The 72,089-nt window shown below is 42.5% G+C and overlaps 1 protein-coding gene and 2 long non-coding RNA genes across 5 annotated transcripts; 2 read left to right on the top strand and 1 right to left on the bottom strand.

Annotated features, from left to right (window-relative positions):
• The first annotated feature begins 12,492 nt into the window (after positions 1-12,492).
• On the top strand, positions 12,493-20,264 carry LOC146663587 (zinc finger protein 281-like). 3 transcript variants are annotated; one of them, XM_085416420.1, is made up of 7 exons: positions 12,493-12,645; positions 14,711-15,232; positions 15,542-15,655; positions 15,818-15,941; positions 16,763-16,846; positions 16,960-17,078; positions 17,415-20,264. In XM_085416420.1, exons 2-7 carry the CDS (start codon positions 14,780-14,782, stop codon positions 19,035-19,037), a joined length of 2,517 nt encoding a protein of 838 aa, XP_085272546.1. In that variant the 5' UTR covers positions 12,493-12,645; positions 14,711-14,779; the 3' UTR covers positions 19,038-20,264. The 3 variants fall into 3 exon arrangements, with proteins under 3 accessions (XP_085272546.1, XP_085272543.1, XP_085272544.1); XM_085416417.1 differs by having other exon boundaries at positions 16,754-16,846; XM_085416418.1 differs by lacking the exon at positions 12,493-12,645 and adding an exon at positions 12,701-12,962 and having other exon boundaries at positions 16,754-16,846.
• Positions 20,265-37,039: 16,775 nt separating this feature from the next.
• On the top strand, positions 37,040-39,711 carry LOC146663586 (uncharacterized). Its single transcript, XR_014913047.1, has 2 exons — positions 37,040-38,562; positions 38,945-39,711. It is a non-coding gene; the product is annotated as an uncharacterized LOC146663586 (long non-coding RNA).
• An 8,640-nt stretch (positions 39,712-48,351) lies between these two features.
• LOC146663585 (uncharacterized) lies at positions 48,352-49,648 on the bottom strand. Its single transcript, XR_014913046.1, has 2 exons — positions 49,501-49,648; positions 48,352-49,118 (listed from the first exon to the last, which is right to left on the bottom strand). It is a non-coding gene; the product is annotated as an uncharacterized LOC146663585 (long non-coding RNA).
• Between the last annotated feature and the right edge of the window lie 22,441 nt (positions 49,649-72,089).

Genomic DNA, 72,089 nt, shown 5'->3' with positions numbered 1-72,089 from the left:
CTTCATGGTTATTGCTGTGTTTATGGGATCCATCCTTTTGTGGTGACTAGCTGGAGCCCAAACGCCATGACCCTTGGACCCAGTTGATGTCTCGGCAGTCACTGTGTCTGACTCTGCTACGGAGGGTCCTCGCATCTCTGTGACCTCGTCTGGTGTCTGTTCCTTTCTCTGTAAGAGACAGAAAACCAAAACACCTCTCTTCCTAACCCTAATAATCTAATGTTGTTATCTACTGACCTTCTAGTGATTCAGAATTGGTCTAAACATTCAGAATGTCCCAGGGACTTATTCTAATCATATCTTATGTGTGTGTAAGCATGTTTGCATTTAGCCCTCTGCACTCAAGGCATTTCCTACACTTTATCAGTCCGGACAGTCACGCCGAACGAAGCTTCTGACCTTCAAAAGGCCGAGTGCCAACTCGTTATAAGCACATTTGCAAGGTGTGTCTGAAAATTATTGAAACCCCTCTTTTTAACAAAAGACAAAAAATTAACAAATCTTCTAAACGCTATTCAGTTCATTTCAATGAGTAATGATTAAACATGAAAGTGATAGTTTATGCTTTTTCACTGATTCTCTAAAAGGTCCGTCTTCTCGGACCGCTATTAGCTTAAGCTTTACCATTCCTAAATTATTAAAGACACAAATGAAGTTATAAAATGTTCAAATAATCCTGGTTTGATGTTAAAGCTCAACCTTCCCCCCCTTTTTTGACACATTCCAATGTGTCAAATCAACGGAGCTAGAACATTCAAAAAAAAAAAAAAAGTTAGGCAGCTACAAAGTTTCCCAGACTCTCAAGGTGATCCGCGTGTAACGTTCTGACTCAGGTATTTAATATTTTAATAAATCTCGTTTAATTAACTGCCACTATTTAAACTAACCTTAAAGACATAATTTAAGAAAAGATCACAAAGAATAACATGATATCAGTGTTTTGTAAGCGCGTGCGGCCCTCCATGCTCGAAGCCTTTCCCCTCAATAGATCAGTCAGACATTCGCGCTGACTGTAGCTTTTAACCCTTATTAACTTGAGCACAACTCTACAATGAGCAACAAGTTGCAATATGTATAAAAATGATCATGGTTACACCTGCAATGAAAAATTATATCATTATCCTAACACCTGTAAATGGAAGATTCATCAGAAGTTATAACAATCACAGGAACACAGATGTTAGTATAAGGTCAAAAGCTTCAATAAATGATCATCGATGCAATGCTTGTTGCATGATTCTCATACAATAATAATGCTAACATTGAAAATAACAGTAAAACACCCCCTTTTGTCCCGTTTCACTTGACACCTAAACGTTTATAAATGCCTCTTTAATTCTTGATTTTATTTCCCCCTTTTCTCCCCTTACTGACCACAGCAGGGGGATCTTAGTTTTGAATCAGCCATGAATCCAGCTCACCTGATTCATCAGTGAGCTCCACCATCACTGGCGTCTGACAGGGTGGTGCTGCATACTCTTCCTTTAATGTCACTATTTTCAACCTGTTAATTAGAGTGTTTAAACCTGAAGTCGACTACGTCCACAACAAGTCAATACAGCTGTAAATGTGGCCAATTATCAATCTATTACCAATCAATAACAACAGATAACTTCTATTTTATGCATGCTTTTAATCAACCACTCACCCAGAGGATCTCCAATCCCAGCAAGTTCCTTCTCCTCCTTTAATGAGTCTGTCCTCCTTCCATGCCCTGGTAACCGGTCCATCCAGAGCCATATGATCTCAAATATACATACAACAAGCCAAACCACACCTTGGTCACACCAACCCCTTCCCACCCCCAAGATGTCCAATGCCATCCTAGTATGGACTGTCAAAAGTGGCTTTAACGCTGACTGTCCTGACAATCCATCTCATACTTTTCCTGGTCAGATTTGCCAATCTCTGCACCAGGGTTTTAAACGTTTCGCCATTTTCATTAGGTTTTATTTTTTATTTAGTTTCGACTCCAGATTTTCAATTTTTTGCCAGTTGTAATTAGTTTTTACCAATTCTTTGCTAGTTTAGTCTAGTTTTTATTTTCTGAAAATCCTTAGTTTCAATTTAGTTTTATTTGTGTTTTGCAAAAGTTAAGTGTAACAAAATCTCAGTTCCATCATATCAGTCATGCTCTTCTGATTATCCTTGGGTGTTGAGACTAATAACTATTAACTCTTGCCGCACCGAGTGGTCCTAATTTTGGTTAAAGTTAATTGATAACCTTTTGAAGGCGATTGTTTCACACCTTTATTTAGATGTCCCAGTCCTGTTATCTCGGGATACATCACGCTGCCTTATCTGGGGTTAGCTGTTTTCTTGGGATGCGAGTTAAGTGGGTGAGCTCTAAAAAGAGGGGGAGTGTGCTCCCCCTGATGAGGTCTTCTAGGTAAGCTAGGTTAACCTTCTTGTGTGAGCTTTTCAAGTGCACTTTTAAGGTTTGTGGGATTTTTTGTTTTATAAATGTCCCTCAAGACCCCCTGATGACCCAGTATTTCATTTTTGCGCACTGTAGTACACATTTAGTTTTTTGCTTGTAGCTCTCATACTCTACTTGCCACTCCTCTAAGTCCTGATGTTTCTTAGAGAGGACAACAGAACCTTTAAAATTATATCCCATGTGTGGGGGTGTGGCCTTGCCAATTGTTTTTCCCACCTTTTCAAAATGGCTGGCGTGCCCACAAGCACATTTTATGGAAGAAAGAAAGGTAAGCTTGATATTTACAATTAAAATGTTTTGTTAAACTCAGATTTTTATTTTATTCAAAAATAAACATCTAGTAAATAATTTCAGGGGTCTTTAAGAATTAGGCTCATTTACTTTCACAGGGAACATGACTAATTTATTAATGTGTGCTCTACACATTGGGACTTTATATTTATATTTATTTCACTTTTTCCTAATACCCAACTTTTGACAAAGGCGGAGAGAATTCTTAACACAATTAATAAGGGAGATTCAAACATAGATTTTTCAAAATATGAGAGGGTCAGGACCCACTAAAAGCCACAGAGAAGATTATCGAGATGCAGTGGCAGATGTAATAGAGAAAGACACAGGGCCACCTGAAATCTGTCGTCCCATCTGGTGCAAAACCAACATGTAGTAGAATCTGGAATTTTGATTTTGAGTTAAAAATAAAATATGGGTAAAATGCAGAAATGTTTTCCAGTAAAGTAAAAAAATAAGAGTCGCAATTATAGTTGAATCCATAACACCTAATTGTTTCTACGAGATCACGTCGTTGCTGAAAGTTATCAGTGATCTCAATGTGTGAAAGGAACTCACAGTATCTGGAGTTTAAGCTCCTCTTGGCTGAGAAACCTGGGACAAACATGTGAACAAGACCTGAATAATACCAGTAATGAAGACTTCTCTCCAAAGATCAATAAAAGGAAGCCCCAATCTGATGAGAGTCTAGCAAAATATGGTTCACTCCACTTGCCTGAAATGGTTAGCAGTCCAAGGCATTTCAGTTGTAGAATGATTGGGTACAACAATGAAACAGATGTGAGATGAGGGAAGTGCCAAATGTTCCTTTGTGTCTCCAAATAAAATCAGTACTTCCTCAGATATCCTAAATAAATTGACTTTTGTGAAATAGAAAGTTCAGTGCCATCACTTATTCCTAAACCAATAGTTTACAGCTAGTGAAGTGTCAGTGACTTCTGGGTTGGTCCCTGATCTTCATCTTATGAGATTGTTATTTTAATAACACTTGATTCATTTAAAAGAAAAAAGAAAAAAAAGAAAAAAGAAAAAACGAAAATATTTTCTCCCTGTTTTTTTTCTTATTCTCTGGGTCTCAGGAGAACATTACGTCCCTCTCCACTACAAGACTCTTGTTATGTCTACAAAACAGTCATATTAAAATCATCCTCAATTCTATTCTGGCGCTGTCTCCCGACTTTTCCTGACCTGATTCTGCGCGTGAACGGAGCAGCAACACAGACGACTCGACTAACGTACTACCTTAATTTCACTATAGCAGGGCACGCACACATCAATGCAACCAAACACATTTTGCTATAAATCTAGTTAATTTTAGTTAGTTTTGTGAACATTCAGTACAGTTTTAGTTAGTATTTCTTTTTTTTTGATTTTATTACCGTTAACGCAAATTTTTCCACTTCTACTTTTCGTTATTTCATTTGTTGTCTTTAATAATAATAATCTCCTCTGCACCCTTGAATAAACACCATTAACATGATCAACCTTTTGCTGCTTGTTATTTCACCATCTTATTGAATCAAATACTTCATACTTATGTGGTTTACGACATTATATTTATCTAAATCTCCACTTTGTGTCTAAATGTTTGAAGAATTTTTGAGGGTCAAATTTTGAGAATTTGACCATAGTGAAAGTTATGGCGTTATCACCCCCTTTGGGGATTACCTTTTTCCAGTTTTGATGATGTTCCTCCCCGTTCTTTATTTTTGCAAGTACCCCTCTTCGGTGGCGAGAAACTGTTGGTGTGATCAAGCGGGTGCTGTAAAAACAAAAGCTCAGGACAGAACAGTCACCAGTCATGTACTTCATTCAAAATTAACAAATATCAAGCTTCATATTGATCCTCTGAGTGTAATGGTACATTTTAATTTGCACTTCTAAAAACAATATTTTCTTTATTTTACTCTTGTTCTTGTGCAGCACCACCCCTCAGCACATGCCCCTGTTATTTTATCTTACTTTTAAATTATTGACTACTTCAAGAGAGCGCCCAAAAGACGGGGACCAGTGTTTATCATTACATATCTCCATTTTGAGTGCGGCTGTCTATCATTCCCCTCTTATTCATAGACCTCGGTGGAGGGTTTTTTGTTTGTTTGTTTTTTTCTAAAATTAATTGACTCTCTATAGTGACCCACTATGGTTAATAATAACATGCTCAGTCATGAGTGGGATCAAACCTTTTCTTCACTTTAGCATTTAATATTCCCAACAATATAATGTAATACCTTAATTAAAACACAGCTACTAAAACACAATTTCCTTAATGCAAACATCAGTAGCTCAAAATTAGCAACCAAAGGGTTCAGTCTGCAGTTCACACTGCTGTGAAGCTACAGCTCTTTAGTCTCTGTCATTCTTCTGTTCTTGCAGACAAAACAAAGCAAAACAAAACATCCACCCTTCTTTTACAGGCTGGGTGAATTGTCTGTGGACATTCAATAATCCTAACGTCAGCACCGTTTTTGTCTCAGTATCAAGTCAGTTAAACTTTTAGTCGTCAGTCCATGACTTTTAGTCGTCAGTCATATGCATACATCCACACACATTCATACCAAAAGTTGCTGATAATGGAGTCTCACGCGCAGCCTATTCGAGGCTCCATCACCAGCAAGATGACGTCATCATTTTAAAGGAAACAGCTCCTTGTTTGTTTTTCCTTCTTTGGACTGGATTGACTCGCTGCAATCCTTTTAGGCTTCAGGATCAGTGTCCCATATAAGTGAATTTTCTCCCAAGCTCATTATAATCATGGAGAAAAAATACTTTGCGACTGTTTTCAATAAGAATATTTTATAGCGCTTTAAAGTTCAATCTCTCAGGCCTGGATTAAAGAGCTGATTTGTTAAATCAGGAACTCACAAAATACCAAAATATCACCACCGGTGGATCACACCTCTCAGATGTTCTTATCTCAGTGCACTGTAACAAAAGCAAAAACAAACGTAAACAATAAAACACTCATATAATAACAGATACTGGGGCCCATTGCAAACATGTCCAAAGTTCAAACCATCTTTCTCTCTCTTAGAGAAAGAGAACAATCCAAACCTCACTGATAGAATCAACCTAGTGTCAAACAAAACCCAAAGATCAACCAAAACTCCTTTTTGCACCAACAAAACATGTTGGATTTACTTGACTCAATAGTGGACACTAGTTACACACCAACTCTTTACCTTGGCAAAAACGTAAACAACTAAGTTGAATCAACACAACCTTTTCATAATCTCTTCGAAATAAAACTCACACCATTCATTCATCATTTTCGCTCTGTACCACTGCTCCTTGTTAGACTGTGTGAAGCACAGTAAACAATTCAGTGGAGGCTTTGAGCCATAAACAGACATCACGCACAGACATTGTTTTCATTATCAAAGTGCTTCAGACCATGTCCTCTAAATCTACACAAATGCCCTCTGCGTGGCATGAAATACATTTAAGCAATAAATAATCAATCAGTTCTTGCTGTTGTAACCAACTCCGTATTTGGATGTTTGTGTGCAGCATTTGTTAGTAAAGCATTCTTCATTGCATCAGCGTGTGTGTGTGTGGATCACTTCTCAGTTCATTGAATCAACATTTTAATTTGTGTGTGTGTGTGTGTGTCATTTCTCCCTCAATCAACGAGTGCATATGTTCATATGCATGTTTCTTTTCACTCTGAGTCGGTGCATGTAGATGTGTGTGTTTGTGTGGGTGTTTGTGTTCATCACTTTCCTGTTGTAGTGTTCTGGGTAAACCACGGCCTGAAGCATGCCCTGGGTCCTGCCCTCCTCCTTTTCAGTCTGTTTGCATCCATTGGTGCTGCTGCTCAGAGTTCTGTCCATACTGGTTCTGGCCCCAATTGAGGCAGTCCTTTTCTCCAGTGTCCAGCATCTTCTCCTTATTTCGCTCCTCCTTAACTTGACCCTTTTGCTTCGGTCTTCCTTCAGGGTTTTGATACGCAGCTCAATTGTCTGGATGTCCGTTTGTTGCTTGCAGAAGTGCGACTGCTGTCCGTTTGTTTGCAGGTGGAACGGCTGACATCCAGAAGGTGTATAGGAGAGTCTGCAGCTTCCACCTCCCCAGTGGAAGACCTCAATCTTTGTTCTGTTAGTTTAACACAGGCCTCAAGGCTCTCTGGGATCCCTGCTTGCACTCTCAAGCCCACGGCTGAGGTCGTAGTCGTAGTCCCATTCCAGGGGAATGGAGTCCATGGTTGTTTGGGTGTCTCGGCCCGAGCGTTCAGTCCAGAGCTAGGCAGCCCAGGACGCTGAGCGATCGGAGGACGGCAGAGGCGACAGGAAGCCATCCCCCTAACGTTCGCTCCATAGCAGACCGGACAAATCACACTGCTCATCTAGCTCCAGGATGCTCCGGCCTGATTTCAAGTCCGGTGTCTTGGACTCCAAGCCTGATGGGTTCGATTTTCAGCTAGCTCCTCCTGGGCCATGCTCAGTTTCTGCTCTGATGCCTCGAGGTCTTATTGAGGGCAGAAACCTCAAAGTCTTTTCCGTAGAAATCAGATTTAAGTCCATTGATGTTTTCCTTGCTTTGTTCCACGGCCTTTTGCGGCTCTGCTGTTCGGCTCTTCTCAGAGGTCAGCTCCTGGCCGAGCCCCGACACCTGTGCCTTCAGCTTATTTTCTCCTGGTGTTTTGTCCATTCTGAGGTGCCTCCTGACCTCAGTTACTCCTCCTGTCTCTGGCACGCCCTTTTTGCTGCCCGATGGTCATTGTTGGTCCGTCACTGTCCTGCACAGTTTTAATGCAGAGTGGTTAAGGTCAGCATGGTTTTGCTCGGCCTCACTTTTCATCTGGGCTTAATGGGCGTCTCGTCACAGCTCTGTCAGCTGAAGCTGTCTTTTTCCATATGGCAAGAATGTAAAGAGTGTGTGAGAGGGGTGTGTCCAATCAGGCACAATGCTGGTGGCTTTGCGAGTGCCTCGTTTTCCAAATCCAGATGTTTATTTGTCACGTACACAGCAACAGAGAGAACAGTCTGTTGTTGGGATGGCTGAGGTCCTTCACGATCTTCCTGGTCTTGGTCCAGCACCGCCTGCTGTAGATTGAGTGCAGGTCAGGGTGCTCGGAGCGGATGGTGCGCTCAGCTGATTGCACAACCCTCTGTAGTGCTTGTCTGTCCGGCATGGTGCTGTTCCCGAACCAGACAGTGATATAGCTGCTCAGGATGCTCTCAATAATTCCTTTATATAAGGTGGTCAGAATCGGTGGTGGGAGCCGGGCCTTTCTCAGTCTTCTCAGAAAGAAAAGACACTGACAGAAATCTCCCCGTGTAGTGAAACGGGCCTTGGATTACCGCTCTCCGTCTCTGCTGCATGAGATCATTTTCCTGCAGCACTGTTGACATTTTCAAGTTGTTGTTGCGGGTTCAGCTGCTTTAGCATTTGGTCAGGGTCACATCAAAGATGGTAGAGGAGAGAGCAAAGATGGTAGAGGGGAGAGCAGGAGTCCAGGGTCAGCCTCGGCTTTTCCGGGCCGACAAAGCAGCCTGTAATCAAGCATAAAGAGAAAAAACAAAACAAAACAAAAACAAACGAACAGGAAAATCATGTTGTATTGGCTGTGTTACTCAGAGAGGGGAAAAACAACGGGACCAGGCCCTGTGTCAGCCTTCTCTCCCCCTTTTTTTTTGTTTTTTCTCACCATATAATCCTCTCATAACCCACCAAGCTGACAGGACAACACAGGTACATGTTAAAATTCTTAAGATCATGTTTAAAGCACAAAAATGGAATTTTCTTTCATTCAGTAATCACTTGTATTAATCAATCAGAAGAAAACATGTCACAATTTTGACTTTTATTAACCACTAAATTTGTCGTGTTATCACTGGTTGTGATTTTTTTTTTTTTTTTTGAAGTTAAGTTGTTGTCCTGCAACCCAGAGGGTTTATTTGTTAGTAGTGGATAAACTTTATTGTGTAACGGCGGGTGTATGTTAAGCTTCACTGCTTTAAACTTGCTGGAAAATCTTCACGTGTTCATGGGTGTAAGCTGTTTCTTCATTGCGTGTATGTGTGTTTGTAGATGGGCTAATTTAACGTTTTTTCTCAAACGAGGCATTTCTCTAGCACGTGCCTCTCTCTCACATTTCTCTGCTTGTGTGTGTTTTTGTTTCACCTTCTTGTTGTGATGCTCCAGGCGCCTTCCCAACCTCCACAAGTCTGTTGGCCGCAATTTTATGTGTAAAACTTCTCTTAATTTCTCCTTTAATTCTCTGCTAGCTGCTGTCTTTTCCACAGCTGCTGATTCTTGCTGAGTTTGGTTTCCATTACTATAATTTTGCTTCGGCCGCCGTGCTTGTGGGGGCAGTTGGTCCAGCCCCATAGCCACCTGTATCAACACACTGAGAGATTTATTTAATATCATTTTCATCACTGTTAAATAGACTAGCAGGCAAGACGCCCACCTTTGCACTGCAGACTACATGCCAGTCTCCCAACACACTCCTCTCTGAGTTTCCGCTTTAAACTCCAACATCATTCACACCCTAGTCATTCAACACCTTATTTGTAGTATCATAATCAGTAAAATCAGCGTTTTACTTACAGGCATGTATCATTGTTTGCAAATCAAAATTATAAAACTCAAAAACACGCTAAACAGGAAGCAAAGTCCTCTGTGCGCGTCACAGCTCATTTGCATGTTCACACACCGTCTAAAAATAGCTCGCAGCGCTGCAGTGCGCTGTCGTCACACACAGGGTCACACAAAGCTCAGACAAAACTCTTCTATTTTATATTACAAAGACGTCTTATATTTACAATCACTGACAGGCCTGACAGATTCAGCACCTAACAAATTTCGACAAATTTAAGTTAACGGGTCCAACCGAAGAAAGTTAACTTTTTTGTAATCAATTAACCAGTATCTGTTTCCTCCAGAACAGCCTATGGCCTGATTTCTAAAGTCCCTAACTCAATTTAACTTTGTCCAAACAAGCACATGACACCATTTAAAACGGTGAGGAGATTCTAACTCCTAGCTTATTTCAGGATGCCCTGTACCCCACAGTTAAACCAAACTGAACTAACCCTGTTCGCCGACAGGTCAAGACCGCACGTCCACGGCCAGGAGGGAGCGTAACCTCCGGGCTATGTGCTTCTTAGCATCTTCCAGTGCCGTCCTATAACAATTTTCACCTAAACAATTTTGACAAATTTTAACATATCAATTAAACAGTATCTGTTACCTCCAGAACAGTTTCTGACCTAATTTGTAAAACTATTAACCAGTCTCTGTTTACTCCAGAACAGTTTCTGTCCTAATTTCCCTACCAAACTACCTGAGCCTTCAGCTCAATATCCAGGGACTCAAACCCAACATTATATCTGTTACCTCCAGAACAGTTTCATATTTCTTCAACTTCATTAAACATTCTTAAGCAACTTTAACTGCATAACACACGGTGATTCTCATCAAAATCAAAACAGACACTCTACCAGTAATTTCAGTGAGTAGACTTTAATTTAGTCATATCCAATTTGGCACATTTTGGAAATAATTCAACAGGTAGTGCCTTACCTTTAGATAAGCCGGCTTTTGTCCACTCACATCAGACCACTGGCTCGTGCCTGTCCGTTCGACAACCTCGGACCGTCCAAACTTTTAAATTCCACCCCAATACCACAGGACGAGCCCCCAAGCTGTTAAGGTTCAAATATTGGGGATGGAGACAAGAGAAAAAACCACAATAACAACACTGGTCCGGCCGGGTTGAGTCAAACGATGATTTAATGATCACACACGTGGGAGATGGACACTGATGCAGACAGCCTCAAAATCTCAAAATGGTGGAGCATTGCTCAAACTTTTATAGCCTCTGGTGCCTCCACCTTATCATAAAAAGCCTAAACATTCACATGCTCTCTCTCACACAGCGCCTGAGCTACGACCTTGGCTCCCTGTTTATCTGCTCCTGCTGAAATGGGGCAGAAAACTCCAGCACACTCTGTTCTCTTCTACTCAGACAAATTAGACAATAACCTTCTGCGAACAGTATTTCTTATAACTCAGCAATATAATGCATCATAAAACAATATCATTCATTCACAACAAGTCAGCAATTTAATGTAATGCAAATCAGTTTAACTAATGCAATAGTTATCAGCTTCTTCTAATTCAGGAGAATAATGCAAACTAAAACTACATAATAATTCACAATCTTTAATTAGGGGTATAACATGGCATAAAATAATATCATAATTTTACAGTCTCTTGTGTTCTGGGGGCCTCTGGATGTCTGGAGTTTTGATCTCCTCCACACCTGCTTCACGCCCTGGAGGACGGGGCTGTGGCCCCCCCCCCCCCCACACCCTCTAGCAGATTATTACATGAAGGAACCTTTTAAAAAACAAAAAACAAGCGCGTCCATGCTCACAGGTGTACACACGGGTGATCACACCCACAAACTACACCCTTTTTGGCTCCTACCTCAAAGCACACTGTGTTCTGTTGATCTTATGTGCTGCACAATAATGTTTAACATTTAGTATTTACTGTCATATTCCCATATATCATTGTGATGTTGTTTATTCTATTACTCTTGTTCTCTTCTGCTTGCTTTCTTTTTTCTTTCTCAGCAGGTGATCCAGGTGATTGATATATGCATTTTTTTTCTCTGCCCGTTCTGTTGGTTTTTGTCTTTTGCCCTTCTCCCCCGTCCCTCTTCTCAGCTGTTTCTCTTTCCCTCTTTCTTTCTCCCCTTCTTTCCCCCAGTCAAGTCTGTCCCATATTCAGTAAGTGAAAATAAAATAAACAATAAAAGGTGAATCAAATGGACCATTACGGCAAGGCTGGGATGGTCAGTTTGGTAAAGTAAATCCGTTGGGCATCTTTCTTTGCCTTTAGACAACAATTCTGATGGCAAAAGAGCCAAACAGGCAAAAAAAAAAAAAAAAAAAGACAATTTGAGAAGTAGAAGGCAAAAGAAGAATATTTGCAGACCTAATCGGTCTTGTAACGCGTTACTGCCCATCTCTGGTGGTCATACTAAATATTGACTTTCAAGCTTGTTAGGACTGTACAAACTCTTACACCATAAAAACGTTTTGTGATTTCTATGATTTCTATGCTTTCTGTTGCCAAACCTGAGATAAATGACAAGAATTAACACAATGACTGGCAAATGAAATTAATTAAGTTGCTACTGAAGTTATACTGTTCTCTCATTACAAAGCAATAATAAGTTGGGAAACCTTGGGTCCAAGAATTTAGGCATATGTTACTTTAAATATCATACTAAACACAGCTGAAGACCAAGCCCACACAGTATGTAAACAGCACTCCCAAACCGTAGCAGCCTGCCACATGTCGACGACATAAACCGCCACACTCCAAACTCTAATCAGGAACAGCTCAAGAGCCAAAGGACAAATACCATGTCCTCAGGCTGGAGTCATGCTGATCGTCATCTATGTGGCTGCTTTCTTGCATTTGCGCAATAACTCTAAAATTCTAAACATGCTGTGTCAGAGTTATGCTGAAAAACGTGTTTTCTTTTGTTGCAGCAGATAGCTTATGTTGTGAAGTGCCACAAAGTGCACATCAAACCATGTATATTAAAATGTGTGTCAAAGGAGTTGAAAGTATCCTTTAACATAAGCATTAACCCAATTAGAACGGTCGCAGATCTACACTTAAACTCTCATTATAGTGAGGCAGTATCGTTATACGCTTCTGTAATGCACGGAGTTTCTAAAGCAGCATAGTTGAGCACCTCTGAAACCTCAGCAGCACTTCGCCTGTCTCCTCTCACGACCCGTCCGCGACACCCATAATTCCCCGCGCCAGGACAAGATGGAAGAAAACAGCGACCGCCGGAGAACAATGTTTTGGCAATAAAACCCCAAAGCGGCGATTACAGAGAGAATACGGGCACGTTTGAAACCAGCTGCGGTCATGTGTAGGTGAGTGGGAAATTAAATTGGTTTTTAATCGGAGCGATTTTCTCTTAGGACTTTGTAGAGATTCGTGCGAACGATTGTCTGGCTCGGCGCAAACGGGGGATGCACGGAGAGCCAGCATCATTGTTTCTCTTCCACGGGCCGTAATGCGGGTTTTCAGTCGGGGCAGCTAACGGCTAACGAGCTAGCTCGTGGCAAGTTGATTGTTATAAACACAGCTGCTGCAAAGCACGCAGTTTTCATGTAGCTCGCTTATTAGGTCGGAAGTCCGCATGTACGAGGGGAAACGGGGAGGAATTATTTGATATCCGACTGTCCCGGTGAGCATTGTGTGGTTTTAATTGCAGCTAAAGTTAGCTATCAATAAACGGAGCGCCAGCGTCGCTCGCAGCCAGACAGATTTGATTTCACGAGCGTCATCAAAGCTGGGGAATTGGAGAATGAGCGTTTCGTTTCGCTGAGCTCACTTCAAAGCCAGCGTCCGTTTTAACTTCACGTTATTAGCCATTTCTTGTATTTTCCTGCCCAAAACGTGCCAGTTCACTTTTTAAAAAGCTCCCTACAAATAATGAAACTGGTTAATTTCATAAATATTCACCTTGATACCATTGAATCAGCGGTGCTGTTTTAGCGTGAGCTAGCTTGATAGCAACTATAGGTAACATGCTAAAAGATTATATTTCTTATCAAATTATGAATTGCTGACCACACACACGGTTATTTGGAGTCCTGTAACTCTGGGTATTGCTGTGACTTTTATTTGAGGGGCTGAGTTTTCGTTTCTGGGGCATTTTTAGGCGATTGTTTTGATTGAGGTCGCAGAGATGCGTTGTCTCATTGTGGTTAGTCGAGTAGCTAACTATGCTAACTAGCTGGCTAACTACTATGCATCACAAAAGCTCATCCGCTTTCTGTTGAACAGCAGTGTCACGTAGCCAAATGGTCAGCTGGTGCAGACCAAACAATAAATTCTTACTCTGCTTGTTCTCCACAAACACCGCGCTTACAGTCCCCCGACTGTGTCTGCGTAAAATCACTCCTGTCTGGCACGATTTGACCTAAATATCGTTTGTTTTAGGCAAGTGTACTCAGCCGATTAAATTGCCAGTACTGCAGCCCAGTGCCTCCAGCTTTTGCGCTCATGCTGGGTTTATTAGTCAGAGATGCAAGCGGTGTGGTCCAGCATGCATCAAAGTGCAAAACAATAGGGATACACGTCTAAGCGATCAAGCTACTACGCCGATTTTATTTTGGCTGCCGTCCAAGTCACATGTGGAGTCAGATGTAGAACAATACGTGAGGAGGATTAAATATTTCAGATACAATCTTTGAATTTTTTTCACCTCCTCCTGCTGGTATTGAATAGAAATGGTGTGGTTTTAGTGCCCCCTCAAAAAAGCTTAACAGTTTTGGGGTTTCTATGACTTTACTTCACTAAGCTCACATGCATTTATATTAATCCTTACCATGTCTTTTCTGGTATATTCAGAAAATACCTGTATTCCTTTATGTAAAATCAAAAATCTTCATTCACACAATTTTCAAACTTAAATTTCTTGATGAAACCTGTCAAATTCTGTGGTATATTGAGTGTGTTGATGCAAGTTATTATAGAGTAATTCAGTCTATTGTTGTAATAGATGTTTTATTATGCTTGGTTGTAAATTATAAAGTGAGGTATTTGTTTTAAGTTGGACATATCGCACGATTTAATTTTTTTTCCATTTGGAAACTGAATATATTTGTGCAAATCATACCCTGAGGTTTTCAGGTATCAAACCCAGTGTTTTGGTCAGTCCTAGAAAATTATGTAATAAATAAAAAGTTAAAAAATTTAGAGGTTATTGTAGGGCACAAAGGCTTTTGTATAATTTGGTAATTAGCCAATATGTAGGAATTATTTAATCAATAATGGTTTAATTTGTTGTAGCTCTGCTTTGTAGCTGTTATAGATTGAGGAAGTGATGCTGTGATAAGGACACACATCAAAATGAAGTGGTTTGTTTGGATCTGTGAACTCTCGTGCCTGTTATCATGAACACGGCTTTTTATCTGTTCTCCCTTTCAGGATATTCTCCTCCTGCATTCCTTTTTAGATTAATTACCCTCCTCCCCTGCACAAAGGAAACCTACCACCATGAGTATTATTCAGGACAAGATAGGCAATGAGTTTTTGCGAAACGGAGGCATGGACCCCAATTTTGCACCAGGTATGCTTATGTTCAGCCACTTACCGCCAGTCACCAGCTTTACACGGCTGGCCTCGCAGTCCGTCATGGGCGAGTTGCCCCAGGAGATGATCCTGAAGAAAGAACGTGACTCGCCTCCAGAACACCAGGGCGGCACCGCTGCAAACACAGGGGGCTTCCTTCACAGCATGGGCATTAAGCAGGAGCGGCCAAGTGAGCTGGATTACCGTATGCCCCTCTACGGCGTGGGTGGAGCACAGGGGGTGAATTGTGGTGGAGGGGGCGCGGGGAAGAGTGGTACTGACATGGCAGATATGTCTTTTGGAACCCACCACCAAAATCACCAGAACATGCTCCTGCATGACCTCAGCCTCAGCAATGTCCGCACCCTTGGAGAACCGGTGAGATGGGGTTGCTTTTTTTAGATATTATTTCAGATTTATTGTTGTTTAGTTTAGTGTAAAATTTTCCAGTTTCCTTGTTTCTGCTTGGTTTCTTCCCTTTACTTTCAGGGTGGAAATTTTCATATAATGGTGCCTGGTTGGCTGTGACAGCAGTGATAACAGCCATCTGTTAACTGCGTGTATCAGAATCAGAATACTTTATTAGTCCCTAAGGAAATTATGTGGTTACAGTTGCTCAAAGATAATAAGAACCACAATGAACTGAACTAAATTAAATAATCCAATGCTTGTTGTGTTTGCCTTTAGATGTCTGGGAGACAAGTTAAAGAGCCAAAAGAGTCGTCAGGTAGAAGAGGACGGAAGAGCAATGGAGATGGACAGGGAGGCAAAGCTCGAAGGAAACGCAGTGATGCTGCAAAGGTCGGTGACTTTTCTAGACTCATTATACAAGAAAATGATGTGCATTGTTAGTTGAAAGGTATCCTACAGTGTTGATTCAAATCAGCAAATTATTATTATTATTATTATTATGAGCTTATACTCATGTTTTTTGTATTTTGTTTCTGTTTTTTCCCCTTCTAGAACTTGATGCTGGATGCAGATGGAGCCTGCCTATCCCCCAACTCTAAACCACATATCTGTGAGCACTGTAATGCTGCCTTCCGCAGCTCCTACCACTTGCGTAGACACGTGCTCATACACACAGGTGAGAGACTTTCAGTGCTTCTTGACACTGTTTTCATGCATTTGGACAATAAATACATTCAAATGATTTTTTTTTTGTTGAAGTTGCTTTGCAATGCTTTAAGTTGGGGGGATATGAAGTGATGAGAGATGCAAAAAGGATGCGTTAAATCAGTAACAGAACAGAGAAAGCTACAAGTGCCTGTTTCTTGTGTCTGTTTGCTTTATAACACATCTGAAGTTTGTATAAATCACATAGCTCCAGATTCATTTCAAGGTAGCTGGAATCTACCATTAGGGGTAAAGATCTGTTACCAGAATTTGAGGAGTGAAAATGAAATTTGGATTTGTGATGTGATGGATCTACACATGTGGCGTTGTGCTCTTCACCACAAGCACCTGGGGCCTCTTTTGAAACCAGACAGTCACTAAAGCCAGCGTTGAGTCACGGATTACTCATGTCTATCTGGAAATCTTAATCATTCTCTGTGCTGGGAATTCCTTACTTAGCTCATTGAAGTAGAACTCATAAACCATTTAATGGAAAATCCATCCAATATGAGTTTTATTTTGAAACCATTTCCTTGTTTTTCCATTATTACAGACATTGATTTGTAATAGCATCTTTGCAATGTAATGCAATCTGCAATCTGTAATGCAGTGCAGTTTCTCAAACATGCTAATATGTTGTTATATCTACTGGTTACTGCACGTCTCTCACAGGTTTCTTTATATTTGCGCAACCCGACCAGAATAGCATAGATTTTATTGTGACTTCAGTTATGGCGCGGGCTGGGATTTAATTAATGTGGTGAGCGGATGGTTGTACTCTTGACTGCACAGGTGAGAGGCCTTTCCGGTGCAGTCAGTGTAACATGAGCTTCATTCAGAAGTACCTGCTCCAGCGGCACGAGAAGATTCACAGTGGTGAGTCCCGACACAGTAACTCAAATAAATGGCTCTACCAGAACAGGGTGTTTATTTTGTAAACTTGTTGGGAGTTGCACAGGCCCTGATGCTGTCACTGCTGTATTTTTCAGGGGAAAAACCTTTCAGCTGTGACCAGTGTAACATGCGCTTTATCCAGAAGTACCACATGGAGAGGCACAAAAGGACACACAGTGGCGAGAAGCCATATCGCTGCGACACCTGCCAACAAGTAGGCACTTTGTAGTCTCTCTGTCTCTGTTTAGTTTTGTGTACATTTCCTTGAGCTTTTAAATATGTTTGAAATCCTTTTTCTTTCAGTTGTGCATATATTATCATAATTTGCATCTGAGCATTTATATCTAAGCCACTCTTAAGCCCTGGTCTTAATGGGATTAGCTGTATCACACAAGAGGTCAGCGAATATAAAGTTCTGTTGTTCAAATTCAGTGGTTATGTTCCCAGCTGCTTATCACTGCAGTGTATTTTCTGTTAAAATTTCAAAAAGGGGATTTTAGAGATACTAATGTCCATCAGCGGAGACTAAACCCACATTTCTCTCTTTTAGTTTTTCTCAAGAACAGACCGGTTACTGAAGCACAAACGGACTTGTGGAGAAGCCATAAAGAAGGGCCTAGACCCAAGCATGCTGGAGCTCAGCGAAGCAGAGCTAGGCCAGGGCAGCTATTCACTCACTCAGGGAAACTCTACCACCTCTGGACGCAGGAGAGCAAAGTCCAAAAATGGGGAGGGCAGCGAACGCAAGAGAAAGAAGAATGCCTCGGCGGCAGCGGCCTCATCTTCTGGGGGGATGGCCCGTGACTTGGGCCTGCAAGATTTCAGCATGGACCCCTCGGGCTCTGACCAGGTCATGCCGGGACGTACTCCCAAATTGGTGTTTAAAAAGGCTGGCCGTAAGGGACTTGATAAGGGCCTCCTTTCTCTGGAAGATGGTTCTGATGGACAAAAACTGTTGGGTCAGAAGCCCAGCTCCATGGATCACGTGGAGGCTTCTGGCCTAGATAACATGGGTCTGCTTCAGGGACCCGGGGGCAACAAGCAGGGGCCCACCACCAGCAGCAACTATGACGATGCAATGCAGTTTGTGAAAAAGCGGCGCTACCTCCATGCAGTTAACAATGACTTTGGAGCTGGCTCCCTGCACATGGCATCCCAGGGCAGTAGCGTAATACAGGGCTCCCTGGGACCTGAGCCCACCCTGGCCATGCTAGACTCCTCGCCGCTGGAACTGAAGCACGACAAGTCGGGCATTCCAGATGAGGTATTGCAAAGCCTGCTAGACCATTATAGCCATAAACCAGAGGGAACACACCACCATGATGTGACTTTTGACCTGTCAGACCACCCACACCATGTGGACCTTCAGCCAGCAGCTCCTGTTACTCCGGAGTTGGAGGATGACTCGCCGAATGGTGGTGACAAAACGGCAGTGATGAGCGAGTACTCAAAGTTCCTCCTGCAGGCTCTGGAACGCACCAGCCATAGCGGACCCTTCCCCAGCCTCGGTGCAACAGGGCCCTTCCCGCTCCTCTCGAGCAGCTCCAGTCCCACAGGGCCCCTGTTCTCTGACAAACACGTGTACACCACATCCCCACTGGACTGTGGCTACCCGCCTGCTGTCCCCTCCCCGCTGCCCATCGCTGCTCCTTCATCAACCGCCTCCTCGTCCTCCTCAAAATCCCACTATGGTATGCTCGTTGGATCCCCCTCCCAGACAGGCTACCACCTAAGCTTGGAATCTGCTAGCCACCAGCAGCTGACTCCATCTCAGGAGCTCACTGAGCAGTTGGAGAAGCAGCACTCACCTGGCACCTTCAACCTACCTCCCCAGGACCTCACTGCCCCGGCAGAGAGCTCCAAGGGGCAGCAATCCAAGGCTGGAGGAAGCGCTCCAGCACCCACAAATGGCTCCACCTACCCAGACCTGTCCCCACTGAACCCCCCGAAAGAAACCACATACCAGATTGAGAACTTCGCTCAAGCCTTTGGCTCCCAATTCAAGTCAGGACGTCGGACCCCTCTGAGCTACGGCAGTGATCCTGGGACAGAGGTCGACCATCGAATACGGACTCCAGTGTCAGAATTCTCAGGGTATACCAGTTTGTTAGCTGACATCAGTGAGCCAGTGAGTACAGGATCAAAAACCCCGACAAGCCAAAGTTTCAGATAAGGGTCAAACGAGGTGTATCCAGTAAGGGGGGGGGGCTGTTCTGTTACATAAAAGCCCCCCTCCACCATCCTAATTTTGTTCTTGTAGCAAACTTTTTTTTTTTAAACACTGCCATTAAATGTTAATACAGAAATGACCAGGGAGGGTCTTCCATGGCCTCAAATGCAATTTTTAAAAAAAAAATCATTTTTATTATGTAGTCGCTTAATTTTCTGTTCAAGAGTAGTGATTTTTGATATGAACGTACCGTAGATATAAATGTAATTTAAAACATTTAGATGGTAGCTATGAACTTGCTGTTGTTTTTTTGTTTTCTTCATCTTCTGTACCCTTGTTTTACCAATCATCATACAATTGTAAAGTAATAATAGTGTTGATGATTTCAGTAATAATAACATTTGTGTCAGGGAAAGGCCCAGAATTCAAATGGCAAAAAAAGTATATATTGTCTGTTACAAGAAACGTATTAACTCAGGAAAATAGGCAAAATTGTGTAATAAGACTTTGTATTATGAGATGCAATTAGCACAGTTTTACAGGTATTCTTGATACTTCAAAGCTTTGATTTTTTTTCTTCGTTTTTTTTGGGAGGGGTGGGTTTATTTAACTTGTCAGAACAACGAATTACAATAGGTGATCATCTATGGTTTCTACTGCGTATAGCTTTGTCGAGATTATGGTACTGTTTTGTAAATGTGAAGACATTCACATTATTATTATTATTTTTTAGTTGAGCGCCACATGTACATCAGTTAGGATGATTTGTAGCAAAGTCTAGTGCATTGTTTTCACACCGCTCTGAAGTGAAGAGGATGTTTGAACATCACTGATTGGTCAGTGTCAGTTGATGAAGTCTGTGCAAACACTCTCTGCTTCTGCGCAGCAGCTTGGTTGTCGAAGTAACTCTGCACCACCGTTACAGCCATCTGTTTTGAGAGTGAACGCCAATCTCTGTGATCTTTTCAACGTGCTGTTGGAGAAGTGATTTTAACTCCGTTTTTTCCTTTTCTTTTCTTTTTGGGTTATTTTCACCACTTTTCTACTCCACTCCTTGCTGTTCATTTGTGTCAGTGGAATGAAACAAGCACTTTTAAAAAAAAAAAAAAAAAAAATCATCATTGGAAACAACAATAACCCATTCAATTTGCATATGTGATACGTCATTATTATGCTAATGATCATTAATATTATTTTAAGAGGAGAAAACTGTGAATGGGATTTGGGGAGGGAGGGATAGAAGGGTGGGTAATAGGGAGGGAGGTGAGGGTGGGTTATTTGATGGGCTTTGATAGGGTTTGACTAGGCATGACTGTGGGCATTTAAATGTATTTTGATGTGATGCCTTTCTCAAGGCTAGAAGATTTTGGGTGGGGGGGTTGGGTTGTGTTTTTTTTTTTTTTCCTTTTTTTTTATTTTGTTACGGTTTTTCGGGTGATGTTAAAAAAAAAAAAAGATTTGCCATAATTTTTGTTATACAATATTTTGAGAGTACCTCTTTGTATTTAAGTGTTTTCGAGAGATGGGCTGACATGCTGGAACCCCTATATCTTTAAACGTATGAGTATGTTGACAGCATACTTTTACCATCTTATTTATTTTTCGCTAGTCACAACTGACTTTGCAGATTTCTTGTTTTTTGTTTTGTTTTCTTTTTTTTTTCTTTAAGGCAAGTAATCACCGGACCTACAGCCAATCCCTCTCATTTGTTATGATTTGCTTAAAACACACTGATGTAGTAACTCCAAGGAATCGGTTCGGTTATACAGTTAAGAAAGAGAAAAAGTTATGTCCACCTCCCTTCCCCATAAATGCAGCCCTGCACTCGCAAGAATAAACAATGGCCTTCTTTGTCTTCCGTGGCTAAAGCCATTTTGTCCCGGCAGCCAGGGTTGATATTTAATTTAGTTGATTTCCTGTGAGCTGTAGCCCCCACTCCTCTTTCCTTTTCCTATGTCTGTGAGCTCCACAGCCAAGAGACTTTGAAGCTGCTCAGATCACAGGGAACAAAGACTGACTGACCAGCCACTTCACTCCAAACACACACTATGCTTTTAAAGTAGAGGGGAATAAAAGAAAAAAAGAGTGGGTGAAATGGAGGGGGGGAAAAAGACAAAAAGATTGACCTAAATATACCTCATATCACTAAAGCATAAAAAAAGAAAAAAAAAGCAGGGACACGCGTTTCATGTATGTAGTGGGAATATTTGTAGTATAGTTTCGACATATTGTATAATCATTTAACACTGCCTGTGTTTACAATAATAGAGCAAATGACTCATCAAAATGCAAATGTATTTCTTTCTTCTTCTTTTTTTCTGTAAAAAAACATCCACGCCAAGCAGTGTTGCATTATAGATGCCTCATAGGACATTCATTTTTCTCATGTTATATCCCTTATTTTTGCTACTTGCCATAATGTGTTTTGATATGATCTCTAGAAGGATATTGTTTACAAAAATGTACAAAAACACTAAAAACGTGTGTTCATTTTTTTTTTTTTTTTTAATTTCTTCAGTATGCATGATAAAGACATTTTTTTTGTATGGCTTTTTTTCTGACTGTCACCTCAATACCAAATTTTGTAGCAGAGGCCTCCCCGTTCCTTTGTCTTATTTGTTCTAGACCCCATGTGATACGATTTCCCAGGCTGTACCTGTTATTGAGATGATGAACGGATTAGAGAAGCCAATAAAAACTTTTTGTTACAAAAGATAGCGCATTTGTCGTTATGTCTCCCAGAAGTATCAAAATCCAAAAGATTCCTCAATACTGTTGATTAGAAATGCTTATTGATATGGATCAGTACATGGACTAGAAGAATTTAACTTCAGATATCAGTACTATATCAAAGCAGGCTACTGTATTCACATAACTATAACTGGGTGCTTTTAACTATTCAGATTCTGGTGGCATAATAACAGCTATTGGCCTTCTTATGTAGTCCATGTCTACTGAATTTAAATAGGAGCAAATATATTAGCACTTACCGACATTAAATAACGCACTAGAAGCTTCCATTTCGGCAAACAAGGAACTGGGTTTGTAAATACAGTTTACAGTCTCTGATGCGATCCCTCCCGGATACGATTAAATTTTTTATTACAGTATTATTTGACAAGAGGCTCTGCTGCCAGACAATGGGGGCGAGTTATAATCTCGTTGATATATTCCCATGTTTGCTTCCATATAGCCTTCGTGCCACATATGCTAATTCCCATGCCCGTAAACTGTTATCTGTATCGGATGTATGAGCATTACCAGGTGATTCTAGGTCTCGCCACTTCTCTGAATAGTGAGCGGTGGTGAGAAATATAAAGTAAATAATTTTCTGACATGCAATCCAAAATTTTTCAGAGCTATGTTCTTGCCTGGTAATAGGTTGCAAAGGGTTGTCATAAATATACCCAATGATAATTGATGGAAAATAATGGCTTTCAGTCTCAAAAGGCCAGTATTATGTAAATACCTGAATGATGAATGGGGAGTTGTCAAAAAGCTTGTAAGCGAATGATGGAGGATCACTTATAGTGTGAAAATTATGTCAAGCTCATCACCTAATTACAATCACAGAGGACTCTGGACTAACACATCATGGCTCTCCAAATGTTGGAACCAGATATGACATAAGATACGATGCAGCACACAGGTTTGTGGCCTCCAGTTTTAAAGCCTCAGGTTTAAGTTCACAGTTTCTGCTACATTGGTGTTTAGAGGTCAGAATACAGTTATGTGTAGACGGCATTGACACATTGCACAGACACAAATGCCTGCCAATTAGTCCTTATATGGAAACAAAATACTAGAATTTCAGTAACCAAAACCTGAGCACTGATTTGTTGATCAATCAGCTACCAGAATTAACTGCATAGCAACCCAACCCATTTATCATATCAGTGCATAAAACACTAACATGGTCAAGAGATTCAACACACTCCTGAGACTGAAATAGACTGAACACCTGTTCAAATGAAGGGTAAATCAGCTAGTGACCAAAAGACAATGGCTTTTTAACACAGGACGTGTGCAGTGACTGACTCATGTTTGGAGCTATACTCTGTGTCAATGGATGTTTTGGAAGAATGATCTTTGACACATCATACTTCCAGATTTGCAAGCCTACGTCAAGAAGCAGTAAAGCTATTTTAATGGTGACTTATGTGATATTATTTGAGCCATGAACTGTGATGCTGCATTATTGGCTGGCGGAAAAAAAATCAAACCAATCAGTTGAGGAGCCTTCAAGGACAAGGGTTCTTCAAGATAATGATTAGCGCTGTCTTTTTGTGCCAAGCTGTTATCACCCTCCTTCCCTTTCATGAAAATCATGTTCTTAATCACAGTCATCATAGGTGGGATATGTGTCACTGTCAGGAGAAACACCTTGGGTGGGGATACAGATGCGCAGAGTTATAGGTGACTTTGGACTTAGATTTTGCAAGAGGTTTTGCTGTTATTGCCGCGTAGTCATGGCATGTCTACAAAACATTCTGGCAAAACACGTAGCTGGCAAAACACGCACCTACGTAGCGTGCAAATGCAGGTAGATATCTGCATTTGCACGCACACTAATCAGACAATAAAGAGACAATAAACAGTTCATATAATTCTGTAGTTCATGACTAAAGACTCACTCAAGAAACAAGTAGTAACATTATTCATTAATATAACATTTCTGTTTGCATTAGTCAGATTTATCTATGTTTGTAGTAAAGATTTTGCAAATGGACACATTCAGTAACATGCAAAAGTCTCGAGCCACCTCTTGATTCATTTGGACGTTGGCTGATTTTTCACTCATTTCCAGTTGTTGTATCCAAACATTTCAGAGGAATCTTTTTGTTTGTTTTGTCACTTAAAACTAATTTATGGATTATTTAAACATCAAAAAAGCAAGTGTTGTGTCTACACATAACAGACAACTTAGCAAAGAACCCATTTTAAATTATGTCTTTAGCCACTATATTTTTTATTCAACAAAAGGACTAGATGTTACAATCCCTGATAATGCATCGCTTCAAATGGAGAAAGTCTTCCCCCTAATGTGATGAATGTAAACTTGTGGACGGTACTCTTGGCCATCTTTTTTGGTCCTGTTCTACGCTTACAGCCTTTTGGACTAGTATTTTTAGTTTCTATAGCATTGTTTACAACAGGCAACTGTATCCTGACTGTCTTATGGTGATCCTGGGCTGCCCCAGTGACTCCTTGGCACTTCCCTTTGCTGTTCAACAGGCCCTCGTGTTTGGTATGGTGATTGCCAAACGTCTGATTCTGGGGGAGTGGAAATCTGCCTCCCCTCCCTGCTTCAAGAGGTGGCTCGAGGAGATGGTCTCCTGTTTATACTTGGAAGAAATTCGGTTCTCTACATCTGATTCCATGGAGAAGTTCAGGAAGATATGGGGGCCCTTTATAGACCACATTAAGAAGGACAGTTCACGCCCTGGGTCCTGACCACGTTGTTTTAACTGCTTTCATTCTGAGCTGTTGCCCATAACTGTTATTGCAAAACAGACATATTGCATAATTGTTATCGGCTCCTCCTATCAATCTTTGGATTTGATCTTGTGGATTTGATCTTGTGGATTGGACTCACTGGATTGTGAGTTGTTTGACATGTATACCAGTTGCTTTTTTTTCTTCTCTGCTGTTCTTAATAAGTGCTGGCCGTGTACCCTGTTGTGGGGTTTGTTGCTCTGTTTTTTTTTTTGTTGTTTTTGTTTTGTTTGTTTGTTTGTTCCTTTTTTTTGTTTTTGATTTTTTTTGTTGTTGTCTTTATTGTCTGTGTTCCTCTGTCCCGCTGTTTGTGAATGTGTAAAAATTTTGAAACTTGCAGAAATAAATACATTAAAAAAAATGGTCTTGAGGAATGGCTACTATGAGAAAAGGCAGCCTGGAAACTTTACCAATGGGACACATCGCTGTGTGCCTCAACTCCACAGGGTGTTTCGGTCTTGTATCACAAGCTATAATGCCATTTTTAGTTTCTTTTTAACTTCCCTGGTTAGGTTTTGGGATTAGAAAACTGATCTAGATTTTAATATTAAAACTTTAGGACACATCATCAGTAGTGGACCTTGGATTCATTAGGTGTTTCAGCCTGTCTTAAAAACAAAACATTTATTCCCATAAACTCCACTTAGTTTTTTTGTACCAACAAGGTGAGTCCAAAATACAGCGGTGTGAAAAAGTGTTTCCTGAGTTGTTATTGTTTTGTATGTTTTTCACACTAAAGTGTTTCAGATCATCAATTAATTCAAAATATTTGACAATGAGAACACAAGTAAACACAAAAGGTATTAATTATTAAAGGTAAAAAAATAAAATAAAAAATCCTAACCTACATGGCCCTGTGTGAAAAAAGCGGTCTTTATGATATCCAAGACTTTTGGGAAAATACTCAAAAAATACCTGTGGATTGATGAGACACAAGTTAAATGTTTTGAAAGGTTTGTGTCCCATTGCATCTGGTGTAAAATTAACACAGCATTTCAGAAAAGGAATTTCATACCAACAGTAAAATACAATGGTGGTAGTGTGATGGTTGGGGCTGTTTTGCTGCCTCAGGACCTGGAAGGCTTGCTGTGGTAAATGCAATGATAAATTCTTCCTGATGGAGAATGTCCAGCCATCTCTTTATGACCTCAAGCTGAAGGGGACTAATAAGAGTAACAGACTGAACTAATTAAATTATACAATATATTAGTGTCATTAGAAAATTGTACTTTGTAGTCAGTATAAACTTATAATGATATAAGTTTGCATATGATAGAATACTGCATGATGACCCTTTGATGACTTAGACCAGGGTGGGCAATCTCAGTCCACGACTTGGCCGGTGTCCCTGCAGGTTTTAGATCTCACCTTGGGTCAACACACCTGAATCACATGATTAGTTTGTTACCAGGCCTCTGGAGAACTTCAAGACATGTTGAGGAGCTAATTTAGCCATTTAAATCAGCTGTGTTGGTTCAAGGACACATCTAAAACCTGCAGGGACACCGGCCCTCATGGACTGAGATTGCCCACCCCTGACTTAGACTGTTGTTCACTACAAGACTTGTTCTGTTCTCTTTTATAAGTTTCTTCCCACAGCAATAATAAGAGCTGAACAAGCAGTTTCACTCCCTACCAGGAAGAGGAGACCTGAACACTCTTATCTTCACTCCCTAACAAGAAGAGGGGCCGCTTCCTTCAGAATCTCACACACATACACCTACATACGCATTAACATTCCTCTGTCTACGAACAGACGTATTCACTATTGTATTGCCCTTGTATATAAATAAAGACAGGAGCCATCTCAGAGCGCACATCACAGGGCCCCCCACTCTCGTGTGAGCGCTCTGTGGCCGCCCTTGCAAGTAAAATCTGCAGTGTGTGTGTGTCTCCACTCTCGGACTCTCAGCTGAAGAAGTGTCTTTAGAATACATTTCTTGACATTTAGTTTGGTCCTCCGAGCCGGATCAGAAATATCAGAACTGTTATCTGTGACTCTGATCCAGGATCTGGTGCACTGATTCCTGATGCCGTGCCAAAGTCTGTCGACAGCCCTCTTAGACGAGGAAGAAAGCCCCGGGACGTGAATTTGGGTCCGGGCCGGTGTCTATAGTCTGGTCCATGGTGGTGGGATTCAGTCTGACGATCCGAACCACCAGTGAGACATCTGAGGGTGAGAAACACTATTTTGATATATAAAACCGCCGCAAAGGTTTAAAGAAACGTAAAATACGTTTAGACCGATTTTAGAAGTAGCCAAAATTACTTCGTGACAAATTAAAATACGTTTAGACAAAGTAAAAAAGGTTTAAGTTCGCCAAAAGGAACTGTGTTTAGACTGCTTTTAGAGGTAGCCGAAAGTACTTCGTGACAAATTAGCCCGCAAATGTCTATGTGTGTATTAGGGGTGGGTTTTTATAATTGATTCATCGATTAAAATCGATTCTGGCTTGGATAACGTAAAATCGATTCATTAAAATCCTGAATCGATTTTTTTAATATAAATTTATTTTGCCCGAAATGCCAGAATCTCTGGTGACATCTCACAAAATTTCAAGAACCACCAAACAGTTAAGACAGTAAATGAGAGCAGGTACACGGATTCTGCACATAGACTTAAACACACAGCGCGACCCGCGGATCAGAATCAGTGAGCTGTCGCCTTTCTCACGGTCGGGGCTGAAAGCCGACAGCTCGCTGATTCTGATCTGTCGGCGGGTCCGCGCTTTGTGTTCACGCCCTTTATGAGCCGATTCTAAAGCTGTTAGTTTGATCTCTCTCCAAACAATATTGACCGAACCAGCAGCAGAAGAAGATCCAAACGCTTCACATAAACATCGTCATGAATTCACTCTGACTTTTACTGTTTTGCTTCCACCGCGATGCACAGCTCTCTCTCTCTCCCTCTCTCTCTCTCTCTCTCTCTCTCTCTCTCTCTGTACTTCAAGAACAGTTTCCCTTTCTTCATTATTCGCTTGCTTGTTACACAAGTCTACTGTTGTTTACAGCGCTGTCAGCCGCTGTTTTTTTCCCTTTTACATTCTTCCGAAAAGAAAACCTCATTTCTGCCGTTCAATACTGAATAAATTTAAACTTTTTAAAATTATTCAAAATGCAAAACGCTTAACCGTGTCTCTAATAAAACCGCTGTAACTTCAGAGGTAATGTTCATATGTTGATTAATGGTTTTCTTTCGTTTTTGATGTACTGCAGAATATTTTTATAAAATCCCAGGCCAGGAAAATCACCTTCATGTTTTTCTGTGTTTTATCTTCAGCTACTTTGACACAAAAGCATCTGCTGTGACGCTCACACCTTTGATAAAGTCTTGCGAGTGTCAGCTTCCTTTTTATTGATACAAAAATATGTAAATGTACTGATCTGAATTATAACATTTCTGACTGTCAAAATTTCCCAGATTTAAATCGAATCGAATCGAATTAAATCGAATTAAATCGAATCGTGGATCGAATCGATTCAGGACCTTGTGAATCGGAATTGAATCGATTCTAGAAATCAGTGACGATACCCAGCCCTAGTGTGTATGTGTCCAGAAGTAAGTTGATTTTAAAGCACAATACGCTGCTTTGTTTTCTTTGCTTGAGGCTCACGTACTGGTGACAAAGGAGAACGGTTGAGTTTAGTCTCATAAAACTGATACCGCTTCACTTTTTAGAGTGGAGTAGAAGGGCGTATCAGCAAACCACTCCGGAGTCTGGCGTGCCAGAGACAGCCCAGCAAAATCTTTGAAAATGGGGAATAATAAGTGCAACTAGGTGAAGAAAAGCTAAAAGAAAGCTAAAAACCGCAGCTGTAAAGGGAAGTGCAATCCCTCAGCCATTACTCAGCTGAGAGCTGCCCTGAAACAAGAAATTACATTAACAAAAGACCCAAAGAAAAAAAATTAAAACGTAAGGAAGAGTATAGACTTTTCCAAGCATGGGAAATCGAAACTGAAGGGAGAACTGAAAAATAAGAGATCAAAGTAGAGATCACAGAAACTGGGTTGTATTATCAGCCGACTGAAGTTTAAAAAGGGTTGGAAACAGACCCGACTGAATAAATATAAATACAAGAGGAATAAAGTAAAATAAACAAAAGGCTAAATTAAATTAGAGCTTAACTGTAATGTATTCAAACTGATAACAGCAAGGATAACAACCTGTAAACTGGTATTAACAATGAAACATAGTTGGGATGAGGACCATGCCCAGAATAAATAGAATGAAAGAAAATACATAATTCACACAAACACATATTAAATGAAATCGAGAGATGCATACGTTATATTAAGGTTGTGTCATCGTTCAGCCAAGGAAACTGTGTGAAAAGGAAAATGTCTCCAGCTTGAGAAAGGGTGGAACTGCAGATCACCTGCAGCCCTTGGTGGATACAAAATAAAATATAAATAAAATATTGTAATATACTATTGCTGTTATATAAAAGATAATAGCATTAATAATGAAATAATATTAATATGAAGGGGCACCTTAGTCAGTTATGATGTGAGGTGGATAATTGCTAAAAGTAGTCTGCATCAAGCTTAAGGTTTGCTCAAATTCAGTACAATTACATATGAGATGAAGAAAATAAAGAAAATATCTAAAATAATTAAGTGCATAGACGAATTTGACCTGCTTGAAAACCTGTCATCCTAGATGAGACATTACTGAAATATAGAGCACACCTATACTAACAACTAATAAGCTAAACCCTGTATACAACGGCTAAAGCTACAAAATTGAGAAGCTGAATTAAATATGTGGTCACTGCTAAGCTGATGAGCAAGTAACATGTTTTTTAGAGCAGGAGCTGCATGCCTTTTTTGCATCCTGACTCATGTGTGTAAAGCGTTCATGCCATCAGCAACTTGTTTTTTGTTTTGTTTTTTTTGTTTTGTTGGGTTGAAAAATAAATAAATTTGTGATCACACTTGTGGATAACAGTGACATATAATGATTAGGCATATGATTTACTAATACAGATGAAGTTTATTCTAAAGTTCAAGGAAAACAAAGAAGAACAGCATCTTCAGTTGTGTCTTGGCTGTTGTTCTCTGTGTAGTGTGCTGAGTTTTTGCTTTTTGTTTTTTAAAATGTTGCTTGAGTGAGGAGTACTGTGACTTCTGAAGTGGCTCTCATCATGCGACCTTGATGATGATAAGTTTAGAGCCAGCTGAGAGCTGGGTTGTCTGCTTTGTTTTAGGCGATAAGGCAGAAAAGTTAAAACTTACTTTCTTGTCTTGAAAAAAAAAGAGAGAACGGGTTTTGTTTTTCTCAGCCAACAACTACAATTTCATTTTCTGTTTTTGAGAAAGGAGAATTTAAAAAATAATAAAACAAACAAAGAGTGATGTTTTGTTTAAGTGGTGAAGAAAGCTAATACTGCAAAATACCATCTAATGCATGATCTGATAGCAGTAAATGAAATCACTGAAATGATGCCACCAGTAGTCGCAAATCCCCGCACTATACTGAATCAAGTCACTCCAAAAGAACAATGGTTCTCAGTGATAGACGCTTTTTTTCTCAGTGCCTTTACACCCCGATTCACAACACCTGTTTGGCTTCACTTTTGAGAGACAGAGACAGTTTCTACTCTACGTAGATGACATTTTAGTGACTGGCCACACAGAGGAAGGGTGTAAGCAAAATACTATGGCTGTGTTACGTCACTTGGCTGAGCAAGGCCACAAGGTATCTTTAAATAAACTCCAATTATGGAGACCTGAAGTCACACACTTAGGGCACACCCTCTCAGGTGAAGGCAGAAAGCTACTAAACAAGAGAAAAGAAGCCATACAAAATGTGCCACAGCCACAAACTAAGCATTCACATTCTTTCTAACTCTCAGTGAGCCTGACTTATGACCTTGGCTCCCTGTTTTTCTGCTTCCAACAAAGGTGGGGGTGCAGGTTGGATTCCAACACAGCCAAATCACCATCGACGCGACAAACCCATCTATTATTTACACACTTCACGTCAACCTTCTAGGAGGGTTACAATACAAGAAAATCACCACTGAAGACGTTGGACTTGATAAAGGAGCATGTGATCAACTTTTCTGGATCAACTTCAATGTGACAAACCGGTATACATCCATCCATTTCCCAGTGTTCTTGGACCAAACCCCAGGGAAGAACCACTCCATGTGCTATAAACAAAACAAAGGTAACAGGCTGCTTGGAAACACCACTAACTGCAACCGGACCGCTGGAGGAGGAGAAGGTGCCCCTGTGAACACGACTGGACCATCTAATGGCACGTACTGGGTGCAAGGAATGGCCTGGCTATGTGGACAACGGGCGTATTTCATACTGCCCCCAGGCTGGACAGGAACATGTGCTCCCATATTCCTGTCAGACCACACTTTCAGGATGAACGCAGTAAACACCACTTCTACAGTACGCTGGAAAAGAAGATCCCCAAAATTCAGCCACATGACCCAATATGGGGGAGCGATGTACCCAAGGAATTCAAAATGTGGACTACCGGACAGAAAGTACTCCATACATTGTTCCCCTGGGTGGGAACCGGATAAAACATGCTGAGGATTGAAACTCTGGACTACCGTTTTGGACTTTTCCTGGATGCTTCGTGCAAGATCAACAAACAACAGAACCAGGAAATTGATCCATTACGGATCGCAGTAGCTCTGGACATGATACTAGCAGAGAAAGGGGGACTTTGCGTCCTCTTCAACAACACCTGCTGCACTTACATACCAGACAATGTACACTCATCAAACATGACTGACGCCCTGAACGCCTTGAGACAGATCCAACAGGCCCAAAATCAGGACTATGTAAGCGATACAAGTGACCGGTTTTCTTGGCTTTACACTGGTTCCTGGCTACAGGTGCTAAGACTACTCATTGGAGTTGGAGTATTTTTACTTTTATTTTGTGTTTTTGTAACATGTATACTGCCATGTCTAAAACTCATGATTAACCGCATAATTATTTCCACTGTTGCTGCATACATAGCCGTGACAAATGATGATGATGACGATGACCCCGACCTGTTGGAACATGAAGACTTTGTGTGATTAATGATGATGTGACAGAAAATGTACAACAAGATGTTACATACTGATATCTCACTCAAAAGTTATACGTGACAAACAGGAGGGAATGTCATTAGAAAATTGTACTTAGTAGTCAGTATAAACTTTTAATGATATACGTTTGCATATGATAGAATACTGCATGATGACCTTTTGATGACTTAGACTGTTGTTCACTACAAGACTTGTTCTGTTCTCTTTTATAAGTTTCTTCCCACAGCGATAATAAGAGCTGGACAAGCAGTTTCACTCCCTACCAGGAAGAGGAGACCTGAACACTCTTATCTTCACTCCCTAACAAGAAGAGGGGCTGCTTCCTACAGAATCTCACACATACACCTACATACGCATCAACATTCCTCTGTCTACGAACAGACGTATTCACTATTGTATTACCCTTGTATATATAATAAAGACAGGAGCTATCTCAGAGCGCACATCACAGGGCCCCCACTCTTGCGTGAGCGCTCTGTGACCGCCCTTGCAAGTAAAATCTGCAGTGTGTGTGTGTCTCCACTCTCGGACTCTCAGCTGAAGAAGTGTCTTTAGAATACATCTCTTGACAATTAGAAAGTTCACAAAATATAAGAAATAGCTCTAATATATACAAATAGCTCAATTGACCTGATCTGATTCAATCTGAATCTGATTGAGATGTTGTAGCCTGACGTTAAAAAGGCGATTCATGGTCAAAAACGCTCCGGTGTGGCTGAATTACAACAATTCTGCAAAGATAAGATAAGTGGGCCAAAATTCCTCCACAGCACTGTAAAAGACTCATTGCCAGTTATCGCAAAGGCTTGATTGCAGTTGTGGCTGCTAAGGATGGCGTAACCAGTCATTATGTTTAGGGGGCAATCACTTTTTCATACAAGGCACTGTAGGTTTGGATTTGGTTTTCTTTCCCCTTAATCATAAAGATCTTCATTTAGAAAAACTGCATTTCGTGTTTATGTGTGTTATCTTTGTCTAATATTTTAATTTGCTTAATGATCTGAAACATTTAAGTGTGACGAACATACAGAAGACTAGGAAATGAGGCAAACACTTTTCACACCACTGTATCTCAATATGGTGTACAGTATGTTCTAAAAAAAATCTAAGGAAACTGGTCACATGGATAATAAACGAGAGAGAAAAAATACTGCAGATGAATAGTACCTGAATGTCATGTCCTTAAGAAGTAGGGAAAAAATCCAGGAAAGACATTACTCAAGATCTGAGTGATTCACCTGGCTCGTCAGCTGATCCATTTACTGTTTGACAAATTACAAAAGAACTGGACTGAAAAGGTCTTCTGCACATAAAGAGGATGCCAGGACTGATGTACAATAGTTAGAATTTACCAAGATCATTCTAGTTTACAATAATTATAACACGTAAAAAAAAAAACATTTTAATCAACTGAATTAAAAAGAAAAATTAGACTTTTGAAAAAACAAAGAAACTAAAACACTTTGGTGAACTTGGAAAACTAACTAAAATGTAAAAAATAGAGATGAAATATCCTTAGTTTTAAAATTGTATTATAACTCTAAAGATCTACCTTATCTTTACTACAAAACTGTATTACAACTTACCTGACGAGGCTTTGGGAGATGTGTTTATTTAAACTTTGGATGCCTACAAAACAGTAGTCAACTGTTTTCAAGAAGTTCTGTGTTTTTATTGCAATATCTTTACTGATTTTCCCAAATACAGACAGATGCCATGAAATACAACAGTTTAAAATATTCATTAAAAAGACCAAACCTAACACTAAACCTTATGAAAACAGAGAGTAGCAAACAATAAAACAATCCAACAATAAAACAATACAATATAATAAAAATATATTGTAAAAACTAAAGTGAAATAAAAAAAATAAACCCTGGAAATCAACTGACACTAAAATGAATTAAAGAAGGCTCTATGGTTTGAAGCTCAACATTATTGAAGCAGTGTGGGATCATGCTGACAGAGAATGAAGCAAAAGTCAGCCAACATCCAAAAAAGATATTCATGAAAATTAGAGGACTAGTCCTGAAGATTTCTTTAATAATAATTACAGATGATGGAGCCATTTCCAGCAATTACACTGAAAAAATCTTACTTCCACATAGCTCTCCATGCCATACGTGCGGATTCCCTTGCAATACAATGACTCTGTGTCATATATCGTATCAGGTAGTGGTGGGCGGATCGATCCCAAGTCGGCATCGGTATCGGATCGATACTAGCCTGGTGATATCAATTCTTTACTTTGAGTTCTGCTCATTTACAATGCTGTGCTTTCGGCAAAAACGAAACAACCAGGTCGCTGGACTCACCGCTCCTTTGTCAGCGGAGAGCAGGCACACTTTGCTCCATCTCCCCCACTCTTATGTTTCGGTGTTGCACTGACATGTCACGTAATTTAGACACTTTGGGGGTTGTGAAGTTGTTTACATGTTTATTATATTTTTTTGTTTTTGTTGTTGAGAATTTTAATTGTAATTTTTGTATTCGTTTATCAACAGTATTTGTTTTAATTTGTTTACTGGTTTGTGTGCACTTAAGATTTAAAAAAGAAAAAAAAAGTGCCACCACAGCAGACCCGATGGCATTTTCATGCTTTGCAGCATCATTTATTCTTACAATAATCACACGGTTGCTGTAACAGTACATTCAATGGCTTCAGCTCTCCCGCTGGCAGCCGTACACATCACCACCACCAAACCTGCAGCGGCATCGCAGAACATGCCCTACCACATACCCCCATCGCTCGCTTCACCTCACCCCGCGAGCAGGCGAGGGAATCGGCCTGGACCATCGGCACCCCATGCCCCAGCCCAGCGACGGGGAAGTGTCCACTCTGGCGGTCGCCCGCGCCTCCAGCGGAAGCCCAGGAGCTGGCCTGATGGCCACCCATATGGCAAGCAGCAGCGGCGACGCAGCAGGCGTGGAAGTGAGCTGGGGCTCATAGGCAGCTGGGCAGACGGCCGGCACGCAGGACCATGCAGCCTGCGTGCCGAAGTGGACAGCGCGCCGCCCTCAGGCGTGACAGGACCCCCGCGCACCTCGACCTTCGTCTCCAGCTTGACAGGTCCCGCTGGTGCGCCAGCCTCCGGCTCACCCCGAGCCGCGCACTGTCCACACGGTTGCTGTAACAGTAGCCTACATTCAATGGCTGCAGCCCTCCTGCTGCCAGCTGTACACATCAACACCAAAAATAACAACAGCACAAGCAGCGCACAGGTTTTAAGCCGGCGAGGCATCATTGTAGATGCAGTGAAGGTGAGTCCATCTCACCTGCAGCGGCATCGCAGACCAGGAGCCGCCACAATAATAAAACATTTTTTTTATTTAATTATAAATAAATTATTTCTCCTAATTATATCCTGGGTTTTAACTAATTAATAATACCAAAGGAAACATCACAAAAGACACTTAAGGTCATGAAAATTAATTGCGATTTAGCAATTCAATGAGGCATCCACCTTATTTATTGAAAATTATCGTATCAGTATTGGTATTGGCGATACTGGCCCGAATTTACTTGGTATCGGATCGATACCAAAATATGCAGTATCGCACACCACTAGTATCAGGAGTACCAAGCGCATCGAGTCTCACCACAGGCTCTAACTGCTCACCATCCAGAGCTGTTATAGCCAGCACATAATCACAATCTGTTGCTAATCTTGGGAAAGCGTTTCATGTACTTTGATAATAGTTTTTGTTTGTTGTTCTAATACAGGTATTGTAGAAGAATAAAGGTGGTTGTGCCAAATATTGACTTTCATGCTTGAAGGTATTGTTGAAGCTATTTTTGGCTTCTATGCTTAATTTCCATGTATGTTTGCACGTTTCAGAAAATGACTGCAGCTATTTCCAAATTTTCTTTAATATAACGAAATGAGGACTGGCTCAAGATTTTTGCACAGTACTATGTATTTTTATCTTTAGGCTATGTTTTAGCATTGAAATTCATGGTAATGGTGAAGTGGTGTACACAACTTGATTCAGATTTGCAGTTGTGATAAAGGTCAACTTAAGGTACTTTGGATCTTAATGGGAAAACTTTTTAAAAGTCTTTTTAAAATAGTTTTTTCTATTTTCTCAGCTGTTTGCACATAGATAATCTTATCACATATCTTGTGATGTCTACAAATCAAAGTTCATGTTATCTTTCTCCCCACCCTGTTTTATTGGCCATGTACAGTTGAACAATGTGACATCCCTTATAGTTAGTGTGATGTGTTTTACCGTGTACAATTGTAATAACTTCTAAAGCTCCCTCTTTATTTATTAAGTAGATTTTCCACATTTCAGTTCTGGGATTAGAGTTTCGATATAATTTGATATACACATATTCCTTACCCGACTAGTGATTAATGAATCTAGATCATGTATAGTTTTGAGAAGGGATTTTTAAGTTAGAATGAGGAAAGGTTTAATTTATAGTTATATATGGCCTAACCATAGAAGGAACCATGCAATTTCAAGTAAGCCTTAGATTTAAAGAACATTACTTAAACACACTCTTACTTCAGAGAACTATGCAAAGTAAAGAGACTTAAAAAAATCAACATGTAAAAATGTGCGGCTAAACAAGAAAAGAGTGGTTAATGGTAATTTCCTTCTTCTTGAAATGTAAATATAAAGGCTTGGGATGGTTTTCATATTGCATTAGATCATTGACACATTTTTTTTTTACCAACTTTTAAATGATAACTGAAATACTCTATGTCATGGAAAATTGATAAATAGATAAATGGCTTGAAAAGTGAACCCTTAGGTTATCTTCTTTGGGTGGGACCTGTACTTTAGCACTGTCCAAAGGAGGAGGAGTGGCTAACGATTAAAACTGCCTGTGAAGGGCAATTGAATTCTAACCGTACAAAGATTTTGAGAACTAAGGACTTGAGCACTCCTAACCTTCATTGGACGTCTTTTCTGTGTTTACGCTGATTTTTTTTTTTTTTTTCCAATGGCTCAAAAATTCATACGCCTGTCTATCCTTTGGATACTTGTAGCCCTTTTGGGTAAGTAGTCTGTTCCTATTGCATAAACTTTAAAACCACACATTTTCAACTTGTGTTTTTTATGTGAATCAGATTGAGCTGCAATTACAGCTAAACTGTTTAACACAGGTCAAGTCTTTAAATGCTTTTCATAAATAGTGATAAAACCATTATTTAGGTTAAGATTTTATATTTGTACTCATTCCTAAACCACTATTATATTTGTAGTAGAAAAATGGAAAGCTACCAGTGATGTGCGTTAAATGTCAGGAGGGATATTATACCCCTTATGTCAAACAGAGTGATTTGTGGCCCCAATAAAGGAAGTAATAAAACATATGGTAGCCATAGAATTATGATATTCATCAAAATATGCTAGTTCATAGCTCATTAATTTTTCCCGCCCAAAATAAATTATTTGATTATTAAAAAATAAAGTTTTTATATCAAATAGCATTCTTTATTTTTATCAAGTTTATTTTTAATTAAAAAGTTTTTATTTTCTATGCTTAAAAAACGCCATCTGGTGGTGGGTCAGTGCGTGTGTGCGCGCGCACCCCCGTGCCTGTGTCTGGGCCCGTACTCGTCTGTGTGTGTGTGTGTGTGTGTGTGTGTGTGTGTGTGTGTGTGTGTGTGTGTGTGTGTGTGTGTGAAAATGTGTTAAACCAGAGTAAAAGTGAGAGAGTGATATTATACCCCTTTCGTCAAACGCAGTGATTTATGACCCCCTTAATTGATTTATGACCCCTAATAAATTATTCATGAGCTCCGGAAGTCCGGAAGTAGGAAGTAATTAAGTAATAAAAATATGATATTCATAAAAATATGATATTCATAAAAATATGATATTCATAAAAATATAATTGATTATTTAGAAAGTTTCTTATATATCAAAATAGCATTCTTTTATTTCTTTAAGCAATTAAAAATTTTTTTATTTTTTTATGCTCAAAAAACGCCATCTGGTGGCGGGTCAGTGTGTGTGCGCGCGCCCGCGCGCGCCCGAGGCTGTGTGTCTGGGCGCTCGGGGGCGCGCCCGTGTCTCCGGACCGTGCTCTCTCGGGCTCCGTGCTCATGTGTTTAAAAATGTATTAAACCATATTAAAATTGTTTAGTTAAACTTGTGCTTTTGTAACGTTCAGTATGGCCACAAACACATGCTGCATGCCTTGGGGGAAAACTTTATTTAGATTTATATGCATTTGTAGATTTAGAATAAAACTCATACTCAGAAAAAACTCGCGATCCCCTAACCCTCCTTAGATACATAAGCAGGGAAAACTCCTTAAAAAACCCTCCGCGATTTCTCCAAAACCCTACAATAACTTGTTAGGGTACCCCCTCTATTCCCAAAACCTTATATTCGATAACAGGGAAAATCCTTAGTCTTTTTTCTCAAATTCAGCGCCCCGCGGCTCCCTTCATGCTCAGCCAAACAAAGCCAAAACTCCTTTTAAAAAATTCTCCGCGATTTCTCCAAAACCCTAGAATAACTTGTTAGCTACCCCTCTATTCCCAAAAAAAAAAAAGCGCTATAATCCAAAAACATTGGGAAAGCTCCTCTTACTAGCAAGCTCTAAAATTCAACCCACACTCTAAGTTCTACCTCGCTCTTAATCTCCGATCCACAACTTCTTGCAGAGCACAATTTTTTCCTGCTTGTTCGCTCCCCGCTCTGCTCCCGAATGCGCTGCTTACCTCGTTTGAAAATTCCCCCCTTAGACCAACTCCGCCTCACTGCGCCCCGCTGCCAATCACATAACCCTTGCACCGCTCCCTTTGCACCCCGGTTAGCCAATCGGCTCCAGGTCTGATTTTACGATCTCCCGCTGAGGTTAAGACTATCGTCGAACCCCCAGAAGACATCTGACTTCAGACGTATCAACAACTGGCGCCGCTCAGACTGCTTGCGAGTTCGCATAGGGAGCGGCCGATTTCAACAGCAACTTGCGTCTCTTTCCTTATCCGCATATCATTCGGTAAGTGTTAATCTTCCTCTCTAACTACATTTTTGCATTTTCCTTTTTACCATTCTGTCAATCCTTTCATTTAAAAAAATAAATAAATATCACAATGGTTTGTAACAGGTACAATACACCATCCATCCATCCATTCGCCTCCACTTATCCTTTTCTCAGGCTCGCGCGGTGCGCTGGAGCCTATCCCATGTACAATACACTTTAAAATATATATAAGCTCCACTTTTAACTCCCGTAAAGGTTTATACATTACATGTCTACATCACCTATCATGGCCTCATCGGGTATCTCATATCATCTTGTTATTGTTATGTTATGCTCCTTTGATATTTTGCTAGTTTGCGTGTTTTAAAACTCTTTTTGTTTTTCTTTATATTTTTAGACCCAGATGTGTTAACCTGATCCCTGCGAAACACCAGCTCTGCGTGGATTTTGACCGCGAGTGACCGGATGTTGTTTCCGGCCTGAGGTTGCCTGAAATGCCGTGAGGCTCGTTTGAAAGATTGCGCCCGAGACCAACTCCGCCTCCAAGGCATGCCTACCTTTAGCTGCCACCAGTGAGATATCAGAGCCGGGCTCCACATATCCAATCAGGAGCACGAGCAAGACAGCTTTTGCAGACTCTCCAGAAATATACAAGTCCTTACCAACTGCTCTGCAACCCAGTGTTTCTGGTCCCCTCACTAACATCGCTTTTTGAGATATTTTTTATGAACCACCAAAAAAGCAATTTTACCCCACAGACTGGGTCTGAGGGCAGCAGCGGGGACAAATGATTGTAATGAAGCGACGGACATTTCATGGCTGGTCTTGCATAATCGTGAGTTATTATGTCATATGGTGATAAGTACATAGTTTTGCAAGAGGCATACAAGCACTGTGGAAAAAGTAATCATAAAACTGTTTTTGTGAACACCCTACGTTATGCTTTAAAAAATGTGATACATGTAATGTGATCATCAAAGAACATGATTTAAAAAAAAAAAACTTTTATTCTTATGCTTTTAAAGTATGTCAGATTATCTTAAAACACTTATTTGTATGTTATAATGTTTTTCTTACACCATGTGTAATTTTTATAGACACCTTATTCATTGTATCAATGTGTAATTATGTATCTTTGATAAATAAATAAAATATTTAATCTTGTATTTGTGTACTTTCTGGTGATTCAATAAAAAATTAGTCACACATCGCTCTGATAAACACAGATGGCTGAAAGAAATGTTTGATGGAACAAAGGAAACAAGTGTCTTGCTGCTAAACTTTTAAGTCACCATGGTTTAAATGAGAAAGTCTGTATGTAAAACATGAAAAACTCCATATCAGTGATATCTACAAAGGTGTACTCATTTCTTTGTAATGGTACTTTACTGTTCCAATGAAACAAAAAGAAAATCTCATTTTTAAAGTACATTTTTCGGCCACCCTGACCTATTTTCAGGGGCAAGAATGTTGATGTTAGACTGTGTTTTAAATCAGGTTGTGATCTTAAACTAACTATCACAGCACTGATTTCAGTTGTAATGTCAATTAGAATCCCAATTTGGCTTTTCTCCAGTCAGTGTTATGGTGAAATTTAACTTGTTCTTTTGTGTAATTGCACATGGCCCAGCAAAGGACCCCTTAGTAAACTGTACAGCATAAGTTTTCAATTCACTTTTGTCAGAAAACTTCACAGTATGAGAAGTTACAGCACAGTTTCTCCAAACGTGTGGTTCTTTTTCAGCCAGCGTGCTTTTAGAGCATCTACATTAGCTCATGTAGTAAAAGTACAATCAGTAAGTGTACTTTAACATTTGAGATTCCGAGTCACTCTTGCTTAGATCATGTGAACTATATCATGAACCTTTTTTTGTATAATGCATCAAACGTGTTCAAATCAGTTTATTTTCAATTTATTTTAACTAATCTAGAGACAAGCAACTCCTTTTTAGCTTCTGTTATGTATTTACCTCTCACACCTTAATCTAGATGTTAGTGTTCTCAGAGTTAACATGTCTCATGTTGCCATGTTGTATTTCTAATACCCAGCCTCAGTGTTCGCCCTGTTGACCCTCAAATCCAAACACCAATGATCTAGATATTCACAACATTCATAAGGAGATTCTTAAGGTCTTAAGTTTTGTTGTTTTTATGTTTTACAAAAAAAAAACTTCACATTTTTTATATTTTTAAACGAAAGTGACATGCAAGGATATTTTTCTTTAGTGATGTTGCTTCAGCAATCTCAAATACTAATTATTCTGGGAATTTTTATGGTCAAACTATGTGATTTTCCAAATGTGTGTGTGTGGAGTAAAATGACCTTGTTCTTATGATGTTGTCACCGTGAATCATTTAGGATTAACAACACAAATTGTATCGATAGCAGAAACAGTCTTATAACTTATAATTCTCACACGTTACCGCTAGTTTTACAAACGCAGTCTTCTTCAGCTCTGTTTATGTAGCTTTTATGAAACTGATTTTCCATAGTACAAGTAGAATTTAATTTTTCTTTGCTCTCCAGTATAAATGCAATAATTTGCAGGCTTTTTACTGAAACTCTCACAATGCAACACTCAATGCTCAGAGCTTCATATATCAACAGCTCTGAAAATATCTTCTTTTTTAAAGTAATGTAGGACAGGATCTCTCACTCTCTGTGTCTCAAAAAAAACCCAACTAAACTGGCAATCACCACTAAACAAATGAAAGTAGTTTATGGCTTTTTTATCAGCTGCATTTCTTTCATTCATGTATTGATCCCATTGTTTATTGGTAATGCTTTTAGGTCACTGTTTTAGCATGTCTGCCTCACACTCCATTTAAACAGTTTAACAGATAGTGGGGTCTGGTAAGGAAGTTGGGGGGAAGCAGACAACTCCACAGGAAGAGTCTTTTTGTCTTTTCTCCACTGTAAAAGATAGCAAGGCAGTGTGAAACTTTCTTTGCGGGAAAGACAAAACTGAGAGCCATGCTAGGCTCAGTGAGAGACTCTGCTCACCCTCTGCCCCAGCGATGGCAGTCCCTCACCAAGCTTGATTTCTGTTCTTTGTCTTGATTAAAGAATGTTAGCTACCGCTCATCGCTTGTCTGCAGGCTTTATTAAACGGAAAACTTCCACAACAACCTCTAAACAGTGGTTTATGGCTTTTTGTCACCTGCAACACCATGTAACACTTGGATGTTAGATTCTTTTACCAGTCAGTGTTGTTAGCCCCAACCCCCAGGCTCCAGGTGTCTGAGCTCTAACCCTGGCTGCCAAATGTCCCCCTGAGGCCTTTGTGCCTTTTACCACCAGACTAAGTTTGTAGTCCTATCTACTAATATTATTTAATTTTTTTATTATAGCACAAGGTTCAGTTAGGTTACTACTTTGACTTCCTCAATTTGCGCACATTTCTGACCCGATACTTTATCAAGCTTTTACTCGAGTGTTTTTGACACTAGCAGCTGTACTTCTACTTAAGTGAAAATTGCCTGCAATTTTGCCACCTCAGTTGCCACTTTTCTGGAGTTTGTACACTTTTTATATTGAAACGTTCAACGTTTTACGTGTTATCCTTGATCACAGTTCTAAACAAGTTAACTTTCTTCACTTCAAAGTAACCCAAAAAAGAAACTATATGTCCAGTTCTCTTTACTCCAAACCTGGTTTAAGGCTATGCTGTTGTTGTGATATGGCCATACAAATAATATTAAGTTTAATTAATCTTTTAAAAAAATGGCTGCTTCATGGCTACCTGTTCAGAGAATTTGCAGACTTTTATGGAAACTGTCACAATGTAACACTCTCACTGTCAAAACAGGGTTGATCCATGTTTCTATGAACACTGATTAATATATCAACAGCTCTGAAAATCCTTTTTTTTTTTAAGTAAAGCAGAACAGGATCTCTGTATCTCTAAAAATCCCAACAAAACTGGCAATCACCTCTAAACAAATGGAAGTAGCTTATGGATCTTTATCACCTGCAACACCATGTAACACCTAGATGTTAGACTCTTTTACCATCACATTTGCAAGGGTTTATGTTTTATCCTTGATCACAGTTCTAAATAAGTTAACTTTCTTGACATAAAAGTAGCCCAAAGAAGACAAATATATGTCCAGTTCTTTTTTACTCCAAACCTACTGATCGGAAAACATTATGTGATGCTGGAAGTTTTCATCCTATCCATCTGCAAAACAAGTTTACCTGTAAGCCAACACATTAGACGTAAGCAAATTTGTGAAATTCCTGAACAATGTGCTTTGTGGAGTAGCAGTAGTACTAGAACTAGTACTAGTAGTCCTAGTATTCTGCAGCAACCAGGCTTCAAGAGTGATCACTCTTCTGGCTTTCAAATGGTGAAAACATGTCACAGTCTTAACCGCAAATCAGAAATGTTGGTAAATTTAAAAAGGAATTTAAACGTCAGCTTTGACATAGACACAGACTTTATTAATGCCACACTCAGGAAATTCACATGTTACACATGATTTAGCTCACCTGCTAAATCCCCAGAGCAATAACCACATCAGCATCATTAGCCTGAGTGTTGATCCTCCAGGTGAGTGAGTGGAGTTGAGTGTGTGTGTGTGTGTGTGTGTGTGTGTGATCAGAGGTGAAGCTGCTTTCTGCAAAGTCTCATCAACAACCAGGAAGAGTCTAAAAGCACTAAATATGAAACAGACCATTTACCATACCCAACACTGAGCTCCTGCACAGTCAGATGGAGTGAAACATAATGTCCCAGTGGTGTTCTGTTGGATTTAGCAGGTGAGCATTGTTGCCAGTCAAAACCTTTTTGGAAACTCTTTACAAGAATCAATGTAATTATTTGTTTTACTTGAATCAAATGTATTGGTTTATATACCTGAAATAAAACTTTTTTTTGGAAACCCGTTACATCAAATAAAACTTTCTTGGAAAAGCATTGCAAGAATCAATCGAGTTATTTGTTTTACCCCATTCAAATCTATTGGTTTCATTACATCAAATTAAATAATTTTGGAAACCCGTTACATCAAATAAAACTTTCTTGGAAAAACTTTACAAGAATCAATGTAATTATTTGTTTTACTTGAATCAAATGTAATGGTTTATATACCTGAAATAAAACTTTTTTGGAAACCCTGTACATGAAGTAAAAGGTTTTTGATCTTGTAAGTTCTGGCTTTAATATTTTCAGCTGATAAAGTGAACTTCATACAAACTCTGTGTTAGAAAAAGGGGATAGTTTACTACATGCTATAAAAACACAATCCTTAATCTTTTATTTTGCAACTTTATCTTTCTGTTCTGGTTTTTAGAGTGATTGTTTTATTGACTCGTACTTTGGGAATCACCCTGTTGTGAGAAAAGGATAAGCTGGGAGAGAATACAGCATTATACAAGCAGAGTGTTTTAGCTGTATCCATAGATCTAAGACATAAACCTGTTGTTAAAAAAGAATAGTTAACTGAAGTGCAGATTTAATTTTAAATTATTTCACGAACTGTCCAGGAATTACAGAGAGCTTTATACTGATATGGTAAAATTCTCTGAGTGTATTGGTTGTATATGACAAGTATTTGTAAATCATTAGTAGTTACTCTTGCATAGGTGTTTTGCTTGTTTTAAATTTGTGCACTATTTATTTTTATTTTTTGTATTTTGTAATGAATCTCTAATTCACTTTTTCTTGTTGGCCTTGTTGTGTGTACCTCACAAGTCAAATTATACATTGTGATGGAGCAGTCACAATACACCCGCACGAGACACAGTTTGATTTTTCTAACACAGAGTTTGTATGAAGTTCACTTTATCAGCTGAAAATATTAAAGCCAGAACTTACAAGATCAAAAACCTTTTACTTCATGTACAGGGTTTCCAAAAAAGTTTTATTTCAGGTATATAAACCATTACATTTGATTCAAGTAAAACAAATAATTACATTGATTCTTGTAAAGTTTTTCCAAGAAAGTTTTATTTGATGTAACGGGTTTCCAAAATTATTTAATTTGATGTAATGAAACCAATAGATTTGAATGGGGTAAAACAAATAACTCGATTGATTCTTGCAATGCTTTTCCAAGAAAGTTTTATTTGATGTAACGGGTTTCCAAAAAAAAGTTTTATTTCAGGTATATAAACCAATACATTTGATTCAAGTAAAACAAATAATTACATTGATTCTTGTAAAGAGTTTCCAAAAAGGTTTTGACTGGCAACAACGCTCACCTGCTAAATCCAACAGAACACCACTGGGACATTATGTTTCACTCCATCTGACTGTGCAGGAGCTCAGTGTTGGGTATGGTAAATGGTCTGTTTCATATTTAGTGCTTTTAGACTCTTCCTGGTTGTTGATGAGACTTTGCAGAAAGCAGCTTCACCTCTGATCACACACACACACACACACACACACACACTCAACTCCACTCACTCACCTGGAGGATCAACACTCAGGCTAATGATGCTGATGTGGTTATTGCTCTGGGGATTTAGCAGGTGAGCTAAATCATGTGTAACATGTGAATTTCCTGAGTGTGGCATTAATAAAGTCTGTGTCTATGTCAAAGCTGACGTTTAAATTCCTTTTTAAATTTACCAACATTTCTGATTTGCGGTTAAGACTGTGACATGTTTTCACTATTTGAAAGCCAGAAGAGTGATCACTCTTGAAGCCTGGTTGCTGCAGAATACTAGGACTACTAGTACTAGTTCTAGTACTACTGCTACTCCACAAAGCACATTGTTCAGGAATTTCACAAATTTGCTTACGTCTAATGTGTTGGCTTACAGGTAAACTTGTTTTGCAGATGGATAGGATGAAAACTTCCAGCATCACATAATGTTTTCCGATCAGTAGGTTTGGAGTAAAAAAGAACTGGACATATATTTGTCTTCTTTGGGCTACTTTTATGTCAAGAAAGTTAACTTATTTAGAACTGTGATCAAGGATAAAACATAAACCCTTGCAAATGTGATGGTAAAAGAGTCTAACATCTAGGTGTTACATGGTGTTGCAGGTGATAAAGATCCATAAACTACTTCCATTTGTTTAGAGGTGATTGCCAGTTTTGTTGGGATTTTTAGAGATACAGAGATCCTGTTCTGCTTTACTTAAAAAAAAAAAAGGATTTTCAGAGCTGTTGATATATTAATCAGTGTTCATAGAAACATGGATCAACCCTGTTTTGACAGTGAGAGTGTTACATTGTGACAGTTTCCATAAAAGTCTGCAAATTCTCTGAACAGGTAGCCATGAAGCAGCCATTTTTTTAAAAGATTAATTAAACTTAATATTATTTGTATGGCCATATCACAACAACAGCATAGCCTTAAACCAGGTTTGGAGTAAAGAGAACTGGACATATAGTTTCTTTTTTGGGTTACTTTGAAGTGAAGAAAGTTAACTTGTTTAGAACTGTGATCAAGGATAACACGTAAAACGTTGAACGTTTCAATATAAAAAGTGTACAAACTCCAGAAAAGTGGCAACTGAGGTGGCAAAATTGCAGGCAATTTTCACTTAAGTAGAAGTACAGCTGCTAGTGTCAAAAACACTCGAGTAAAAGCTTGATAAAGTATCGGGTCAGAAATGTGCGCAAATTGAGGAAGTCAAAGTAGTAACCTAACTGAACCTTGTGCTATAATAAAAAAATTAAATAATATTAGTAGATAGGACTACAAACTTAGTCTGGTGGTAAAAGGCACAAAGGCCTCAGGGGGACATTTGGCAGCCAGGGTTAGAGCTCAGACACCTGGAGCCTGGGGGTTGGGGCTAACAACACTGACTGGTAAAAGAATCTAACATCCAAGTGTTACATGGTGTTGCAGGTGACAAAAAGCCATAAACCACTGTTTAGAGGTTGTTGTGGAAGTTTTCCGTTTAATAAAGCCTGCAGACAAGCGATGAGCGGTAGCTAACATTCTTTAATCAAGACAAAGAACAGAAATCAAGCTTGGTGAGGGACTGCCATCGCTGGGGCAGAGGGTGAGCAGAGTCTCTCACTGAGCCTAGCATGGCTCTCAGTTTTGTCTTTCCCGCAAAGAAAGTTTCACACTGCCTTGCTATCTTTTACAGTGGAGAAAAGACAAAAAGACTCTTCCTGTGGAGTTGTCTGCTTCCCCCCAACTTCCTTACCAGACCCCACTATCTGTTAAACTGTTTAAATGGAGTGTGAGGCAGACATGCTAAAACAGTGACCTAAAAGCATTACCAATAAACAATGGGATCAATACATGAATGAAAGAAATGCAGCTGATAAAAAAGCCATAAACTACTTTCATTTGTTTAGTGGTGATTGCCAGTTTAGTTGGGTTTTTTTTGAGACACAGAGAGTGAGAGATCCTGTCCTACATTACTTTAAAAAAGAAGATATTTTCAGAGCTGTTGATATATGAAGCTCTGAGCATTGAGTGTTGCATTGTGAGAGTTTCAGTAAAAAGCCTGCAAATTATTGCATTTATACTGGAGAGCAAAGAAAAATTAAATTCTACTTGTACTATGGAAAATCAGTTTCATAAAAGCTACATAAACAGAGCTGAAGAAGACTGCGTTTGTAAAACTAGCGGTAACGTGTGAGAATTATAAGTTATAAGACTGTTTCTGCTATCGATACAATTTGTGTTGTTAATCCTAAATGATTCACGGTGACAACATCATAAGAACAAGGTCATTTTACTCCACACACACACATTTGGAAAATCACATAGTTTGACCATAAAAATTCCCAGAATAATTAGTATTTGAGATTGCTGAAGCAACATCACTAAAGAAAAATATCCTTGCATGTCACTTTCGTTTAAAAATATAAAAAATGTGAAGTTTTTTTTTTGTAAAACATAAAAACAACAAAACTTAAGACCTTAAGAATCTCCTTATGAATGTTGTGAATATCTAGATCATTGGTGTTTGGATTTGAGGGTCAACAGGGCGAACACTGAGGCTGGGTATTAGAAATACAACATGGCAACATGAGACATGTTAACTCTGAGAACACTAACATCTAGATTAAGGTGTGAGAGGTAAATACATAACAGAAGCTAAAAAGGAGTTGCTTGTCTCTAGATTAGTTAAAATAAATTGAAAATAAACTGATTTGAACACGTTTGATGCATTATACAAAAAAAGGTTCATGATATAGTTCACATGATCTAAGCAAGAGTGACTCGGAATCTCAAATGTTAAAGTACACTTACTGATTGTACTTTTACTACATGAGCTAATGTAGATGCTCTAAAAGCACGCTGGCTGAAAAAGAACCACACGTTTGGAGAAACTGTGCTGTAACTTCTCATACTGTGAAGTTTTCTGACAAAAGTGAATTGAAAACTTATGCTGTACAGTTTACTAAGGGGTCCTTTGCTGGGCCATGTGCAATTACACAAAAGAACAAGTTAAATTTCACCATAACACTGACTGGAGAAAAGCCAAATTGGGATTCTAATTGACATTACAACTGAAATCAGTGCTGTGATAGTTAGTTTAAGATCACAACCTGATTTAAAACACAGTCTAACATCAACATTCTTGCCCCTGAAAATAGGTCAGGGTGGCCGAAAAATGTACTTTAAAAATGAGATTTTCTTTTTGTTTCATTGGAACAGTAAAGTACCATTACAAAGAAATGAGTACACCTTTGTAGATATCACTGATATGGAGTTTTTCATGTTTTACATACAGACTTTCTCATTTAAACCATGGTGACTTAAAAGTTTAGCAGCAAGACACTTGTTTCCTTTGTTCCATCAAACATTTCTTTCAGCCATCTGTGTTTATCAGAGCGATGTGTGACTAATTTTTTATTGAATCACCAGAAAGTACACAAATACAAGATTAAATATTTTATTTATTTATCAAAGATACATAATTACACATTGATACAATGAATAAGGTGTCTATAAAAATTACACATGGTGTAAGAAAAACATTATAACATACAAATAAGTGTTTTAAGATAATCTGACATACTTTAAAAGCATAAGAATAAAAGTTTTTTTTTTTTAAATCATGTTCTTTGATGATCACATTACATGTATCACATTTTTTAAAGCATAACGTAGGGTGTTCACAAAAACAGTTTTATGATTACTTTTTCCACAGTGCTTGTATGCCTCTTGCAAAACTATGTACTTATCACCATATGACATAATAACTCACGATTATGCAAGACCAGCCATGAAATGTCCGTCGCTTCATTACAATCATTTGTCCCCGCTGCTGCCCTCAGACCCAGTCTGTGGGGTAAAATTGCTTTTTTGGTGGTTCATAAAAAATATCTCAAAAAGCGATGTTAGTGAGGGGACCAGAAACACTGGGTTGCAGAGCAGTTGGTAAGGACTTGTATATTTCTGGAGAGTCTGCAAAAGCTGTCTTGCTCGTGCTCCTGATTGGATATGTGGAGCCCGGCTCTGATATCTCACTGGTGGCAGCTAAAGGTAGGCATGCCTTGGAGGCGGAGTTGGTCTCGGGCGCAATCTTTCAAACGAGCCTCACGGCATTTCAGGCAACCTCAGGCCGGAAACAACATCCGGTCACTCGCGGTCAAAATCCACGCAGAGCTGGTGTTTCGCAGGGATCAGGTTAACACATCTGGGTCTAAAAATATAAAGAAAAACAAAAAGAGTTTTAAAACACGCAAACTAGCAAAATATCAAAGGAGCATAACATAACAATAACAAGATGATATGAGATACCCGATGAGGCCATGATAGGTGATGTAGACATGTAATGTATAAACCTTTACGGGAGTTAAAAGTGGAGCTTATATATATTTTAAAGTGTATTGTACATGGGATAGGCTCCAGCGCACCGCGCGAGCCTGAGAAAAGGATAAGTGGAGGCGAATGGATGGATGGATGGTGTATTGTACCTGTTACAAACCATTGTGATATTTATTTATTTTTTTAAATGAAAGGATTGACAGAATGGTAAAAAGGAAAATGCAAAAATGTAGTTAGAGAGGAAGATTAACACTTACCGAATGATATGCGGATAAGGAAAGAGACGCAAGTTGCTGTTGAAATCGGCCGCTCCCTATGCGAACTCGCAAGCAGTCTGAGCGGCGCCAGTTGTTGATACGTCTGAAGTCAGATGTCTTCTGGGGGTTCGACGATAGTCTTAACCTCAGCGGGAAATCGTAAAATCAGACCTGGAGCCGATTGGCTAACCGGGGTGCAAAGGGAGCGGTGCAAGGGTTATGTGATTGGCAGCGGGGCGCAGTGAGGCGGAGTTGGTCTAAGGGGGGAATTTTCAAACGAGGTAAGCAGCGCATTCGGGAGCAGAGCGGGGAGCGAACAAGCAGGAAAAAATTGTGCTCTGCAAGAAGTTGTGGATCGGAGATTAAGAGCGAGGTAGAACTTAGAGTGTGGGTTGAATTTTAGAGCTTGCTAGTAAGAGGAGCTTTCCCAATGTTTTTGGATTATAGCGCTTTTTTTTTTTGGGAATAGAGGGGTAGCTAACAAGTTATTCTAGGGTTTTGGAGAAATCGCGGAGAATTTTTTAAAAGGAGTTTTGGCTTTGTTTGGCTGAGCATGAAGGGAGCCGCGGGGCGCTGAATTTGAGAAAAAAGACTAAGGATTTTCCCTGTTATCGAATATAAGGTTTTGGGAATAGAGGGGGTACCCTAACAAGTTATTGTAGGGTTTTGGAGAAATCGCGGAGGGTTTTTTAAGGAGTTTTCCCTGCTTATGTATCTAAGGAGGGTTAGGGGATCGCGAGTTTTTTCTGAGTATGAGTTTTATTCTAAATCTACAAATGCATATAAATCTAAATAAAGTTTTCCCCCAAGGCATGCAGCATGTGTTTGTGGCCATACTGAACGTTACAAAAGCACAAGTTTAACTAAACAATTTTAATATGGTTTAATACATTTTTAAACACATGAGCACGGAGCCCGAGAGAGCACGGTCCGGAGACACGGGCGCGCCCCCGAGCGCCCAGACACACAGCCTCGGGCGCGCGCGGGCGCGCGCACACACACTGACTCGCCACCAGATGGCGTTTTTTGAGCATAAAAAAATAAAAAAAAATTTAATTGCTTAAAGAAATAAAAGAATGCTATTTTGATATATAAGAAACTTTCTAAATAATCAATTATATTTTTATGAATATCATATTTTTATGAATATCATATTTTTATGAATATCATATTTTTATTACTTAATTACTTCCTACTTCCGGACTTCCGGAGCTCATGAATAATTTATTAGGGGTCATAAATCAATTAAGGGGGTCATAAATCACTGCGTTTGACGAAAGGGGTATAATATCACTCTCTAAAGTGCTTAGTTAAACTTGTGCTTTTGTAACTTTCAGTATGGCGAGACATACAGGTTGCATGCCTCGTTGGAAAACTTTATTTCAATTTATTTGCATTTGTTTAATCCAAAAAAGGAAAATGAGAATCAAAGTCTGAGATGCAAAAAACTCTCGCAATCCCCCAAGCATAAGCTCACTGTGGCTTCCAGCAAAAACCCCTAGGCAAACAAGCAGGGAGACCTCCTGAAAAAAACCCTCTGTCTTTCTCCAAAAATGCACAACAAATCCCCCTAGAATTACTTGATAGGGACCCCTCTATTCCCAAAACGTATATTCAATAACAGGGCAAAAACCCCTGAAAAAATCCTTAGTATTTTTTCACAAATTCAGCGCCCTGCGGCTCCCACCCAACCCTTAGGCAATCAAGCAGGAAACCTCCTGAAAAAACCCTCTGTATTTTTATCCAAAACACGCGCAACAAAAAAACCCTAGAATAACTTGTTAGGGAACCCTCTATTCCCAAAACTTATATTCGATAACAGGGGAATAGTCTTCATTAATCCCATGCAAACGTACACCTATCTGGAACAACCCTGACATATTACAAAACAATAATATGATAAACTTTTCAGATTGGAGTGGTAAAGGAATCAAATATTTAGAACATATACTAGAAGGAACAGAATTTATTTTATTTGATAGACTAGTTACACAATATGGGATCAACAAGAAAAGATTTTTAGAATATGAACAAATTAAATCCATAGTAAAAAATTTTTTTAAACCGGGTCAAGTTGAACTACAAACACCACCAAGTGTGGTTCAATTTCTTACTCTTAAAACCCCCAAATTACTATCCAAAATATACAGAACGCTTTCTAAAACAGATGAATCAATATCACTTCCTATTGCAAAATGGGAAGCGGATTTATCAGTTAACTTAGACCAAAACTTCTGGTCTCAGATTTGCTTAAAAACCTTTCATCTAATTAGAAATCCCAGTCTTCAATTAATTCAATACAAAATATTACATAGAGTGCACTATACAGGTCATCGGATGTTCAAGATGGGCTTTACGTCTACCAACAACTGCTCACACTGCCAAACCAATTCACCGGACAATTATATCCACGCTCTTTGGTTCTGTCCACCAGTTCAGAAGTTTTGGCGCGAGATATGTGAAGACTTATCAAAGTGTCTGAAATGTAACATTTCAACTTCCCCCTTAGTGTGTTTGTTGGGCAGCTTAGATAATGTCACTTCAGAAAAGAATATAGCCCATATGGTTTTCACTGCCATATGCATAGCCAAGAAAACAGTCCTCATGAACTGGAAAAATAAAAAATAATCTTAATTCTAACCAATATAGAAATTATCTATTAGATTACATTAGTCTTGATACAGCCTCTGCCACCACATCAGATCAATTGCTCTGGGCTCCTTTGATCAGCTCCATCACCTAGTGGGGGTGGGGGGTCATAGTTTGGTCCCGCCTTCACTGTTGTGATTGGTGTGGGGGTAGGGACAGGCTTAGGGCGTCTTGGGGTTCCCCGGAGGCATCTTCCTTGGGGGGCTCAACCCGGGGTAGCGGTCATGGCCAATTAGGGGCTCTGTTGGCTCTTAGGTGACGGTTTCCTCGTGGCTGCATGCAGCAGGGCTAGGGGAGGGTCGGTGCTGACGGATGTGGGTTACTGACTGGCTGGCTGCCCCTGGGTGGGTCCGGGATGGGCGTGAGGTTCTGGGGGCGCTCCGTCTCTGGGCTGGGGCCCTGGCCGGGCCTCGGGGGCTTGGGTCCTGGTTGGTGTGTTGCCGGGGTTGTGGGCGGGTGGGTGCATGGGGGCCCAGCCCTGGCGCAGGGTGCCGCCGGTGCGTCGAGCCACCTGGGGGGCTCTTCAACTGGTGGGGGAGGTTGTCACATCTTGCAGGAGCTTTCCTCTCTTCAGGAACTCTCTCTGCAGGAGGGGGAGATACAGGAGAGGTGGAGGAAGATCTCAGCCTGGGCGTCTATTGTCTTATGTAGTCTGGAAGATGAGTGGATTGTGGGGTGGGTGCAGTTTTCTCTGTGGTGGGGTTGGGTGGACTGTCCCGGGCTCTGTGGGGCCGGGCGGCGCTGCTGCACTGGGCCCTGGTCTGGATGGGCCTGGGCCCCCTTTGCCTGGCGGGTCGCGGAGTATGGGGGTGCCTACTGGGGTCAGCGGGGGAGCTGGCCCCAGGGAGGGGTCACTTGCCCCTCCCTTCCTTCCCTCCCCATCTCCAGCTGCCTTCCTCTTCCCGCTCCACCACAACCACCCACACATGCAGGGCTGTGGAGTAGGGGTGTGTCACCAGGGTGCAGAGGAGGCTCTCTCCCCCCCCCCCCCCCGTCCCCTTCTGGCTGCCTCTGCCTCAATTTTATCCCACAACTTAGACATTCACATTACTCACACTCTCATTACACATACATATAGGATCTTGGGGGTGGGCACGATACACGGAATCCAAATTACCATCAGGGTGTACACCTCACCCCTGGCGTCGTTGCCCACCTCTCAATTTTAAATACACGTAGACATTGAGGGCTAGCAGGAGGGACCATGCGCTTACCTGCTGCTCTCTGGCAGGTAGCTCCATGCCCTCCTGGGTTTTAAATGCACCTTAGAACACACATACATCAACACTACAATGAGCGGGTGGAGGGAGGTTTGGAGTCTTCTCTCACCCCCGTTCTCTGCGGCCTGCTGGAGCGGGGGGCTAGGAGGAGGAGTTGGCCATCCGACTGGGGTCTGGAGTGTGGGGCCTTCCTGCTGCTGCGGAGTCGGGGCGGTCTGCTTCTCCCCACCGCAGGGAAAAGGGTAACACCACCTGGGTCTGGGTGCAGTTCCCCCCTCCAGGGGCAAGGGTACCTAGACCCGGTTCGTAGAGTACGCTTGGGGAGTGTGATTGTGTGTACAGCGTCTCTTTATGTCTGTCTCCACGTTGGTTGAGTGTGGAGTAAGTGCGTATGAGAGCATGAGGGTGGGAATGGATGTTTGTATCTGTGTGTGCCTGTATGTCTATGTCTATATGTCAGGTTGGGTATCAGACGCCACCTCTCTGGGGACATCTCAGGCCCTCCAAGATTTGGAGGCCTATCTCCCCCTACCACCACTTCCCCTGCCGGTGGCGGACTCCCTCAGACATCGGTGTGTTGGTGGTTCTTTGTGTCCGGGGGTGGGCGTCCAGGTACACACCGGCTTACTCCTTGGCGGCTGCTTATCGGGGCCTGGAGCCTGGAGCTCGCTCGGGCCACTTCGGAGGTGGGGTGCCCCCAGCCTCTCGGCCTGGGGCTCGGTCACTCAGGCACGGCTGGCTGCCGGCGGAGCTCACGGGCGCGTCACTGCAACCTCCCCTGGCTTCTGCTCCATGGCTGCTGAGTGACCCCTCATCTGGGACTCTCCTCAGCTCTTTCCGGGACAGTGGCACGGCTGCCCCTCTGTTGGTCTTCCTTGGTCTCTTGTGTTCTGGGGGCCTCTGGATGTCTGGAGTTTTGATCTCCTCCATACCTGCTTCATACCCTGGAGGACGGGGCTGTGGCTCCCCACACCCTCTAGCAGATCATTACATGAAGGAACCTTTTAAAAAAAACAAGCGTGTCCATGCTCACAGGTGTACACACGGGTGATCACACCCACAAACTACACCCTTTTTGGCTCCTACCTCAAAGCACACTGTGTTCTGTTGATCTTATGTGCTGCACAATAATGTTTAATATTTAGTATTTACTGTCATATTCCCATATATCATTGTGATGTTGTTTATTCTATTACTCTTGTTTTCTTCTGCTTGTTTTCTTTTTTGTTTCTCAACAGGTGATCAAGGTGATCGATATATGCATTTTTTTCTCTGCTCATTCTGTTGGTTTTTGTTTTTTGCCCTTCTCCCCCATCCCTCTTCTCAGCTGTTTTTCTTTCCCTCTTTCTTTCTCCCCTTCTTTCCCCCAGTCAAGTCTGTCCCGTATTCAGCAAGAGAAAGTAAAATAAACAATCAAAGGGTGAATCAAATGGACCATTACAGCAAGGCTGGGATGGTCAATTTGGTAAAGTAAATCTGTTGGGCATCTTTCTTCACCTTTAGACAATAATTCTGATGGCAAAAGAGCCGAACGGGACAAGCGAAAAAAAAAAAAAAAGATAACAGGGGCAAAAACTCCTGAAAAAATCCTTAGTCTTTTTTCTTCAAACCAGCCCTCTTACTAGCTCCGTCTCAAATTCAGCGCACAGCCTAAGTTTTCCCTCGCTCCTACTCGCACCGAGCCGCAGCCAGCGCGCAATTTTTTCCCTTGTTACTCTCGCTGTATCTGATCGCACCCCAGTTAGCCAATCGGATACAGGTCCCATTTTTATGATCTGCTGCTGAGGTTAAGACTGGCACAGCGCTCCCAGAAGACGCCTGACTTCTATGGAGTTATGTTTTTTGCCACTATTCTGATCGCACGTAAAAAAACAAGTTTGCAGGTGCAAGTGTTGTATTTTGTGGAGAAATTTGTTTTGAGCGAAGAAAAGCTGAATTTGAGTGAACAAAATTCATTCCTGCGTGCAAAAAATGTATTTCAGTGTTTGCTATTATCCATACACACACACAATAGAAGCCCCTCTCGCTCAGTTTTTGCATTGGCGCTCACTCGCAATGTGTTGCTCGCGCTCTCAACATTTCTGCTGTGCGCGCTCAACTCTTTCTCTACACCGTTATATTTGTGGCACAAAACCAACCAATCACAGACTTGGATGCAAAAAAATCTGATTGGCTGTTCTGGTCTCCAATCAGCTCGAAATGACGATATGCAATATCCCAGAATCTATTTCATCCAAAACTCAATCGAGGCAGTGGCGGAGGAACACAGAGTGGCGGAGTTTGAAATATTACTCTTTCTGGGTCACAAAATAAACTTTTAAGATATTTTCATGCGAGAATGTAGCTGTGTAAACTTCGAATACCTGCTCGGTTCATCAAGAAATCACATATTTCCATAAGTGCTCTAACGTTTTTGGAGATGCCTGTTACCCACCAGCTGACCGCACAGCTGGACTGGAACCGGCCATTGGGCATATCGGGCATTTGCCCGATGGGCCGATGGTGATTTTTCATTTTTATGTTTGTTTGTTTTTGTAACGGTATAAACAATGGAAGGTGGTGGATTAGCCAATTCGTCATGATCAACTCTGGGCTGGACCAAATACAATACATCCGTATTAAGGGGAAAAGGAACGCGATTAGTCCCGTACTTCAGCTAGAATGAAAAAAAGACACAAAGCTGGAGTTATTTTTTCTTTACGCTGCACAGCTGCCGCTTCTCCCCTCATTCTCTCTCCCTCTCTCTCCTGTTGCTACTTCAATCATGAAACTAATCAATGATCAGCTGATCGTCTCTCTTGTTTGTTTATCTCCCACTTTGCGCCAGAAACAGGAAACAAGCGGATATTGCGCAAAACAACAACAGCAGCACGTTCAAGCTTGATAAGCTGTTGTTGTAATTTATTTAAAATTAATTTCTAGTATCAGCTGATGTTTGCTGGAGCCACAGCTGTGAAAGCTGCTGCTCATGATATCGGTTTGGAAACATGAAGGTGATACAAATCATACATATATATCAACAAGACAGTGTACATCACTGTTACAACAGCGTTTGTTTTAGTTCAAAGGCTTTATGGTTTTTCCTATAACACCTGGTCTGTGATTTTTTTGTCAGTTCAGCCTTATATATTATGTTTAACCCAAGTGACCACCCGGTCAGCTGGTGGGTAACAGGCATCTCTGAAAACGTTAGAGCACTTATGCAAATATGTGATGTCTTGATGAATCGAGCAGATATTTGAAGTTTACACAGCACCATTCTTGCATGAAAATATCTTAAAAGTTTATTTTGTGACCCAGAAAGAGTAATATTTCAAACTCCGCCACTCTGTGTTCCTATTGCATTTCGTCATTTCAAGCTGATTGGAGACCAGAACAGCCAATCAGATTTTTTTGCATCCAAGTCTGTGATTGGCTGGTTTTGTGGCACAAATATAATGGTGTAGAGAAGGAGTTGAGCAGGGCCGTGCAGAGAGGTTTAAAGGGGCGGGTGCTCAAAGTTAAAAAGGGGCACATTGAACCAGGCTGAATAACAACAACACACATTCATCAAAAGTCTAACATGGGAAGGGCAGGGCTGTGTTGATCTGAGATTGTAGACATTAAAAAGTCCATAGGAGAGATGGTAGCTGATTAAACAAGTGTCATGAGAAAATAACAAAATCCAAAGATTGGTGACAGCGCTTGGAACCATAAGGCAACAAAAAACTGTGAGAAATAATTTAGGCTCTGCCTGTGATTCACTCTTTGCTTCTCTTCTTCCTTCCATCATTTCATATATCACTCTCCACTTGCTATGTGAGAACAAGGCACAACTTGCTATTGCAATAAACTATAATCTAATTATCCACACCTAACAACTCTTGCACTTAATCTATAATAAAATGATGACAGAAAAATGTTGTAGCCCTGCCTTTAGTAGCCTCACACAGCTCCTACTGTTTCCTCCTCATGTCCTTACCAGGCATGTCTGGACAATGTTATATCATGAGTAATATTTTTTTTTTAAATCCATCTAAATAAAACACACACATGCAAGCACACACAGGGACATTTTAGACCTTCTTCAGAATACTGTATATACTATGGGCATCATGGTGCTGATCCAGAATCCTTACATTATTATTTATTACTAGAGCTACAATAATAAAGCAATGAGGAGGAGGAAGAAATAAATATGAAATAATGTCATTATGATGATTCCATTTGTTTCACTATCCACTCTGTGCAGGGGCAAAGCTTATTACATTTTTAAACTGTAGAGATACAATAATTTTACTGCTGTAAAATCCAAATTTTGTCTTATTTAAAATATAAATCTAATATAATCTGCTTCTTAATGTATGTTCTTTAAAATACAGTGTGTGTTTTTTAATATATTATAATTAAAATTATTATTATGTGGACATGCATATTAGATCGTTTTTTAGTGAAATATAGTCCCTCCAGAAAGGCAAGAAAAGCCCGGAAACTTACTTTAAAACTAAATATGTTTCTAAATACTTTAAAACTAAATATGTTCCCTAAAACGGTGGACAGAGCTACAGCCTTACCCAGTTAGCCAGCAGCTATCACCAGCACTACTTGTGTAGTTAATAAAAGGACAGGTAATGTTTGTCACGCTGTTGCACACACAGCACGCTCGTTTGTTTCAGTTCGTCAGTTGCCACAAGACAACTTACCAACGTGTACGTAATAAGCTAATACTCCTGGGTGCTACACACTACGCTGTAGACCTACTTACTGGTTTTGTCACATCAGTCTGTGTCTCTGAATTAATTTGTGTTTCTCCTACAGCTCCGGACCGCTAAAAATGCGCGTGCTCTTTGTGAGCTCGTTCCTGGCTCGTAACCAGCGCGTTCTGCCGTCAAGGGCGATCATTGGTTAAATGTGATCATGTGACTGATGCAAGCCAGATCCTTTTATTTAGCAAAACTGTGATTAATAGTTAAATATTATTGTTGAGGGGCACAGACAGGACTCCGCACGCACGCACACACACATAAAAAAGAAAAAAATTTTTTTTTTAAAAAAGTTGCCTCAACAAAAGGGCACTTTGGGCACCCATCAGGAAAGGGGCGGGTGCTCAAGCCCCTCTAGCCCCCCCCCCCCTCCCCCTCTGCACGTGCCTGGAGTTGAGTGCGCACAGGCAGAAATGTTGAGAGCGCAAGTATCACATTGCGAGCGAGCACCAATGCAAAAACTGAGCGAAAGGGGCTGCTATTGTGTGTGTGTGTGGATAGTAGCAAACACTGAAATACATTTTTTGCACGCAGGAATGAATTTTGTTCACTCAAATTCAGCTTTTCTTCGCTCAAAACAAATTTCTCCTCAAAATACAACACTTGCACCTGCAAACTTTTTTACGTGCGCTCAGAATAGTGGCACAAAAATAACGCCATAGAAGTCAGACGTCCTCTGGGAGCGCTGTGCCAATCTTAACCTCAGCGGGAGGTCCTAAAAATTGGACCTGTATCCGATTGGCTAACCGGGGTGCGAGGGGAGCCGCCCCTTTGTTATGTGATTGGCAGCGGGGCGAAGTTAGGCATGCCTCGGAAGCGGAGTTGGCCTCCGGCGCAAAGTCCGAATGAATAGCCCAAATCATTAAGGATCAGATACAGCGAGAGTAACAAGGGAAAAAATTGTGCGCTGGCTGCGGCTCGGTGCGAGTAGGAGCGAGGGAAAACTTAGGCTGTGTGCTGAATTTGAGACGGAGCTAGTAAGAGGGCTGGTTTGAAGAAAAAAGACTAAGGATTTTTTCAGGAGTTTTTGCCCTGTTATCGAATATATGTTTTGGGAATAGAGGGTTCCCTAACAAGTTATTCTAGGGTTTTTTTGTTGCGCATGTTTTGGATAAAAATACGGAGGGTTTTTTCAGGAGGTTTCCTGCTTGATTGCCTAAGGATTGGGTGGGAGCCGAATTTGTGAAAAAAGACTAAGGATTTTTTCAGGGGTTTTTGTCCTGTTATTGAATATAAGTTTTGGGAATAGAGGGGTCCCTATCAAGTAATCAAGTATCAAGTTTTTGGAGAAAAACGGAGGGTTTTTTCAGGAGGTCTCCCTGCTTGTTTACCTAGGGGTTTTTGCTGCCGCAGTGAGCTTATGCTTGAGAGATCGCGAGAGTTTTTTGCGACTCAGACTTTGATTCTCATTTTCCTTTTTCGGATTGAAAATTGAAATAAAGTTTTGCAACGAGGCATGCAACCTGTATGTCTCGCCATACTGAACGTTACAAAAGCACAAGTTTAACTAAGCACTTTTACTCTTGTTTAACACATTTTCACACACACACACACACAGACAAGCACAGGCCCAGACACAGGCGCGTGCACAAGCTCGCACAGCGCGGGGGCGCGCTCGCGCTCACACACACGCACTGGCCCACCACCAGATGGCGTTTTTTAAGCATAAAAAGTAAAAACATTTTAATGGCTTAAAAGTAAAGAATGCTATTTGACATAAAAACTTTATTTTTTAATAATCAAATAATTTATTTTGGGGGGAAAAATAAATGAGCGTGTATTATGTGTTAACAATAAAGGTATAACTTTCACACCTGCTTCAGGTTTTCCCTTGTAACCATTTATCACACGCACAAGCAGATCTAAGTATTTGACTAGTGCTTTCTGTCAAAAGTCTAACCTTATCTTATGACCCTGTTGCTACACTACATTCCCTTACCAATGCACTCTGCAGCCAGATTACTTCTTTTTATGTGTGAAAGCTAAATTAAGCAAATTGTATGGTATCAGTGCAGAATCTGTGTCAATCCTGGGGCTTTTTTTTACTTTCTTTTCTTCATTACAAAATTAGTTTTGATTTTTATTATTTAATTTTTATTAGTTTTTACAATTTACAAATACAAAAAAAAGTCATTCTTTTAATTTGATACTTAATTACAAATACTTCAATAAACTGACTTTTAAAATCTTTTTCCATGAAACACTTAATGTGTCAAGGCAGGTTCGTTGCACAGTGTAGACAGTGTGACAGTCACAAGTTCGTGTGAAACCAGTGGATTGGCTATTGTGTGGTTGCAGCTTCTCAGAAAAAAAAACATACAATCAAAGACTTTTTACAGTGAACAGTTGGACTTCGCTTTGTTTTATTCAATCAGTATATACTGTGCCAGAGCAATCTGAAAATATTTGTTGGTAGGGACTTCTTTACCTTTGGGTACATGAAATATGCTGGATGTAAAACTAATTAATGATTTAAAACTTCATAAAATTTCATTTAAAATATACACATATTTTTGGTTGTTGTTATTTTTTTTATTATGCTTTTGTTTATAATAATACTTATAACTTGCACCTTGCGGCTTCACCAAATAGGTTTAAAATACAACAACAAAAAAAAACCCCAATAAACACTTATCTCATTATCTATGATATATTATAATGATACATGTAATTTGAGAATTAGCTGAATCTAAACACTTACACGTTATCATATACTAATAATTGCATTTACATCTGATCCTACACCTGCAGTAACAGATGCCCCAGCAACTTCATCAGATCCTACTGCTGCAGTAACAGACGCCCCAGCTACTTCACCAGATCCTACAGCTGCAGTAACAGACGCCCCAGCTACATCACCAGATCCTACAGCTGCAGTAACAGACGCCCCAGCTACATCACCAGATCCTACACCTGCAGTAACAGAGGCCCCAGCTACTTCACCAGATCCTACAGCTGCAGTAACAGACGCCCCAGCTACTTCACCAGATCCTACAGCTGCAGTAACAGACGCCCCAGCTACTTCACCAGATCCTACAGCTGCAGTAACAGACGCCCCAGCTACTTCACCAGATCCTACAGCTGCAGTAACAGAGGCCCCATCTACATCACCAGATCCTACAGCTGCAGTAACAGATGCCCCAGCTACTTCACCAAATCCTACAGCTGCAGTAACAGACGCCCCAGCTACTTCAACAGATCCTACACCTGCAGTAACAGACGCCCCAGCTACTTCACCAGATCCTACAGCTGCAGTAACAGACGCCCCAGCTACTTCACCAGATCCTACAGCTGCAGTAACAGAGGCCCCAGCTACTTCACCAGATCCTACAGCTGCAGTAACAGACGTCCCACCTACTTCACCAGATCCTACAGCTGCAGTAACAGACGTCCCACCTACTTCACCAGATCCTACAGCTGCAGTAACAGACGCCCCAGCTACTTCACCAGATCCTACACCTGCAGTAACGGATGCCCCAGCTACTTCACCACATCCTACAGCTGCAGTAACGGACGCCCCAGCTTCTTCACCAGATCCTACAGCTGCAGTAACGGACGTCCCAGCTACTTCACCAGATCCTACAGCTGCAGTAACAGACGCCCCAGCTACTTCACCAGATCCTACAGCTGCAGTAACAGACGCCCCAGCTACTTCACCAGATCCTACAGCAGCAGTAACTGACACACCAGCTACTTCACCAGATCCTACAGCTGCAGTAACAGACGCCCCAGCTACTTCACCCGATCCTACAGCTGCAGTAACAGACGCGCCAGCTACTTCACCCGATCCTACAGCTGCAGTAACAGACGCGCCAGCTACTTCAACAGATCCTACAGCTGCAGTAACAGAGGCCCCAGCTACTTCACCAGATCCTACAGCTGCAGTAACAGACGTCCCAGCTACTTCACCAGATCCTACAGCTGCAGTAACAGACGCCCCAGCTTCTTCACCAGATCCTACAAATGCAGTAACAGACGCCCCAGCTTCTTCACCAGATCCTACAAATGCAGTAACAGACGCCCCAGGAACTTCACCAGATCCTACAGCTGTAGTAACAGACGCCATAGCTACTTCACCCGATCCTACAGCTGCAGTAACTGACGCCCCAGCTACATCACCAGATCCTACAGCTGCAGTAACTGACGCCCCAGCTACATCACCAGATCCTACAGCTGCAGTAACTGACGCCCCAGCTACATCACCAGATCCTACAGCTGCAGTAACAGACGCCATAGCTACTTCACCAGATCCTACAGCTGCAGTAACAGACGCCCCAGCTACTTCACCAGATCCTACAGCTGCAGTAACAGACGCCGCAGCTACTTCACCAGATCCTACAGCTGCAGTAACAGACGCCCCAGCTTCTTCATCAGATCCTACAGCTGCAGTAACAGACGCCCCAGCTACTTCACCAGATCCTACAGCTGCAGTAACAGACGCCGCAGCTACTTCACCAGATCCTACAGCTGCAGTAACAGACGCCCCAGCTTCTTCACCAGATCCTACAGCTGCAGTAACTGACGCCCCAGCTACATCACCAGATCCTACAGCTGCAGTAACTGACGCCCCAGCTACATCACCAGATCCTACAGCTGCAGTAACAGACGCCATAGCTACTTCACCAGATCCTACAGCTGCAGTAACAGACGCCCCAGCTACTTCACCAGATCCTACAGCTGCAGTAACAGACGCCGCAGCTACTTCACCAGATCCTACAGCTGCAGTAACAGACGCCCCAGCTTCTTCATCAGATCCTACAGCTGCAGTAACAGACGCCCCAGCTACTTCACCAGATCCTACAGCCGCAGTAACAGACGCCCCAGCTACTTCACCAGATCCTACAGCCGCAGTAACAGACGCCATAGCTACTTCACCAGATCCTACAGCCGCAGTAACAGACGCCATAGCTACTTCACCAGATCCTACAGCCGCAGTAACAGACGCCCCAGCTTCTTCACCAGGTCCTACAGCCGCAGTAACAGACGCCCCAGCTACTTCACCAGATCCTACAGCTGCATTAACAGACGCCCCTACAGCTGCAGTAACAGAGGCCCCAGCTACTTCACCAGATCCTACAGCTGCACTAACAGATGCCCAAGCTACTTCACCAGATTCTACAGCTGCAGTAACAGATGCCCCAGCTACTTCACCAGATCCTACAGCTGCAGTAACAGACGCCCCAGCTACTTCACCAGATCCTACAGCTGCAGGAACAGACGCCCCAGCTTCTTCACCAGATCCTACAGCTGCAGTAACAGACGCCCCAGCTACTTCACCAGATCCTACAGCTGCATTAACAGACGCCCCTACAGCTGCAGTAACAGAGGCCCCAGCTACTTCACCAGATCCTACAGCTGCACTAACAGATGCCCAAGCTACTTCACCAGATCCTACAGCTGCAGTAACAGACGCCCCAGCTACATCACCAGATCCTACACCTGCAGTAACAGAGGCCCCAGCTACTTCACCAGATCCTACAGCTGCAGTAACAGACGCCCCAGCTACTTCACCAGATCCTACAGCTTCAGTAACAGACGCCCCTACAGCTGCAATAACAGACGCCCCAGCTACTTCACCAGATCCTACAGCTGCAGTAACAGACGCCCCAGCTACTTCACCAGATCCTACAGCTGCAGTAACAGAGGCCCCATCTACATCACCAGATCCTACAGCTGCAGTAACAGAGGCCCCATCTACATCACCAGATCCTACAGCTGCAGTAACAGACGCCCCAGCTACTTCACCAGATCCTACAGCTGCAGTAACAGACGCCCCAGCTACTTCAACAGATCCTACACCTGCAGTAACAGACGCCCCAGCTACTTCACCAGATCCTACAGCTGCAGTAACAGACGCCCCAGCTACATCACCAGATCCTACAGCTGCAGTAACTGACGCCCCAGCTACATCACCAGATCCTACAGCTGCAGTAACAGACGCCATAGCTACTTCACCAGATCCTACAGCTGCAGTAACAGACGCCCCAGCTACTTCACCAGATCCTACAGCTGCAGTAACAGACGCCGCAGCTACTTCACCAGATCCTACAGCTGCAGTAACAGACGCCCCAGCTTCTTCATCAGATCCTACAGCTGCAGTAACAGACGCCCCAGCTACTTCACCAGATCCTACAGCTGCAGTAACAGACGCCGCAGCTACTTCACCAGATCCTACAGCTGCAGTAACAGACGCCCCAGCTTCTTCACCAGATCCTACAGCTGCAGTAACTGACGCCCCAGCTACATCACCAGATCCTACAGCTGCAGTAACTGACGCCCCAGCTACATCACCAGATCCTACAGCTGCAGTAACAGACGCCATAGCTACTTCACCAGATCCTACAGCTGCAGTAACAGACGCCCCAGCTACTTCACCAGATCCTACAGCTGCAGTAACAGACGCCGCAGCTACTTCACCAGATCCTACAGCTGCAGTAACAGACGCCCCAGCTTCTTCACCAGATCCTACAGCTGCAGTAACAGACGCCCCAGCTACTTCACCAGATCCTACAGCCGCAGTAACAGACGCCATAGCTACTTCACCAGATCCTACAGCCGCAGTAACAGACGCCATAGCTACTTCACCAGGTCCTACAGCCGCAGTAACAGACGCCATAGCTACTTCACCAGGTCCTACAGCCGCAGTAACAGACGCCCCAGCTTCTTCACCAGGTCCTACAGCCGCAGTAACAGACGCCCCAGCTACTTCACCAGATCCTACAGCCGCAGTAACAGACGCCCCAGCTACTTCACCAGATCCTACAGCCGCATTAACAGACGCCCCTACAGCTGCAGTAACAGAGGCCCCAGCTACTTCACCAGATCCTACAGCTGCACTAACAGATGCCCAAGCTACTTCACCAGATCCTACAGCTGCAGTAACAGATGCCCCAGCTACTTCACCAGATCCTACAGCTGCAGTAACAGACGCCCCAGCTACTTCACCAGATCCTACAGCTGCAGGAACAGACGCCCCAGCTTCTTCACCAGATCCTACAGCTGCAGTAACAGACGCCCCAGCTACTTCAACAGATCCTACAGCTGCATTAACAGACGCCCCTACAGCTGCAGTAACAGAGGCCCCAGCTACTTCACCAGATCCTACAGCTGCACTAACAGATGCCCAAGCTACTTCACCAGATCCTACAGCTGCAGTAACAGACGCCCCAGCTACATCACCAGATCCTACACCTGCAGTAACAGAGGCCCCAGCTACTTCACCAGATCCTACAGCTGCAGTAACAGACGCCCCAGCTACTTCACCAGATCCTACAGCTTCAGTAACAGACGCCCCTACAGCTGCAATAACAGACGCCCCAGCTACTTCACCAGATCCTACAGCTGCAGTAACAGACGCCCCAGCTACTTCACCAGATCCTACAGCTGCAGTAACAGAGGCCCCATCTACATCACCAGATCCTACAGCTGCAGTAACAGAGGCCCCATCTACATCACCAGATCCTACAGCTGCAGTAACAGACGCCCCAGCTACTTCACCAGATCCTACAGCTGCAGTAACAGACGCCCCAGCTACTTCAACAGATCCTACACCTGCAGTAACAGACGCCCCAGCTACTTCACCAGATCCTACAGCTGCAGTAACAGACGCCCCAGCTACTTCACCAGATCCTACAGCTGCAGTAACAGAGGCCCCAGCTACTTCACCAGATCCTACAGCTGCAGTAACAGACGTCCCACCTACTTCACCAGATCCTACAGCTGCAGTAACAGACGCCCCAGCTACTTCACCAAATCCTACAGCTGCAGTAACAGACGCGCCAGCTACTTCACCCGATCCTACAGCTGCAGTAACAGACGCGCCAGCTACTTCACCCGATCCTACAGCTGCAGTAACAGACGCCCCAGCTACTTCAACAGATCCTACAGCTGCAGTAACAGAGGCCCCAGCTACTTCACCAGATCCTACAGCTGCAGTAACAGACGTCCCAGTTACTTCACCAGATCCTACAGCTGCAGTAACAGACGCCCCAGCTTCTTCACCAGATCCTACAGCTGCAGTAACTGACGCCCCAGCTACATCACCAGATCCTACAGCTGCAGTAACAGACGCCATAGCTACTTCACCCGATCCTACAGCTGCAGTAACTGACGCCCCAGCTACATCACCAGATCCTACAGCTGCAGTAACTGACGCCCCAGCTACATCACCAGATCCTACAGCTGCAGTAACTGACGCCCCAGCTACATCACCAGATCCTACAGCTGCAGTAACAGACGCCATAGCTACTTCACCAGATCCTACAGCTGCAGTAACAGACGCCCCAGCTACTTCACCAGATCCAACAGCTGCAGTAACAGACGCCCCAGCTACTTCACCAGATCCTACAGCTGCAGGAACAGACGCCCCAGCTTCTTCACCAGATCCTGCAGCTGCAGTAACAGACGCCCCAGCTACTTCACCAGATCCTACAGCTGAAGTAACAGACGCCCGAGCAACTTCACCAGATGCTACAGCTGCAGTAACAGACGCCCCAGCTTCTTCACCAGATCCTACAGCTGCAGTAACAGACGCCCCAGCTACTTCACCAGATCCTACAGCTGCAGTAACAGACGCCCAAGCTACTTCACCAGATCCTACAGCTGCAGTAACAGACGCCCCAGCTACTTCACCAGATCCTACAGCTGCAGTAACAGACGCCCCAGCTACTTCACCAGATCCTACAGCTGCAGTAACAGACGCCGCAGCTACTTCACCAGATCCTACAGCTGCAGTAACAGACGCCCCAGCTTCTTCACCAGATCCTACAGCTGCAGTAACAGACGCCCCAGCTACTTCACCAGATCCTACAGCCGCAGTAACAGACGCCCCAGCTACTTCACCAGATCCTACAGCCGCAGTAACAGACGCCCCAGCTACTTCACCAGATCCTACAGCCGCAGTAACAGACGCCATAGCTACTTCACCAGATCCTACAGCCGCAGTAACAGACGCCCCAGCTACTTCACCAGATCCTACAGCCGCAGTAACAGACGCCCCAGCTACTTCACCAGATCCTACAGCCGCAGTAACAGACGCCCCAGCTACTTCACCAGATCCTACAGCCGCATTAACAGACGCACCTACAGCTGCAGTAACAGAGGCCCCAGCTACTTCACCAGATCCTACAGCTGCACTAACAGATGCCCAAGCTACTTCACCAGATTCTACAGCTGCAGTAACAGACGCCCCAGCTACTTCACCAGATCCTACAGCTGCAGTAACAGACGCCCCAGCTACGTCACCCGATCCTACAAATGCAGTAACAGACGCCCCAGCTACTTCACCAGATCCTACAGCTGCAGGAACAGACGCCCCAGCTTCTTCACCAGATCCTACAGCTGCAGTAACAGACGCCCCAGCTACTTCACCAGATCCTACAGCTGAAGTAACAGACGCCCGAGCAACTTCACCAGATGCTACAGCTGCAGTAACAGACGCCCCAGCTACTTCACCAGATCCTACAGCTGAAGTAACAGACGCCCGAGCAACTTCACCAGATGCTACAGCTGCAGTAACAGACGCCCCAGCTTCTTCACCAGATTCTACAGCTGCAGTAACAGACGCCCCAGCTACGTCACCCGATCCTACAAATGCAGTAACAGACGCCCCAGCTACTTCACCAGATCCTACAGCTGCAGGAACAGACGCCCCAGCTTCTTCACCAGATCCTACAGCTGCAGTAACAGACGCCCCAGCTACTTCACCAGATCCTACAGCTGAAGTAACAGACGCCCGAGCAACTTCACCAGATGCTACAGCTGCAGTAACAGACGCCCCAGCTACTTCACCAGATCCTACAGCTGAAGTAACAGACGCCCGAGCAACTTCACCAGATGCTACAGCTGCAGTAACAGACGCCCCAGCTTCTTCACCAGATTCTACAGCTGCAGTAACAGACGCCCCAGCTACGTCACCCGATCCTACAAATGCAGTAACAGACGCCCCAGCTACTTCACCAGATCCTACAGCTGCAGGAACAGACGCCCCAGCTTCTTCACCAGATCCTACAGCTGCAGTAACAGACGCCCCAGCTACTTCACCAGATCCTACAGCTGAAGTAACAGACGCCCGAGCAACTTCACCAGATGCTACAGCTGCAGTAACAGACGCCCCAGCTACTTCACCAGATCCTACAGCTGAAGTAACAGACGCCCGAGCAACTTCACCAGATGCTACAGCTGCAGTAACAGACGCCCCAGCTTCTTCACCAGATCCTACAGCTGCAGTAACAGACGCCCCAGCTACTTCACCAGATCCTACAGCTGCATTAACAGACGCCCCTACAGCTGCAGTAACAGAGGCCCCAGCTACTTCACCAGATCCTACAGCTGCACTAACAGATGCCCAAGCTACTTCACCAGATTCTACAGCTGCAGTAACAGACGCCCCAGCTACTTCACCAGATCCTACAGCTGCAGTAACAGACGCCCCAGTTACTTCACCCAATCCTACAAATGCAGTAACGGATGCCCCAGCTTCTTCACCAGGTCCTACAGCTGTAGTAACGGACGCCCCAGCTACTTCACCAGATCCTACAGCAGCAGTAACTGACACACCAGCTACTTCACCAGATCCTACAGCTGCAGTAACAGACGCCCCAGCTACTTCACCCGATCCTACAGCTGCAGTAACAGACGCGCCAGCTACTTCACCCGATCCTACAGCTGCAGTAACAGACGCGCCAGCTACTTCAACAGATCCTACAGCTGCAGTAACAGAGGCCCCAGCTACTTCACCAGATCCTACAGCTGCAGTAACAGACGTCCCAGCTACTTCACCAGATCCTACAGCTGCAGTAACAGACGCCCCAGCTTCTTCACCAGATCCTACAAATGCAGTAACAGACGCCCCAGCTACTTCACCAGATCCTACAGCTGTAGTAACAGACGCCATAGCTACTTCACCCGATCCTACAGCTGCAGTAACAGACGCCCCAGCTACTTCACCAGATCCTACAGCTGAAGTAACAGACGCCCCAGCAACTTCACCAGATGCTACAGCTGCAGTAACAGACGCCCCAGCTTCTTCACCAGATCCTACAGCTGCAGTAACAGAAGGCCCAGCTACTTCACCAGATCCTACAGCTGCAGTAACAGACGCCCCAGCTACTTCACCAGATCCTACAGCTGCAGTAACAGACGCCCCAGCTTCTTCACCAGATCCTACAGCTGCAGTAACAGACGCCCCAGCTACTTCACCAGGTCCTACAGCCGCAGTAACAGACGCCCCAGCTACTTCACCAGGTCCTACAGCCGCAGTAACAGACGCCCCAGCTACTTCACCAGGTCCTACAGCCGCAGTAACAGACGCCCCAGCTACTTCACCAGGTCCTACAGCCGCAGTAACAGACGCCCCAGCTACTTCACCAGGTCCTACAGCCGCAGTAACAGACGCCCCAGCTTCTTCACCAGGTCCTACAGCCGCAGTAACAGACGCCCCAGCTTCTTCACCAGGTCCTACAGCCGCAGTAACAGACGCCCCAGCTTCTTCACCAGGTCCTACAGCCGCAGTAACAGACGCCCCAGCTTCTTCACCAGGTCCTACAGCCGCAGTAACAGAGGCCCCAGCTACTTCACCAGATCCTACAGCTGCACTAACAGATGCCCAAGCTACTTCACCAGATTCTACAGCTGCAGTAACAGACGCCCCAGCTACTTCACCAGATCCTACAGCTGCAGTAACAGACGCCCCATCTACTTCACCAGATCCCACCGCTGCAGTAACAGACGCCCCAGCTACATCACCAGATCCTACACCTGCAGTAACAGACGCCCCAGCTTCTTCACCAGATCCTACAGCTGCAGTAACAGACGCCCCAGCTTCTTCACCAGATCCTACAGCTGCAGTAACAGACGCCCCAGCTTCTTCACCAGATCCTACTGCTGCAGTAACAGACGCCCCAGCTTCTTCACCAGATCCTACAGCTGCAGTAACAGACGCCCCAGCTTCTTCACCAGATCCTACAGCTGCAGTAACAGACGCCCCAGCTTCTTCACCAGATCCTACAGCTGCAGTAACAGACGCCCCAGCTTCTTCACCAGATCCTACAGCTGCAGTAACAGACGCCCCTACAGCTGCAGTAACAGACGCCCCAGCTACTTCACCAGATCCTACAGCTGCAGTAACAGAGGCCCCAGCTACTTCACCAGATCCTACAGCTGCAGTAACAGATGCCCCAGCTACTTCACCAGATCCTACAGCTGCAGTAACAGACGCCCCAGCTACTTCACCCGATCCTACAAATGCAGTAACAGACGCCCCTACAGCTGCAATAACAGACCCCCCAGCTACTTCACCAGATCCTACAGCTGCAGTAACAGACGCCCCTACAGCTGCAGTAACAGACGCCCCTACAGCTGCAATAACAGACGCCCCAGCTACTTCACCAGATCCCACCGCTGCAGTAACAGACGCCCCAGCTACTTCACCTGATCCTACAAATGCAGTAACAGACGCCCCTACAGCTGCAATAACAGACGCCCAAGCTACTTCACCAGATCCTACAGCTGCAGTAACAGAGGCCCCAGCTACTTCACCAGATCCTACAGCTGCAGTAACAGACGCCCCAGCTACTTCACCAGATCCTACAGCTGCAGTAACAGACGCCCCAGCTACTTCACCAGATCCTACAGCTGCAGTAACAGACGCCCCAGCTTCTTCACCAGATCCTACAGCTGCAGTAACAGACGCCCCAGCTACTTCACCAGATCCTACAGCTGCAGTAACAGACGCCCCAGCTACTTCACCAGATCCTACAAATGCAGTAACAGACGCCCCAGCTACTTCACCAGATCCTACAAATGCAGTAACAGACGCCCCAGCTACTTCACCCGATCCTACAAATGCAGTAACAGACGCCCAAGCAACTTCACCAGATCCTACAAATGCAGTAACAGACGCCCCAGCTACTTCACCAGATCCTACAGCTGCAGTAACAGACGCCCCAGCTACTTCACAAGATCCTACAGCTGCAGTAACAGACGCCCCAGCTACTTCACAAGATCCTACAGCTGCAGTAACAGAGGCCCCATCTACTTCACCAGATCCTACAGCTGCAGTAACAGACGCCCCAGCTACTTCACCAGATCCTACAGCCGCAGTAACAGACGCCATAGCTACTTCACCAGATCCTACAGCCGCAGTAACAGACGCCCCAGCTTCTTCACCAGGTCCTACAGCCGCAGTAACAGACGCCCCAGCTACTTCACCAGATCCTACAGCCGCAGTAACAGACGCCCCAGCTACTTCACCAGATCCTACAGCCGCAGTAACAGACGCCCCAGCTACTTCACCAGATCCTACAGCCGCAGTAACAGACGCCCCAGCTACTTCACCAGATCCTACAGCCGCAGTAACAGACGCCCCAGCTACTTCACCAGATCCTACAGCTGCATTAACAGACGCCCCTACAGCTGCAGTAACAGAGGCCCCAGCTACTTCACCAGATCCTACAGCTGCACTAACAGATGCCCAAGCTACTTCACCAGATTCTACAGCTGCAGTAACAGACGCCCCAGCTACTTCACCAGATCCTACAGCTGCAGTGACAGACGCCCCATCTACTTCACCAGATCCCACCGCTGCAGTAACAGACGCCCCAGCTACATCACCAGATCCTACACCTGCAGTAACAGACGCCCCAGCTTCTTCACCAGATCCTACAGCTGCAGTAACAGACGCCCCAGCTTCTTCACCAGATCCTACAGCTGCAGTAACAGACGCCCCAGCTTCTTCACCAGATCCTACAGCTGCAGTAACAGACGCCCCAGCTTCTTCACCAGATCCTACAGCTGCAGTAACAGACGCCCCAGCTTCTTCACCAGATCCTACAGCTGCAGTAACAGACGCCCCAGCTTCTTCACCAGATCCTACAGCTGCAGTAACAGACGCCCCTACAGCTGCAGTAACAGACGCCCCAGCTACTTCACCAGATCCTACAGCTGCAGTAACAGAGGCCCCAGCTACTTCACCAGATCC

The sequence above is a fragment of the Rhamphochromis longiceps genome, linkage group LG8 (assembly GCF_057381845.1).
Source record: "Rhamphochromis longiceps isolate RC_006_pf linkage group LG8, R_longiceps_female_GT1.1, whole genome shotgun sequence".
Lineage (NCBI taxonomy): Eukaryota > Metazoa > Chordata > Actinopteri > Cichliformes > Cichlidae > Rhamphochromis > Rhamphochromis longiceps.
Note: the sequence above shows the minus strand (reverse complement) of the source record. Positions and strands in the feature narration are given on the sequence as shown.

Bases quoted from the DNA above. Each gene is read 5' to 3' on its own strand.
- LOC146663587 (XM_085416417.1), top strand. From the start codon at position 14,780: ATGAGTATTATTCAGGACAAGATAGGCAATGAGTTTTTGCGAAACGGA. The intron at 16,847-16,959 runs GTGAGTCCCGAC...TGTATTTTTCAG, and splicing joins GCACGAGAAGATTCACAGTG to GGGAAAAACCTTTCAGCTGT. The intron at 17,079-17,414 runs GTAGGCACTTTG...TCTCTCTTTTAG, and splicing joins GCTGCGACACCTGCCAACAA to TTTTTCTCAAGAACAGACCG.